Source organism: Abramis brama, assembly GCF_963993115.1.
Source record: "Abramis brama genome assembly, chromosome: 4".
Classification (NCBI taxonomy): domain Eukaryota; kingdom Metazoa; phylum Chordata; class Actinopteri; order Cypriniformes; family Leuciscidae; genus Abramis; species Abramis brama.
Genome location: NC_139966.1, coordinates 42,951,563 through 43,023,651, shown reverse-complemented (window position 1 = coordinate 43,023,651; position 72,089 = coordinate 42,951,563). Strand labels below are relative to the sequence as shown.

At 37.7% G+C, this 72,089-nt stretch overlaps 3 protein-coding genes and 1 long non-coding RNA gene across 6 annotated transcripts in view; 1 reads left to right on the top strand and 3 right to left on the bottom strand.

Moving 5' to 3' along the window:
• Nucleotides 1-7,264, bottom strand: part of rap1b (RAP1B, member of RAS oncogene family) — a 55,842-nt gene extending 48,578 nt beyond the window's left edge. Inside the window, exon 1 of the mRNA XM_084112701.1 lies at nt 7,127-7,264. The gene's annotated coding sequence lies outside the window, so the exon portion shown is untranslated. The remainder of the gene's footprint in view (nt 1-7,126) is intronic.
• A 6,308-nt stretch (nt 7,265-13,572) lies between these two features.
• On the bottom strand, nt 13,573-14,936 carry LOC311082364. Its single transcript, XR_014606120.1, has 2 exons — nt 14,725-14,936; nt 13,573-14,443 (listed from the first exon to the last, which is right to left on the bottom strand). It is a non-coding gene; the product is annotated as an uncharacterized lncRNA (long non-coding RNA).
• Nucleotides 14,937-21,538: 6,602 nt separating this feature from the next.
• impdh1b (IMP (inosine 5'-monophosphate) dehydrogenase 1b) lies at nt 21,539-37,890 on the top strand. Of its 2 annotated transcripts, XM_084111399.1 has the most exons (16): nt 21,539-21,790; nt 26,996-27,094; nt 27,167-27,241; nt 31,002-31,050; nt 32,278-32,379; nt 32,461-32,535; nt 32,659-32,865; nt 34,215-34,302; nt 34,474-34,673; nt 34,920-35,010; nt 35,094-35,189; nt 35,383-35,526; nt 35,607-35,751; nt 35,949-36,092; nt 36,173-36,256; nt 36,354-37,890. In XM_084111399.1, exons 2-16 carry the CDS (start codon nt 26,997-26,999, stop codon nt 36,373-36,375), a joined length of 1,620 nt encoding a protein of 539 aa, XP_083967525.1. In that variant the 5' UTR covers nt 21,539-21,790; nt 26,996; the 3' UTR covers nt 36,376-37,890. The 2 variants fall into 2 exon arrangements, with proteins under 2 accessions (XP_083967525.1, XP_083967526.1); XM_084111400.1 differs by lacking the exon at nt 27,167-27,241 and having other exon boundaries at nt 21,547-21,790.
• A 14-nt stretch (nt 37,891-37,904) lies between these two features.
• Nucleotides 37,905-64,863, bottom strand: prrt4b (proline rich transmembrane protein 4b). Of its 2 annotated transcripts, none has more exons than XM_084111397.1 (4): nt 64,779-64,863; nt 59,136-60,150; nt 51,635-51,751; nt 37,905-40,968 (listed from the first exon to the last, which is right to left on the bottom strand). In XM_084111397.1, exons 2-4 carry the CDS (start codon nt 60,052-60,054, stop codon nt 38,969-38,971), a joined length of 3,036 nt encoding a protein of 1,011 aa, XP_083967523.1. In that variant the 5' UTR covers nt 60,055-60,150; nt 64,779-64,863; the 3' UTR covers nt 37,905-38,968. The 2 variants fall into 2 exon arrangements, with proteins under 2 accessions (XP_083967523.1, XP_083967524.1); XM_084111398.1 differs by having other exon boundaries at nt 37,952-40,968; nt 51,635-51,748; nt 64,779-64,857.
• Nucleotides 64,864-72,089: the final 7,226 nt, after the last annotated feature.

Genomic DNA, 72,089 nt, shown 5'->3' with positions numbered 1-72,089 from the left:
AGATAGAAAAGGCTTTTGTTTTGGCAAATTAGGGAGTTTTTACTGGCCCTGTCAAAATCCATGTTGAATCCCAACATGTTATTTGCAAGTCAAGCAACTCACCTAGGTAACAGGCTGTCAAAGAGAATGAGTGAAAACAAACATGGAGTAGCAATCATGGTTTCACGATCAGGCGTTTGCTTCTGATGCGACAAATCGGTGGGGGCTCTGCTGAGAAAGCATCTAAAATGACTTACCAAAGTGAACATTTGTTCTTTTTCTCACATCCTCTCAACCAGTGCGGTCTCAAATTCTGTTCACAGAAACAGAAAATGAAAATTCTGTCACCATTTACTCACCCTCATCTCATTCCAAAACCCTTTTTTTTTCTTTCGCCGACTAAAAAGAAAAGATAAGATCTTATGGATGATGTTCACGCTGCTCTTTTCAATACAGTAAAAGTGCATGGTGACCCGGGGATCCATGCACTATATTCCTAGTCTTCTGAAGCCATTTGAAAGCTTTGGAATGAACAGACTGAAATTGAAATAGTTATTCATTGAAAATGTTGCCCTTCGTCGTAGCTCTCAAATCTCATTTATGCAATTTGCATTTGCGCAAAATTGTATATTCGTATATTTATTAAAAACCAATAACATTTCTCATCATTGACATCAAACTCCTCATTTTTTGAGTGGCCATTTTGTCATTTTTGGTCACCATTCACTTTCATTGTATGGAAAAGAGCAGCGTGAACATCCTGCAACACATGTCCTTTTGTGTTTCAAGGTAGAAAGAAAGCCATATGGGTTTGGGTGGCTAAATGAAAACTCAAACCTGCAAACTATTGTTTAAAGCGTAAACACAAAAAGATCTGCACTAGCATTGCTGTCGAAGCAGCTTTCCTCCCATTTCTAATGTGGTTACACTAAACTACAAGGCAACTGATGCCCAGAACAATTACGAACACCGGCTCAAAGGGCAGGGGTGTCAAACATCCCCTGTCAAAACATTGTCACTAAGACTAAGGCAATAACACAATTTCTATTGCTAGAACCAGTAAGCCGCTTAGAGACTGGAAAACAACGAGTCGGGAGGCAGATTATGGAAGGAAAAGGAACAACGGGAGACGAGATCAATGAGAACTCAGCCCAACCTCTAGTGTCAAATGTCAACACAAGGCAGGGCATCTGACGTCTGACTGACTACAGCATATAGACCCCAGGGATGGATTTACACACACATAATACTCTGAAGACAAATGAGCAATCCACTTCATGAACTTGTTGCTCAAACTATTTCATTGTACATTTCTAAATCAGATCTCAGCCTATAACAGATGGTGTCATCACAACGGATGGGTGAGAGATCTAATATTTCAAATACATTGGCGAAATAAGAATAAACTAACATTTAGAACATTTGTAGGCTTTTTTATTCATTCATATTTATTTATTTAGGCTGTTATTTATTGACCTTGTGACACAAGACATTTCTCAAATATAAACTTCGATACTACAAATGTCACCAGAGCTGGTAATCAGTTCTGAGTTTTTTCAAACTGTACATTTCAATGCTCAAAAACAATCCTTTTAACTAACAAGGGGAAAAAGCAACAAAAAGCCTTTAAAAGTAACTTACACTACTGTTCAAGTTTGGGGTTTCAATGTTTTATAAGAAGTCTCTTACACTACCGCATTTATTTGATCAAAAATACAGTAAACTAAAAATGGTAATACTGTGAAATATTATTACAATTGAATTCAATTTTCAATATATTATAAATGTAATTTATTCCTGTGATTTTTCAGCAGCCATTACTCCAGTCTTCAGTGTCATGGATGGTCATCTAGAAATTATTCTAAAGCTCAAGAAACAATTATTATTATTACTAATTATTATTAAACAATTGAAGAGTTCAGATGCAAAAGCCTCTAAGTGCCATCTGAAATTTTCTTCTAGAATGATCATTTTTATAAAGCTTGTATATTTAAGTTAAGTAATTTCACTTAAATGACAATTAATAGGTAATTTGCATGGCCATTTAAGTGAAATTATTGAACTTAAATATACAAGCTTGATAAAAATGATCATTCTAGAAGAAAATTTCAGATGGCACTTAGAGGCTTTTGCATCTGAACTCTTCAATTATTATAAATGCTGTTGTGGTGCTTAATATTTTTGTGAAAGTCGTGATAAGTTTCTATTCATCAAAGATTCCTGAAAAATTTACATTCAAATAACATCATTTATTTGAAATAGAAATCTTTTGTAATATATATATATATATAGACCCACTACTTTTGAATGGCAGTGCACATAAAAAAATCAATAACAAATATCTGAATTTCAATTTGATCATAAACTTCATTGTAATGTCTATTTCTGAATCATAGACTCAGAAAAGGTCCCAATCTCTCAGTCACAAATCGCTGACACAGTCATCAGTCATGGCTTACACGCCTATGAGGACAATGATGTGTGGGAATAGATTGTGGAATTGCTTTGGGATTAGCGTTAGAAAACGTGAGCGTCAAGCTGAGCTACAGCTACACCACATTAGCTCAGTAACCCTTGGAAACTGCTTGAGAGCCAGTTCTGCTTTCTACACTGAGAGCCAGCTGATACTGAACTATTAAAAAAATAATAATATATATATATATATATATATATTTTTTTTTTTTTAAATATCTGAACCAAACCAAATGCATAGATTAGCTATCTTTACACTCGCTCAGTCTCGCACAATAATCACATGACTTAAAAGGAGGAAGGAAGGCATGACAGGGCCACCAGGTTTCATGAGGCCCTTTGGCCTAAAGAGGAAGTGGTCCAATTCGCTGAGGGACGCCAACAGCCTTCTTTTCCCCGCACTGTCATGCTCTTCCTCTCCAGAGCATCTCCTTTCCTTTCTGCTCAGTTGGTTCCTCTAAAAGTCTCAAACGGTTACCGAAAACTGGCAGTTAATGTTTTGTCATCTCATTACCCACTGGCTTCAAAATGCTATTCTGTTTCCTAGTCAAATGTCAAAGCTTTGGTGGGAAACCACACAGCTTACTAACATCGTAGCTATTCGCAATATTCAATATTGGGGGCTCAAAAGGTAAAGTTTAAGGATCTGAAATTGAAAAAAAACAAAATCAACCATTAATCTGAACATGTAGGGGTTACGGACCCCTAAATACAGTGACACTTGACAAATACCGAGCGTAATTCAGGCTAGCAGGCTGGTTATTCTGACGCAGCCCTCCAGAGGAATCAGCCCCGACAGCTGTATTAGAACTGCCATTTACAAAGTCAGAGATATTTGCTTCCCTGACAGACCCCATGTTTGTTTGCATACGGTTTAACTCCCACAAGAAACGCTGCTGGGAAGTTCTGATACAGCTCAAAGCAAGAACCACACCGTCAACCGCAACAATCGAGACTATAATTATCCAAAAAAACCAAGAACTACTACACGAAAGCGATACACCTGAAATCGACACATCAAAGCTGACGTGGCATTATCTAAAGAAGTTTCTTCCAGGACTGAACCCAGGTTTTTTAAGGGTGTTCAAACAGTGGGCGGCCTTCTTTGAAAGGAAGTCCATCTCTTCATTTTGTTATTTTCAACAGAGCCAACAGACCGGCATTCCTCTGTGCCCAAGAGGACACACTATCACGGGGATTTCCTTCCTCTCGCTCTAGGAGGGACAGGATTGGGGTCAGACCCCAGTAGGGTTAGGTCGTCGCGACCCAGCACTCCAAAAAAGATCTGTGCTAAGAATTGGTATTGTAACAAGCTTGACATCTCAATTTGAGAATTCTGACATGTACAAATTATGTTCACATGTATAAATTACAGAGAACTAGTTTTAAACTTAAACATCTACTTATAGGTTATTAAGATGACATAAGTAGAAATGACAAAAATGAAGCAACAACAAATCTATGACTGCATTAACTCATACACTCACACAAAGTTAGTGAACTGACAACACAGTTTTGAGACAGGAAATGTAAGGGTGCCATGATACACTTATCTGCAGAGCAGTGACAGATATATTGCTGTCTACTTTTCCATGATTGGGAATGACAAGTGTTTGCTCAAAAACAGGAAATGATATGTACTTGGTTAGCAGTTGCACAATGTGTCACATATATTCCAAGAACCCTAAATAGAGCCATTTTACACTGGAAAGGCGGCACAAAGGCTGCATTTATACCACAAAAATGTGCATTTACACAAATTACACAAGGTGGCATAAATGCATTTACACAAAAATGCAAACGCAAAAAAAATAATGCTATGAATTTATGAAATGCAATGAAGGGAAATGTGAACATTTTGGAGAAGTGATCTATGATATTTTACGGGCAAAAAAAAAGGTCCATTGTCAACCAAGCAGCTTTCTGTTGGTCAGTGCGGCAAATTCGAGTTGCCTGAAAATGAGGTGACATCTAAGTAGGAAAATCTGCATAGGAAACCCTCATGTGAAAGCATAGGCGTCGGAAGCAAAAAAAAAGTGGGTGGGTCCTCCCCCAGAAAAATGTTACTAATAAAATGTCATGTATTCTGATGCCTTTTAATTAAACAAGTAAACTAAACTCGCCACCACATTGTGCATTAAATGCACAGCTATCCGTGGATTAACCTGCTGATACCATGGTCATTTGCCAGCATTGACAACTTAAAGCGATGTTTGCAATATTTGACTGGAAGGGTACAACGGGCGTTTTTTTCGTCAGTTGCGGCTCGTTGAGAAATATAATGTAGCTATTTTAGCGGAAATGGAGTTTAATTCATTAGGGCATTCCTCAAGTGGAATGGATTTGACTGACGACGCTCTGAAAAGTGAACAGACATATGCGCTGAATGTAAAAGTGAGTGGGTCCAATATCATGGTCTTAAAAAGTGGGTGGGTCTTGTCCCACTCACATACAATGGTTCCGACGCCCATGTGTGAAAGTCCTAATCACACGGATTCCTTTTGAAATTACATAAATTTGCCCACAAAAATTCACTGAAGAATAGTAAATGGCTGCACGTTAAAGGGTTAGTTCACCAAAAATGAAAATTCTGTCTTAATTATTCACCCTCATGTCGTTCCAAACTCTTAAGACTTTCGTTCATCTTCGGAACAGAAATGAAGATCTTTTTGATGAAATCTGAGAGACTTCTGTCCCTCCATTGACAGCTATGCAACTACCACTTTGATGCTTCAAAAAGTTCATAAAGAGATCGTAAAACTATTCCATATGAATTGAGCGGTTAAGTCCAAATTTTCTGAAGAGACTCGATCGCTTGATGCGATGAACAGATTTAATTCAGGGTTTTATTCACATTTAAACTTTGATCAGTGAACATAAACAGAAGCTCAACCAAACATGACGTGCAAGAACAAACCTCTTGCGGAAACTCAAACGAGCTACGTAACATGAGAATTAACCTCATTGGTTCTTGCTGAAGCTCAAACATGCTGCGTAACAGGAGAATGAACCTCATTGGTTCTTGCTGAAGCTCAAACATGCTGCGTAACAGGAGAATGAACCTCATTGGTTCATGCAGAAGCTCAAACGTGCTGCGTAACATACGAGAATGAACCTCATTGGTTCTTGCGGTACTATACGGTTATCCGGACCACACCTGACCACACGTGACCACAACCGCTCTTGGTTGGTCGTAACCCCAGTGACGGGTAGGTTTAGGGGCGGGGTTGGGGTAGGTCATCACATGTGGTCCGGATAACCATATAGTACCGAATAAAACCCTAAATTCAATCTGTTCATTGTATCAAGTGATCGAGTCTCTTCAGAAAATTCACACTAAACCACTCAATTCAAATGGATTATTTTTACGATCTCTTTATGAACTTTATGAAGCGTAAAAGTGTTAGTTGCGTAGCTGTCAATGGAGGGATAGAAAGCTCTCGGATTTCATCAAAAACATCTTCATTTGTGTTCCAAAGATAAGCTAAAGTCTTACGGGTTTCAAATTACATGAGGGCCAGTAATTAATGACAGAATTTTCATTATTAGGTGAACTATCCCTTTAATGCTGCACTGATGCTGCATTTCATTACACAGAAGCAAAGCAGCAACAGATACAGATTTGCTGAGGTGGAAGCTAGCATATTTTAGTTGTTATTTATTTGACATGGCATTTTTATACATGCTTCAGAGCAGACACAAAGCCACCTCAGAGCAGCCTGTGTAAAGACACGTTTGGAGAAAGGCTGTTATAATTTCACAAGAGCCCCGTCATTAAAGATCAAGCCATTAAAAATGCATGGAGAAGCAACAGGATCTTCTTTAACAACCTCTTTCAGCGACCTCAGTCTCATATCTCTTCTTAAAGGACAATATTCAAAATGTCACATCCAAATAGGAGTCTATGAGGGGCCCAGTGATGTTTTCTGGTCTACGAAGTGGAATGCAATATGGGTGTTTTTAATCATTCTTTTCGTGAGCCTGAAAAGCACGAGTGCAAAGTATTCCTCCGTGATCTGACAGTCAGTCCAACGTGAAAGAAAACCGAGTCTCATTTTCTCCAATTCTTCTTGAATGAACTAGCCATCTCCCTCGACTGAGGAACAGAACAGAACTAGGCGGGGCCGGTAATCAGTCAAATCTAGAAGGAAAGACTGCACTAGAAGCGCTAAATGTGCCTTTTATCACAATACTGGACACTCCTTACTCATCTATTTACGTAAACCATGTCGAAAAATGTTGCTTTGTCGGTTTGAATCTGATAATCAGTTCTTCGTTAAACTACTCATTCGTACAACTTTTCCATTTCCGCTATAACTTCCACCCTGCCGTGGGCATGAAACAACAAAAAACGCCATTCTTCAGGGCGACACAACGCCGCTAACCTCGCGCGCTTCAACACAAACTTCCCAGCGATTTTTCTCGCCCTGAAGCGGAGTCTGGTAAATCTAAGGAGTTGAATTGTTTCACTCCAGCTCCGCCATATTCTAGACATCTGAGCTGCTCTTCCGCAAACCCTTTGCCGGTCTGCTTTGCAACATTGGAACATTCCGCCGTTCAGCCGCTACAATGTATCAATCAAACCGTGACATCATAATCCCCTCACAGTTCCCGCGCAATACACGCGCCGTTGCGACTGTAATGCCATAGAATATCGCCCAAATGCGATACTTACAGCAATCCGCTCCAGCTCCAGCCAGTCAGTCCGTCTGCGCCTGTGCCTGTGAAAGAGCTGCTCGCCTCTGGGAGGGTGGGTGAGGTTTAGAGTCGAGCATGACGTTACAGCCTCGGTTTCAGCACCATAGGCTCCCTAGCTCTGCCTACAATTGAGCGTAACGGGAAACGGAGAACGAGCGCTGCTAAATGTGGCACATGGAAATGACAGTGCTGATAGACATGTACAGTAGTAGGCTACTTACAGTACAAGATAGGGCAAGAATTCTAAAGTACTGTGGCGTAATATGGTATGTGATTGTATCCGATGGTGATACCATGCTACCTATAGCATATACCATGTTATTTCAAGGTATTTCCAAAAATACTATGGTATATGACCAGAAAACACTGCCGTACAATAATATACCATATCCCAAAAAGAATGGTAGTGCCAATATACTTTGCTGTTTTTAAAAAAAACACAATTTAAATATTACTGACAGACTTCATATAGAATAAAATAATGTTATCTATCTATCTATCTATCTATATATACACATGAAGCAAGAATAACTATAAACGTCTTTTATTAAAGAAAAGGTGCTATGTCCTGACAGGGTGAAACTTCAAAATATTTAATTCATTTCAGCGAGTGTTATATTTCTTAGTATTTTTTATAAAACATTTGACTGAATTCTTGTATCTGACATGGTTGTCCCGTATTGAGTGACAAAGAAACACAATTTTGTGAAAAAGATGATTGGAAAATTCAAGAGATTGCACCCAAATATAGATCTTTTTGGTACTTTTCCGTTAGTGTTTATACATGTTTATGCGATAGTTAAGTAATTATCTGATGGTTATGATATCCAAAAACAACCCAAATCACAGTGAATTGAGACAAGACACGTTTAAACATCTTCCATGGTGCATGCTATATTTCAATGGCATCATTCTAGTCCCAGTATGGCATGAATGGTCTCCTATTCTCCCCGAGCAGCAACTCTCATCCGTCAGAGGCTGACTCTGCCACTCTGGGGGGAAAAAAATCCTCAGCGCCAGTCAAATGGCTCATTGAGAGCAACTAGGAGAAGCCAGGAATGCCAAGTATGCTCTCTGGCATCAGGAATGCAGGCCCACTCCCTGCTGTGGACTACATCCCCTCCCCTCTGCCAGCAGTCATGTGGCCCTAAGCTATACATGAGGGCTGAGATGAGTTCCATCGGTGGGGTCCTTAGATGCGGATCAGTGACCAGTGTGCTGGTCTCACTAAACAAGGAAACTGACAGACAAGACAACATTAGTATGTCGCCACTATAGCATTTGGAAGACTGGGTGAAGACTGAACCACTGAACTAAATGGAGAGAAGAGGAATGAGATTTAAATGCTTGCTTTCAGAATTGTGAAAGTGGGTTGAGGCAAATACACTTTAGCCATTTAATGTTACACAGATGAAAATGAGGATGTGACGGATAGAAATACAGTCTGTTTGGATTGTTCTATTGAGGGGGAAAGATAGGAGGAAAGAAATGTGACCATGCTTCATTTCTATATTTGATCAATTAAATTACAAATTTAAATACATTAAAAAATAGTTATAATAGCTGTAATAGTTATAATATATAATTCTATGAAATAATTTAATAATAATAATAATAATAAAACAAATGTATATGTAAATTCAGTAACTAGGGGAGTGAGAAGACGTGTGCAATGTGACAATTTGTGTGCAATTCCAGTAAACACAGAGATTTGCATTCAAAACTGTTAAAGTCTGTAAAAAAAATTAGGCAAATTTCAAATCAAAATCAAATCAAATCAAGTATATTTGTATAGCGCTTTTCACAATACAGATTGTATCAAAGCAGCTTCACAGTATTAAAATAAAATAATACAACAAAGTTTGTTTCTAGTGGAATTTATTGATTGATAGAATAAAATTAAATATCCCCAAAATATCCCCAACTGAGCAAGCCAAAGGCAACAGTGGCAAGGAACCGAAAAAACTCCATCAAGCGGCCTAATGGTGTCCTAAAACTCCATCAGGTGACCTAATGGAGAAAAAAAAAACCTTGGGAGAACCCAGGCTCAGTCGGGGGCCAGTTCTCCTCTGGCATTTATGAACTAGAGGCCGGATTGTAGTTTGAAACTGTGAGATTAACAATATTATATGAATGCCTGGCTGAAAAGATGCGTCTTTAATCTAGTTTTAAACTGGGAGAGTGAGTCCGAGCAACGAACAGTATCAGGAAGGCTATTCCAGAGTTTTGGAGCCAAATGTGAAAATGCTCTCCCTCCTTTGGTTGATCTGGATATCCTAGGTATGACCAAAAGCCTTGAATTTATTGATCTTAAAGAGCGCGATGGATTATAGGGTGATAGAAGATCCGTTAAATAGACTGGAGCTAAGCCGTTTAGGGCTTTATAAGTCAGTAGCAATACCTTATAATTAATACAGAACTTTATAGGTAACCAATGCAGTGATGATAAAATCGGTGTTATATGATCATATTTTCTTGATCTAGTAAGAACTCTAGCAGCTGCATTTTGGACTAACTGTAGCTTGTTTATTGAGGATGCAGGACAACCGGCTAATAAAGCATTACAGTAATCTAGTCTCGAGGTCATGAATGCATGAACTAACTTTTCTGCATCAGAAACTGATAGCATATTACGTAGCTTAGCAATGTTTCTAAGGTGGAAAAAGGCTGTTTTTGTAACATACGAAATATGATTTTCAAAAGACAGGTTACAATCGAGTATAACACCCAGGTCTTTTACTGTAGAGGATAAAGTAACAGGACATCCTACGATGTCAAAGTTGTATTGTGAGAGGTTCTGTGGGCGGTTTTTTGAACCGATAAGTATTACCTCTGTCTTGTCTGGATTTAATAAAAGAAAATTACGCGTCATCCAATCTTTTATATCTTTAACACACTCTGTCAATTTGGATAATTTAGCGTTTTCATCCGGCCGTGATGAAATATATATTTGAGTGTCATCAGCATAACAATGGAAACTAATTCCATGTTTCCTTATAATATTTCCAAGTGGCAGCATATATATTGAGAATAACAGAGGGCCCAACACAGATCCCTGCGGCACTCCATAGTTTACTGGAATTATAATCGATTTTTCTCCATTTAAATAGACAAAATGGTAGCGGCCTGATAAGTATGATCTAAACCAGCTTAATGCTTGTCCCTGAACACCAGTATAATTTTGTAGTCGATCTAAGAGTATTGTATGATCTATAGTATCGAACGCAGCACTTAGATCAAGTAAAACTAGTATTGAGATGCAGCCTTGGTCAGAAGCTAAGAGTAAATCATTTGTGATTTTAACGAGCGCAGTTTCAGTGCTATGATGCGGCCTGAATCCTGACTGAAACTTTTCGTATAAATAAATTTCAGTATTTAAAATATTTACAAGACTTATCAGACCACTTGAACATCCAAACTATTTAACACATGCATAAATGAGCACAAATGTTGGTTAGATGCAAATTTTTACATGCTCAAATCCTTGTTTAGATTTATCAAATTTAGATTTTGGTTAAATAATGCAATTTTTTTTACGTGTAATTTCTTACAGGAAACCTGCTAATTTAATAGCAACTAAGCAAAATTGCACCAATACAAGCAACATGTTTATTGTACAATACAATTATTTTATTGTGATCTTGTTGAGTTCATTTAATTTTTTTACTGAGTTACTGAGCCGTGTATTTTACTGTTCTCTTCTACACCAATACATTTATTTCTTAGCAACACTCTGCATTTTATTCTCAAATGTCATGGCACAAAGGCAGATATGGCAACAAATGCAGGAGTGTGAATGTCTGTACGCATGAATAGTTCTGTTTTTGTAATATGTGTATTGTGTAATTTTCCATCTTGGGGAGAGGTGCCAAAGTTATCCATGCGAGTGGACAATAAAGATTATCTTTATCCAAGCAACTTATGGTTAATATTGTTATATTGTATTATTGCTGTATAATGTATATTAAAGTAATAACAATAATATAAGTGAGCTGAATTGAGATGATCAGCCCCTGTAGGAGTGACAAAGTCTTAATAGTGTATGAGGAACTTCTGTCTGTGAGGCTGGGTGGAAACTCAAGTACTTGCTATTCTTAGCTACGTCTTCCTGTCAGGGTGGACATTCAGTTTCTCCATGACAATTAGAAGCCACTAGATTCTTTGTTGCTGTCATTCAAGTGTTACACATGGCAAAAAAAGGGGGGGAAATAATATGAAGTTAGAGTATTAACACTGAACCTTTAGAGAGTTTATACACAAATTGTGTGTGTGTGTGTACACTTCTGTTCATGACTTATCCAAATGAGAGCACTGTTGCTCCATGTAGCCTAAAGGCAACTAATATGCAAGTCTACATTACAATCAAGGAAGTGTGTAATACCTGGGCTGCATCCAAAATCACATACTTCTCTACTATATAGTAAGCGAAAAACAGTATGTGACAAAAGAGGCATGTCCAAATTTTAAAGAGTAGGCAAAAAGTACCCAGATGACCACCACTTCTGCTGAGATTCTGAAGTGTGCATTCGTTGGACACTTTACTATCCCATGAGGTCACGGAATTTGTGAATGGCAGTGAAGTGACAAAATTGAGGATGGTTGGTCACATGGCATGGCGAATGTAGTACGTCCAGATTACATTCACACTACAAACATTGATACTATATAGAACATAGGCTACTTTTTTAGTGTTCACAAAGTAAATAAGTACCTAGCGAGATTATGCGATTTCGGACGCAGCCCTGGTAAAAACTAACTGAAGTATGTGTTTTCTGTATGTTGCCATATTTGCTTTTGGGCATTTAATGGGCATTGTCATTACATTATAGTAGATATTTTAACGATTAGGTTCTTGAAGGGTTTTTAATGTGATATTTGTTTCCATTTCTTTTAGTCATTTGTATCTTTGGTTATACACCAATACAATGCTCACTTCACATTTATCAATTAACACAATGTCAAGTATCCTTGCTAAAGGATTCTTCACTGGAACAGAATGTTCTGTAGCTCTTCAGCTCCTCATGATGTCATGACTCAGCTTGTGTGAACTAAAAAGTCATCCTGACAAAATATGAAACACTTTGCAGTAATGATGACAAATCTGACTAAGCAAAGCTATATGGATAAACTCACACTAAGCACTAAGAATGAATTACAAGAAAAACAGATTAGGAGAAAAAAAAACAATAGAATCACTTCCTCTGATGAGAAAGTGGGGCTGTGTCTTTCATGGAAAGGCTTGGCTATCTCATATTGCTCAAAACAGACTACGTCAAGGTTCTTTTGAAAGTTTCCAGTTGGAACTTCAGATTTGCAAAGACATTTCACTTAGCCTACTACAGGAAAACCTGAACCCTAAACAACGATAGACAATCACTCCAGCCATCTCTGATCTCACTAATAGGTTTTCACCAGGGGCCTATACCATGAAGCCGGTTTAGGTGGCTAGCCAGATATGTTTCAGTTTAGTTTGCGCCAACCCTGGGTTTTAGGCACCATGAAAGTGGTTTGGCTTTTAGCAGTGTTCATCGCCATAGTAACTTACGCTCCCTGGCTAACCTGGTCCAGGGCGGGACATGTTCCAGGTAAGAGATCTCAAACCGAAATTGGACCAATCAGCTGTGAGCAAAGGATAAAATCACTCCACCTGTTTCTACTCCAAATTAAAGGTCACTACATAGCAAATGATTTTTAAGGACAAAATCGTCTGGCTTTCACACATGTACAATTTTAGTTTATCAATTATTATTATGCACCGTTTAAATGAATAAATATATAAAGGTATAAATACGCTTTAGAATCGATAAAGCTATAAAATGACTACATGTGGGCTTTAAATGTTCAATTCTCTCTATACCTTTATCAACTGTATAAACTAACTTTTACTTACAGTGATTTAGCAAGACTTTTTCTTTCGTAGACAGCTATTTTCTTCTTGCTGTGTGAACTTGTTTAAATTCTTAATATTTTTCAATCTCGTAATATTCTGCAGAAGAGAGAATATGCTGCTTTCACACAGTTTCACTTTCTCAGCATGTGATTGGCTGTTTATTACTGATGTCACACCTAAACTCAGGATCAAAGCCTGAGTTGACAGAAAGTTGATGATCAGCATCATGGTACCAACAAAGCCTGGTTGGACTGGTTTGGTTTTGTCAACTCAAAACTAATCCTGTAACCCGGAGTTTGTTCAACTACCATCATGGTACAGGCCCCTGGTCAGTTTGTTTCAGAATATAACAAGAGCTTCACCTGCCATTTTGTGTAGTTTTAGAATTATGGTCACAAAACCTTCTTAAAATCGTATAGGCTACAAACATAGATATAACACACACACACATACATATATATATATATATATATATATATATATAGGCCTACACAGCACACACACACACACAATAAACAAACGTTTAATTGCGATTAATCGATTTGACAGCACAAATATTTTATGCATAAAAGAGATAAATAGTGCTAGTGAATGTATTTTTAGTCAGTTGGATATAAAACAGTGAGTTTTAGTAACAAATTTTTACATATTTCATACCTCCTTAACCCACAATGCAAGAAAAAGAAAAAAAGTTGTAAAAAACTAAATGAAAACAAATCTGCTGCCTCATCACAGTAGCCTGTGTCAGTAAATATAGCAACGACAAAAAAAAATAATTAACATTCTATTTGTCATTTTTCATATAGCCTAAACAGTAAAAAAAAAAAAAAAAAAAAAAGTAACAAACATTAAAAATATAAAAAAGGTTTTGATCACAGGGGATTTCAATATTTTACAGCAGTCTGGAATGTTCATGCCTCTTTTTAAGCTTTTACCCTCTCTTATTACTGCCTCAAGTGTTTTTCATAAAGTTATTTGCAGAAACCAGAATAACCAGCCAGTAGCCTAGTAGCCTACCAGTAGACAACATGGTGTTCATATCGTCTCACATTTCACATGATTGCCTCACAGTAGGCTATTGTAATGGAGGAAACAATTCCATATTAGGTTTTAGTAGGCCAGTAACCTTAATACACAGATTATTTCTCCTAGTTCAAGGAAAGACCGATCATCTCCAGATCATCTCGATCCGATGCGCTTGTTGTTGGCGGCGGCAGCGGTCCGTGATGGAGGAGACCCGGGCGAATATTTCTCTGTCCAGCTGTCGTCTGCCCAGTCGGATCCTTGACCTTGAGGATACATCAGACCCCCGACTGAATCAACCAGTCCAAACAGAGCCACCAGAAGGGAAAACGCGGTTCCGATAAAGTAGATCTTCACAAAGCCGATTCCAGACATGATTCGCTGTGAATGTCCAGGACGTCCATAAAAACAACAGAAGCACACATTAGCCACGCTTCTATCAATACCGGAAGTAAATAATATATAGGCTATTATCTTAAGAATACGATTATTTAATAATAAACTTTTGTATTTTTGATTATATAGGCTACATCAAATTTCGCAGGAAAATAAATTTCGCTGAAGGGAAAAACTTTCTTAAATGTTACTTTAAGATGCAAGACAAAATGCCCCAAATAGCTGACAAAATACCCAAGATGAAAGTAAATGTTAGTCTTTCTTACCAAGAGGAATGTTAGTCCTGCTTGTGTTGGAATTTACTACAGCTGTGTCAGCCGATGTGTGTGCCGATTACCTTTTTATACTTTGTCATGACATAGCCTAATCCTTCTGTGCTGTGTGGGAATTTCCAACATCTAACGTTATAACCTGTAGAAATTCCCGCGATGCGAAAGTAGCCTACAGTTCTTTTGACTTTTGAGTCGGATCTTTCAATGAACCGATTAACTTGTCCGAACTGTTCTGATAGATCCGAGCGGTTCTCGAATCAAAGGCTAATTGACTATTTATTTTATTTATAGCGTGAAAAACGTATAGGTTATTGCTGCATGAGTTTGGCACCGCATATTAACATACTCTAACTAATGTGATAAAGGTAGTAGCCTACGCTAGTAGCAGCCTATTATGCGGTTCCGAATTTAGCATGTTACTTTAAAGGGATCTCCACTTTTTTCGGAAATATGCTCATTTTACAACTCCCCCAGAGTTAAACAGTTGAGTTTTACCTATGCTAAAAATGGTAGGCTACCGTCAGACCCGGAGTTCGGCTGAATGGATTCTAAAACGGTAAAACTCAACTGTTTAACTCGGGGGTAGTTGTAAAATGAGCATATTTCCGAAAAAAGTGGAGTATCCCTTTAATAGCAAAAAAGTGGGAACGTTACAAATGCTACGTAGAAAATGTGTTTGCACCGATTGTATGACAGTTTTATAACGCATATCCTAAGTGACATTATGGTTTTATGAGCTGGAACATATGAAATGAACCTATGTAATCATAATGTCAAGTAATTGATTCAGAACGTAGAAGAATCATTGGATTGTTTTTCGAACTGGTTAATCGAAACTGCTCAAAAGAATCGATTCGCTGAAATAAACCTTACTGCCATTAAATCTGTAGGCTATGACTCAGCGAAGTAATCATTAGATTGAATCTATTATGCCAAGAAACAGAACTATAAAAACGGTGGATTCAACGTTTTATTAACACCAGTCAGTCATTAGCCACATGAGCTCATTGGTTCATTCCAGTGAAACAGGATGTGCTTTTTTTGAGTCATCAGAAGAAAATGTGTGAGAATCAAGTGAAAGTGACTAAAACATATTTGAACCAAAACTTGCCTTTATTACAGATGGCATAGGTTAATTATATTTATAATTATATTGTGTAACAATTACAGTTGATGAGTGATTAAATATTTCGGTGGGCTTTTGAATTGCACAGAGTGACAGAGTAATACAATATGGGCAATTGCGCAATAAAAATTAAACGAAGCGCCCTACAACAAATGGTCTATGCAGCCCTCTACTGGTGAAAAGAGAAATTGAAATTGGTGATTTCGAAATGACCATACATGGTCGCTAGAGGGAGGGAGCACAAAATGTATCAAAAAGGTTTTTTTTGTTTTTTTTTGGACATGTAGGCAATACCATGTAAATACCATAGTACCTGAACATGGTAATTCACTAGTAGCATAGTAGATCTCAAAGTGCCATGACAATACATTCTTATACAGTACTTTTTGTAAGGGGAGATGAACATAGTATTATACTGTATTGCAGTTAATCAGGAAAACGAATCAAGAAAATGATATGTTCCAATTGCCATCTTTACAAGTAAAATTTGAATAGACGTGATGAGGGTCCCATAGTGGTTTTCCATGTTTAATGAGGACATTGCATAGACAATGATTTTTATAATGTACAAACTGTATATTCCTATCCCTTAACCCTAACCATCAGAGAAAAACCTTCTGCATTGTATTTTAGATTTTCAAAAACATCACTTGATTACTTGAAATGATTTATAAGCAGTTTTCCTCATGGGGCCCAAATGTCCTATCATGTAGATTGTCGTCGAGAGGCCTGAGAGAAGCTTAGTAAGGCTCAGTACAATGGAGTGGTTTTCAAAATGCCAGTTGTGGTTTATTTTAGAAACATTTCATAATGTGCAGTCCACAAAGTAAAAAAAAAAAACTTAATACAACAGATACTGGTGCTAAAAACAAAAGAAAAAACAGCAAAACTGGCACAGTATATACAACACGCACCAACGTTCATCATCACATGTCCCCACAAGGACAAGGATTTCGGATATTGCAATCTTTGTGGGTAAACTGTATCCCCCTAACGTAGGGTATACGTTCTCCCCCGCTTACCCCTCCTCCCTCCCACACTAATTCCCTTAATGCACTGAATTGCCTAGCACACATGAGGAGCAAAGGGATGGTGTCATGAGTCTGTCACACTCTGTTAAATGGCACTCCCACAAAATGTGCATGAGATTCATTATCATAGAAACCACGAGATGACAAATGCATCTCATATTTTAGACAACCATGTAGATAAATGATTTTACATAGTTTCTAATGTCTTGCATGCACTGTGTCATGTTTAGTGTGTGTGGTTTTGAAGACAGTCAGCTAACTGTTTTTTCATAAGGTCTAAGAGGATTTCAGCCTAAGCTACTGTCTCCAACCAGCAACCACCTGCTTTTGCTTAGTACGAAGTACAGTATACAGGAAAAGAAAATATTCAGTTATAGTGCACAACACTCATCAGCTGGTCAATGCCACCATGTTTTGACGTGGAGTCTGTCCTTGTCATTGTGAGGCATGCTTATTTATAGAGACTTGTTTATGAATAAACAAGTGCTACGAACATGGATACTTCAAAATTGGTGGGTTGTTAAGCAATTTTATAATCTTCACCTGGAAGACGGGGGGAAATAAAAAAAAAAAAAAAAAAAAAAAAAGACTAAGCCATATCTAGGGACCAGAATATCAGATACTTAGGGGTGGATGCTTATAACTTAGGTCAGTAAAAGGCAAAAAGAACACATAGCAATAATGCCCTGGTTATCAAATTTTTGGTTTATTTTGTCTGGTTTTATCTAGTTTGTATTTCTGTTTATTTGATCTAGTTTTTTCTGTTTACTTGTTTTGTCTAGTTTGTTATGTCTGGTTGTTTTATCCATGTTTTGAGTTTGCTTCAGCTAATTTGTTTCACCAGGGGCCTGTACCGTGATGGTAGTCGAACAAACTCCGGGTTGCAGGATTAGTTTTGAGTTGACAAAACCAAACCAATCCAACCAGGCTTTGTTGGTACCATGATGCTGATCATCAACTTTCTGTCAACTCAGGCTTTGATCCTGAGTTTAGGTGTGACATCAGTAGCGAACAGCCAATCGCCCCAGACCAGGTTAGCCGGGGAGCGCAAGTTACTATGGCGATGAACACTGCTAAAAGCCAAACCACTTTCATGGTGCCTAAAACCCAGGGTTGGCGCAAACTAAACGGAAACATATCTGGCTAGCCACCTAAACCGGCTTTGTTTTTATTGGTTTCATTTTCTTGTTTTATCTCATCGGTTTTGTCTGGTTTTATCTAGTTTTCTTGTTTGTTTCATCTAGTTTGTTCTGTTTACTTGTTTTGTCTATAGTTTGTTATGTCTGGTTGTTTTGAGTTTGCTTCAGCTAATTTGTTTGGTTTTGTTTGCTTGCTTGATCTCATTTGTTTGTCTTGTTGTTTTATGCCTCTCATGGAAGCAGCTCTATATGCACACACTTATACTACACAGTCAGTAAAGTGCCTTTCTCGTCTTAATGGTCCCCAGATCTAAATCTCCAATCCTCTTTGTGAGAGTGACATGTGCTCTTGACAGAACCACAGCTAAAGCCACAAAGGAGAGAGACCGCGAGTACAAAACACTGCTTTCTATCTCTTCACTGTCCTAGTCTGGAACACCCTCAGGCTTGAACATTCTCTTACTATCTCTAGTTTATTTGTAAATCCCTCCTTCTCGGTCCTCCTATTAAACCAGCCCTTGAACACACACGGACCAGAGGGATTCAGAGGTGGGAATATCTCCAAGGCGACACCCTTGTCTCCATGTGAGCAGGTGCGTAGAGCTTGGATCCTGGGAACTCGCTCACCCTGGCTATCGGATCAGTCAAAGCAAAACTGACCGCTCACCTCATCAAACACAACCAACCACGGGATCTCGGAGACATGAGAGTGATTTTTAACTCTGGATTTACAGGGAGATAGATCACTTTAAGTTTAATAGTTAAAAAAAAATTCTCACCTCTGAATCTTGGATCCATGGTTGTGCTACTTTGAATTTGACCATCATTTGTATTTGCACTCAGCCACGAGACTAGCTTGGACTGGTTGGATTTGTTTTGGCAATGAACAGTGCACAGACTTTATACCTAAACCGGACAGAGATGGAGGGGATTCCAGAAGACTTTAAACAGGAGATGAACCATGAGATGACGAACAGCACTGAATGTTCTCCAAATGGCTTTCCAGCTGTCCCTCATGTGCGTGGACACGAGTCTGCAGCCCAACGCTACACTGTGAAATGCTTACAAGCAGGTTTTCCAGACAGGTAAGATCACAAAAGTCACAGAAATGTTATTGGTACGAATAAAAGCTACGTCTGATATAGGTCGTGATAATTGAGACTTGAGCCTTGCAATTTCTTCTGTGCTCGATTCTTTTTTAAAATGCATGCAACTTGGAAGATAAATCCCCTCCTGTCATCCTTTAATTAAATGCAAAGGCTCGTTCTAATCTCTTATCTTTAAACCATCAAGACTAGGGGATAAAATAGCCTTGTATAATTGAATCGTAAAATCTGATGCAGGGTCAACAAACGTTGGCCTTTAAAAGAGCTATTCTGGGCACAGCAGATCAGTCTTCTCCAGCTATCCAGTGGAGTGTGAAGTCCTGACAAAGTCCAAATGGGTCAGAAACACTGAAATAGCTGCTGGTGCAGGAAGATATTCTGACCCACATGTCCACTGACCCACATATGGTGAGGTACATATAACCGCTTCACCTCTCTGTTGTGATGGGAGGAGACAAGGGTCAGGGATTTTAATGGCTGCAGCCTCTGACACACACACAACTATTTATTTTTAGACAATCTAGCCATACCGATTGTCTGTACTGTGACTTTACTTGTCTAAATAAATGACACAAACCCACATGTAAAACTCCCTGGGGAATCATGGGCTTGCTATTCACATTTGCATTGCCTATGATCATTTTGACTAGGGGTGTCAGAAAAGTCTAAAAACATGGAACATGGATAAAGGAAATAAAGAGTTTTTACAAAAGAAAGCGTTAATACGCACATTAAAGGACTATTACTGATTTGATCAAAATTGTTTCGAGTGAGGAGTGTGCTGGCCAGTCAATGGAGGGAATTTTGTACATTTCCTTAAGCACTGTCATGCTTTAGCAATTGGCATCTGGTAATTGGTTGTGGCTGACTTTTAAATCTAGCAGTGGTGCTAGACAATTACCAAGGCCTCCATGTGTCCTGTCACTGCATGTACATTATGGAAATGGGTCATTGGCTTCTTTCGCATTTATTCAAGTCCTCTTTAGAAAAATCTAAAAATGGGTATATGTCTGAATTTATTGGGTTTTTTTTAAACACATAAATGAAGTTCATACATTGTCAATACTTCAATACAAATTATGAACAGGTTTTTTAAGTTATTTTTCTATTTTTGTGGGGCAGCAGCAACTCCATCTTCAAATGCACTCAAGAAAAGCCTTTTAAATAATAAGAGTATTTAAATAAAATGTATGTAAAAAACAAAAAACAACAACAACATGAATAGAAATAGCATTTCAATAACTTCAAGGCACATGCGTTTAAGCATATCTTTAAAATATTTCACCTTTTCAATATCTTGGGCATCCTTACTTGTCATTTACCAATATGCTCTAGTGAAAAAAAACACTATTTCATACTAAGTATACTACAAATCCATTCGCATATTTACTGACATATCGCTTGAGAATTATTATAATTAAACTTTATTCGGAGTAAAGTTTGGCCTAAAATGTGTTTTAGTATAATATCAGTCTTTAAATGCAAGATATTTAAAGTGTCCCTATAGTATACTTGCAATAGTTCCTCTTTAACACAATCAAATATACTTTATATATCTTTAGTTTGACCTCAGCACTATTTCCAGATAACTAAAGTGCATTAGTGCAAAATTAGTTATTCCTATTTAGCAGTCTTTGCCAATTTAGTATACCAAAAGAGCAATTGCAGGGTCTTTACATTAAGTACATAAATATGTAAATGTATTTGTAGTAAACTTAGCATAAATAAATGTATTTCAAGTACACTTTAATATATATATATTTTTTTTGCTGGGCAACGATTAATTGCATCCAAAATAAAAAATGTTATTTACATAATGTGTGTGTACCGTGTTTAATTATTTTGTATATAGAAATAGAAAAAGAAATAGTTGCGCATGTAAATGTATGTATATGTGTATGTGTATGTGTATGTGTATGTGTATGTGTATGTGTATGTGTATATATATATATATATATATATATATATATATATATATATAATCATACATACACATATATATGCACAACTATTTCTATATATGCATGTATGTATGTGTGTGTGTGTGCGCGCATGCATGTGTGTGTGCATATTATTATTATTTTTATATATTTATATTTATATATATATATATATATATATATATATATATATACACACAATTGTATTATATATAATAATTTATATATAAATACTTTTTTCATAAATATATGCATGTGTATGTATTTATACAAAATAATTATACACAGTAGGCCTAACTTACCTATACACACATATTATGTAAACACAAACTTTTATTTTGGATGCGATTAATCGTTGCCCAGCACTAATTTTTCACTAGGGTAAGCATGCAGTGAGTATAGGGTACATGTATAATACCTTAATATGGACTAATTTTGCGGTAATGAAAGAGTTAACCATGCCGTCGCGTCACCACGTGGATGTGGAGCTGTGAGGATATGACGCGCTCTGTGTCTGCCTCGCTTTCCACATAAAGCCAGACTCATCACAAAACCTCAATTCAAACGGGACCATCTGAAGGATCTGAAAACTAGGGAAATAGTCTGTATAGAGGCATAACCCGGTTTTTAGATAACATTCTCTTCCAGATAGAAGTAACTGGGTTTTCAATCTGACGCGCATCAGCTACAGAAACACGCGTGCTCATCTACAGAGAAGGTTTGAATTCATATTTACTCAAGTATCATGTTAAATGTGCTGCTTTTAGAAATGTGTTGTAGGACGAGCTCTAAACAAAGAACATCTTCACCAGGTGAAAGTTTGCTTTTGATTTCGATATGGAGACTCCGGGTTTTCCCTGGTTTACATTTAATGTACTCAATGTAGGTCAGCGGGCCAGTAGTGCGAGTGTGTAGATTACTGCGTTCAAGACAAAATCCATGATTTATCGTCTTTTTTACGCATGTCTGTGTGTGCACGTGTCAACATCTGTTCGTTATATTTTTATATCGCGCGTGCAGATGGAATAATGTTAGTAGGTAACAGCATCGATATGGTTGTCAATCGAGTGTGTTTTCAGAATGAAACCCAAACGTCTTGTTGCCAACATTGTTAATGTTCCACGCATCGCAACATGTGGTTTAATATACGTTAGGTAGACAATCTGCGACGCTTCCTGGTGACGACACCCTTCTGAATGTGCTTTCCACTCAAATAAAATGGTTCAGAAATGCATTTCCTGAAGTAAATACTAGAGCTTTCAAAGCAGCAAAAGAACGTATTAACAAATTGAGATTGACACGGATTCAAAATTCACAGATTTTTGGCCGTAATGGGACAATAGCGCGTGGCTGATTATGGATTAAAAACAACTGCATATCAGCTGATACTTTGGCATTTAGATTATCGACCTCAGACTAGGGCTGTGACGGTGGCAGTTTTTTACCACCGCGGTGGTAATGGACCCAAATACCGGCGGTGTTGCGGTGTTTGGGGGGTTGTTTTGAAATAAATAAATAAAAACAAAGAAACAACACAATAAAGCCTCTAAAGCATTGCAATAAATATCAGTAAATACTGGTAACTTACATAATATAATAAATCTATTCTATTTAAGAAAAATCTTAATCTATTTAAGAAAAAAAAAACTTTTGTTTAATATTTCCACACAAAGACGCGTGATACAGCCTACCGCTCTGCGCTTTGAGAGGGATGTGGGACACGAGCAGGAAAGAGACCATCAATCTCTTTTCTGATATCTTCATGTTTTCTACTTGTAAAAGGTATGAAGAGCGAATTTTATCTTCCACATGGGCAATACATTTAAGCTATGTTTGCGCGCTGCCAGAGAAAGCCAAACTAAAATCACCCGCGCGTGTGAAACGCGCTTTACAAATGAACTTGACGCGCCTATACCAATATGTCTAATAACAAGCACAAACTGTGTTAAAAAGAATTTGACGTACATGTAAAAAATGTAGGCTATATCTGTCCTACAGCGTTTTTTCTACTTTACCACAGTAAAGAATACGAAAATAATCGACCTAAAAGCGAACAAAGGAAGAAACGTTTATAATCCCCTTTGGAAATGGGTGAGACGCGAGTGAAGGTATGGGAAAAGAAAAAAGAGATTCCATGCAGGGATGAGTCACGATTTTTGAATATTCGATTATGTTCTAATGTCTGTTGTGCGATCATTCTCTAAAATAAAATCTCCATGTTCTGGTGCTGATGCGGTTGACGCGTTCATGTGGGTGACGCTGCCAATAACGCACACAACAGCTGTCACAAACCGGCAAAAGTAATGATTATGAACGTGTCAAATATAGCAAGGAGACATTTGAATTGTTTATTAATAAAGTGGGTTTTTTTTGTGTCAGTGTTGGGCTGCAAAGATGAAGTTGACGATGCTCACTCGTCATCTTCGCAGTGAACGCGCCTATAGAGAGAATTGCACACTATACGGAATACATAAACATATGCTAGTCGGTTTATTTTCGTTTTTAATTGTTTTGTTTAAAAGTAGACAATTCAACTTTCTATATGGAATAACTAATGGAATATTTTTAAATTCGCTGATTATCGGGTGAAGATCGCAAACCAGAATTCAAAGCCGACAAAGTTTAAATTTATGGACTCACGCACAACTCTCTCATTCGTCATGAATTCAAACTTTTCCATGGCTGCGCCTGCAATATAACATTTAATTGCTAACCTATTATTTATTTTGTAAACAAAGCTTTGTGTGTCATAATATTAATGTAAAACAGCATTCACATACAAACTTTTTTTTTTTTGCAAACCACCGCCGGTACTCCTCAGCCACCGCGGTGGCGCTTTACAACCGCGGTGGTGCGGTTGTCAAGTTTACCGGCACAGCCCTACCTCAGACAGAATCAATAAAAACAGTGACACTGACACAGTTTATAAAACCACCCACATCAAAATAGCCAAATATCAGACATTTCAACATTTTGACTCCATAAAAAACAATGGCATCACAGTAAAAAAGGAAAATATTAGCAAATATTTTGAATCTTTTAAAATCAAAATGTACCTATAACCTAGTCCAGTAGAGTCTGGATGGCCACAGTCCTGATGAGTTCAGCTCCAACCCACTTGTCAGCAGGTTTCAAGTAATTTCAAACATCTTAATTAATTAGCTAGTTCAGGTGTGTTTATATAGGGTTGGAGATGAGCTTGCCTGATTGGACACTATTGGCCTAGTCAAATATCTTTAGTTAATTTCGGGTAAATATTGTGTAAAATCAATTTCATGTATACATTTATTAGCTGTTGGCCTTCCTGCTTTGAGGTTATCGTTATTTACATTGGTCACCACTGGTAATAAGACCAGGTGCACTGAAAAAAAAGTTTGGTGTAGAAACAATTTTCATTGAAAAATAGCTAGTAAACTTCACAAATAATTACAAAGAAATGGAATGTAACATGTTGAATTACACATGAAATGTTGTAGTAGAAAGACAGAAATAGTATTTTCTTGTAATGTACTCCAGTAGTCTAACCCTAATTTATAATATTATAAGTTAATATGTTTTTACAGTGGGCAATTCAGTATGCAAATATTATGTCATCACTATTGGTTATATTTTAAATATCAAATTGAGGTTTTTAAATCTCAAATAAATTACAAAAACAAAAATAAAACCTATAATCAGACAAAATTTATAAGGGAAATAACTACAGTCCAATGAAGCATGACATGACTGAATTAAAAAATAATGGATACATCTAAAACTACTGTTTTAAAGATGTTGATAGAATCAACATAGTACGGTCATGTCAAAAACATGCAAATATATACACATATTTAAGTAGTTTGAAAGCGTATGGAAACGGACTATTACGTCATTCGCAGTGCATCATGGGAGAGGGTGGGTATTAAAGAGTTATTTAGGTGTGATTTGCTTGTTTCAGATCTCTGATTGGTGGAGCTTTTTTTTTGCAGAATCATGGGTAATGGAGTTTTTCTCCAAGAATTCTACTGTTAAACATGATTCCTTAAAAGATAAGTTGAAATCGTGCAAACTGATGGTTTCAACAAAAGCATATACCATCGCGATTAACATTGTAGGTCACAGTAGGAAGTTGTTAAAAATCAATTCCCCTATGGAGAAAATGAATTGTATTTTTACTTGCGGAACTAGACTGTTTGCACTCTATGAAGCAGTCAAGTGTAAGTGCAGAAATTATTGAAGTTGTGGTGTAAATTCTATATGCTTTATACATAGAATTCTACTATAAATAGTAGGGGTGTAACGATACACCAATGCCACGGTTCGGTTCATATCACGGTTTTGGAGCCACGGTTCGGTTCGGTTCGGTTCTGTTTGCTGTGGGGGCAGGGTTCATGGCAGGGCACCAGCAATAATAACACTAGATTCACTTTTAACTTAATAAAAACAACAACAACAACAATAATCTAACTTATTAACTTTAACTTTATTAACTTAACTTTATACAGTGGCTTCACGTTTTCTTTAGAGCAGTTAGCACACCTGAGTTAACTAAAATGAAATAAATGCCTCCACTGACTAGTCAGAAATAAACTGCACACCTGAGTAGGGTTGCCAACTTCAGAAAAGGAAAATGCGGGACAATCGTGGTTCTTTATAGGAAAACGAGGGACACTCAAAATATTTGTACTGTATCGCACAATGTACATAATTTCAGTGTCTGCAAACTGTAGTTAAGTATATGTTTAAAAGGTTATCAGACAAACACATTTGTATTGCTTAACCTATTTATGTACAATTTAATTCTAAAAATAATTTTAATGTCATACAAACAAAATGTCACATTACAAACAAACCACCATTCAAAATAACAGCATTTATCTGAAATAGAAAGCTTTTTAAACATTATACATAGGCCTACAGTTCAAAAGTTTGAGGTTAGTAAGATAAATTTTTTTGGGAAAGAAATTAAAGAAAGTAATTGCCTACTTTTATTCAGCAAGGATGCATTAGGCTAATCAAAAGTGACAGTAAATTATAGTGTTACACAAGCTTTCTATTTCAAATAAATCTATTATGATCTTTACATTCTTCAAAGAATCCTGGGGGAAAAAACAAAACAGTTTTAAACATTAATAATAATCAGAAATGTTTTTTGAGCATATTATTCCCTCAGGTAGATTTCATGTTTTCTTGCGTGGCTGGATGTTGGACTCATGAACAATAATCACGTTGTTTGCATTCGGCAAAATTGATTTGCCGAAATCAAAACGTGGACAGTGAGAATTACCGTTAGCGCGAGACGAGTCCGGCTTGAAGCGGAAGCGACCAGACGGCAGAGGATTATGTTCGCAAATCAAACAATGATTTGTCTCAAAACGATGATTAAAAAAAGCTGTGATATGTCATCATATTGGATGATGACGGTGTCGGTGATCATTCTCAAGTGTCGTGATCAGCACTGCTGCTGTTGTATCAGTCAGTGGTTGTGACCGGAGGGTCTTCAATCTCAATATGCCGCGGAGTTGCCATCCTGAAGTGCGTATGTAAACTCCCGAGCGTGATCGATCACCCAAATCACGTGACATGCATTTTATTTAGTAAATAATATTTAGTAAAACTACAGCTCTTATTAGTTGTTAAAAGTGTACTCATTAATAACTATTTAATCAAATGTCAAGGAAGAAAAAAATAGTTTTGTGACAAAGTGATGTGAGAGTTGGGCCGGGGCAGCAGGGGGCGGGGCGCGTTCGGTTCGACATGAGAGTATCGCGGTTCGAACCGTGGCTGTTGTATCGCGGTTTTTCGGTTCGGTTCGAATATCGTTACACCCCTAATAAATAGTGACTGGATGATTGGACTTTAGAATCAAAAGCAAAGTGGCTGGTTGGCACTGAAGAGAACTGTGTGTTACTTACAGGTTGTGTTTGTGTATTTCCCTTTCCAGTATGGCAGACTATCTGATAAGTGGAGGAACGGGCTATATCCCTGATGACGGACTGTCTGCCCAGCAGCTCTTTTCCATCGGAGATGGTCTAACTTACAAGTAAGTACTTTTCATTGGGTTCCTCTCCCTGAGTGATACTCTTTGCGTATGTAATGGGCATCCACATTACAGATCAGAACAGCAGTCTGTCCGAGACGGACTCACGGCGGAAGAGCTTTGCTCTATGGGGGACGGTATGACTTACAAGTGAGTAACACAGCCCTTCATGACATCATCTTCTAGTGACGCAAGCGTTCCAGCTGTGTCTAGTCAGGATGGTCTATTTAGGGTCCTTGCTGTTGGGAGACAATCAAACAAATTTTGCTTTCAATCACTGGTGGGGAAACATGGTTTCAGCTCTAGTCTGTGCCATATATAATATATATATATGGTTAAGCCAGGTTATATTTATGTATTTATAGTTTGCATGATTGATTTATACAAGCTAATTTGGTTTTCTAAGAAACTAAAGGGATAGTTCACTCAAAAATGAAAATGATCATAATTTACACTCCCTCGTGCCTTACTAAATATTTTGAAGGACGTTGGGGGTTCAAACAAGATTGGACCTTATTGACTTTCATTGTAAGGACAAAAAAAAGTAATTCAGGTTAGGAACAACATGAGGGAGAGTATGGTGTCATGTTTGACTTTATGTATATGAATGTCTTCACTCTTTGTACCCTTAATGCATTGTAACGGAGTCAAACTTGTGACCTGAGGAGTGACATTAGGACACAGTGAGTTCATGAACAGTGCCGCTTTTTAGATTTAAATTACAAGGTGAAAGGTTCAGCTTTTATAACTGTCTTATCTGTAATCAAAAGCGTGTAGGGATGCATCGTGGGCCGCATGACTGTCCTCACGCTGGCCTCATGTGAGTGGGGGGGGCGTACACAGATAAAACACACTTATGACTGGACTCCCCCCACATAGATTTGACACGTGCATGCATGTGTTGAATCGATTTGTGTAACGCACGCATGAGTGTTTGCACAGTTTTTTCTTTGTAGGGCATGTGACGCATGAGGCTCAGACCTCTGCTGTATTGATGCGAGATGTCTCATCTATATGTTACTTTGCAGGTTTGTTGTACTTTTTTTGAATGATTCCTTCATTTATAACATTAACCGACTCAGAGGCCTTTTCAATGATTTTGCCACATTAAAACGCACAATCCTGATCTTCTCTTTGTTACTTCTGTGAAGCTAGCTGTTCATTGAGCTGTTTATCAGTTAAATGCACTAATTCAAACTACATTAAAATCTTTCAACAGGCAGCACTTAGATTAATATCAAATCTGATTTAAAAACATATTTCACATATTTTGATTTATTTTTTTATGGGGTAGTTCATCTAAACATTAATTCTTTCATCATTTACTCACCCTTTTTCTTCTGTAGGACAATATTTTGAATAATTTTGGAAAACAGTTTTGGTTACCATTGTCTGCCATTATATGGGGAAAACCCCCAGACATTTCTAAAAATATATTCATTTAGCCTATGCCCAGCACTACTATACTATTTTGTTTAAATAAATTACAAATACAACTATTGATATTCGTTATTACTAGTTCAGTTTTCTTTTCATCTGTTTACAAAATGACTTGCTGTACATTTGCTTAATTTGTTGAATTCATCTATTGAATATGTTTAACTAAAAAGTAATTGATCCCAACGTTGGAATTTAAGTTAACAAGGATGGAGCCATTGTTGCCTATTACTGTATTATGATACTAGAAATATAATTTCTAAATCAACAACCTCTTGCAAGCTAAAAGCCTCCCGTTTCTACCAACTGGCTAAGATGTCTGCCTCCTATTCCTTATTGAATCTTGCTCAAGAGTATAATCAACTGAAATAAAACTAAAATCCATGCAAGTCCAAATGGCTTTTTTAGTCAGTGAAAGAACATGCATGTTGAATCAATGAATGAAAGTAGAGTGAGGGAGAATGACTTCACTAATGATGTTAAATGAAAAGATGCTGTGAATTACTCAGTCAGATGTCATTTCTATTCAAAGTATGGATAATCAGGAGATACTGAACTCGCATTGAAGCCACAACTGGATTATGGAACCGCTTCAGTCGGACCGAATGCTCATTAAAACCTAATATAGCTGAACAATTAGGAGACAGTATAGAATTCGATCAAAATACCATATGTAAATGTAGGGTTTAGTGGATCAGCATGTTACCTGGATTTGTTCAGAGTTGGTTGGTATAAAGCGGTAGTCAGCATGTCTTTGGTGAAATTTGGCACCGTGTACTGCATATTTGGAGAGAGTCTGGGTTTCAGTCTGTACCGTCTTTGTGTCTAGTGAAGTTTATAGTCTGAGTCATCTAAAACAAACTTCTTGTTCCACCAGAGAGACTGTAGAGCTGTTGCATTACTCAGCAAGTTTACTAATCGAGTATCATGGATGCAAATATGTACATTTAAGTCTTTAAGTCATTTGTCTGTAAACACAGAAAGTGGCAAAACAACATGAGCGAATCACAAAAAATCTAGCCTAATGGTTAACATGAAGTTTTGCTGAACAGGATTCTGGACCAATCAGATTTCATCGTGGTTGTGGCCATGGCAGTCGCTGGGCGGAACTACACAACAAATAGAAAACAAACAACCAAAGAAATGTCCATTCACAGCTTATTAGGATACAATCAGATTAACGTGGAAAAGTGCTTTTATCGCTTGACGCTACTTCTTATCCGTGGCTATATAGCACATGGTGTAACAAATATTGTTTTCCTGCAATGTTTCTGGCATTCAAACCAATTCTTGGATTTGTTTGGGTAAAGATCTAGATTTTAGCACATTTAATCAGGACAGCTGTCTGTTTTACCCTTACAGCCTCATTTATTCTGGATTTTCCTGATGTTCACACCCTGTGTTGTTGATGTTTAGGGGTGTGTGGCCAAGCACATGTGGGCACAGAGACACCCCGCCCTGTCCCAGCCGACACAGACTCCTTTTTTTAGCCCACCACAAGCGACAGGGAAAATATGTTTATGACCTTAAAGTTGGCTCTGCCTCTCCCTTTTCATTTTTACATACACATGAAATATTCATGATCCTTCTTTTCTCTATCTCCATTGGATCCTCTGCCTTTTGTTTGTATGAGTAAAATCGGTAGATTTAAGTATTAGACCGGGGAAGGTTTGGCTCATGTCGGGCATGTCAGAATGTGCCTGTGCCTCAGACGTTTTTTCAAGCTCACCTCAAGAACCACACTTGAGTTAGAGCTTTTCATGATTTAAGGTGTCATGAATCAAGCAGTCAGCATCAGGTTTTCATTATGCTTGAATGTTAATCTGAAAAAACGTCCTCCTCTCCCTCTTCTCATGTCTGTTAGTTTTGAGGCTATTTAAATGGTAAAAGTTGACAAATTTTAACTTTTGTTAAGATATGTACTTCAGTTCAAAAGTTTGAGGTCAGTAATATATTTTTTTCCAAGATGTGACAGTAAAGACTTGTTTTATCTTTTATTCCCAAGTACTTTCTTAGGCAAGTACACTCTACGTACACGTACTATTAAAAAAAGTGCAACCAAGATTTCTAATTCAAATAAATGCTGTTCTTCTGAGCTTCTGTTCATCAAAGAATCCTGAAAAAAGTTTTCAACATTGATGATAATAAGAAATGTTTTTCTTGAGCTCCAAATCAGAATATTAGAATCATTTCTGAAGGATCGTGTGACACTTAAGACGGGAGTAACCATGCTGAAAATGTAAACAAATATAAAACAGTTATTTAAAATTGCAGTACTATTATTTCATAATAGTTTTACAGTATTTTTGATTAAATAAATGCAGCCTTGGTGAACACAAGTGACTTCTTCGTAAACATTTATAAAAAATCTTACAGACCCTAAGCTTTTGAACAGTAGTGTCTCTTCCAAGAGAATGTATATGATTTGGTTCTTGGTCACTGATTGTTTTCTCTCTCTCTGTCTCATTTGCAGTGACTTCCTGATCTTGCCTGGCTTCATTGACTTCACCTCAGATGAAGTGGTGAGTCGTCTAGCCTGTGTCCTCCACACTTTCATTCACTCAGTCGGTTTGTTTTCATAATGACGTGTCCGTTTAAACTACCCGTCTGTGTTTTCTCTGCACTCACTATTTTTAGCTAAATGGCTGTTTCTTTTGTCTCATTGCTCAATGTAACTAACCTAGCTTGAAAAGTAATGTCTGTATGGCCCTTACAAAAGTAACAGTTACAATTAAAACGATTAAAATCCTAAAATAATGTCAACATTTTGAGGGTCTATTGAATTATGCATTTTAAAATTGTGGTAATTTTTTTTAAAATATAGCAATTAACTAATTTTAATGATCAAAAGTTTAATATTTAGTGCCACATTTAGCATGTGACCAAGGATTTTCCGTAACTGTGTACCACTTCACTTATTGTGACTTTATTTGACTCTTGTAACACTTGATTCAGCACTTTTGAATTACTCGTAAACCAGCTGCTTTTTCTCCCCTTAATTTGAATTATTCTATTTTAAATTGTGTTCTGTTTTTTCTTTTCTATGCAATAATCCACGTACACACATTACAATTTAATGAACTTTGAACATTCTGCTGTATTATCTTTTGTTTTCTTTTTTAAATTGCCTTTGGCACACAGTAGGGCTTTAAAGATCCCTTGAATATAATAATGAAATAAATGAGGTCGAAGCTCAAAACAAAAACAACTGCCACTGTGACCAAGATTGAAACTGAAACTGCTATTTGGGTTTGCGTAGGCTGGTGTAATAACAGCTTTAATGTCTTCGTGTCTGACTTTTCTTTGAGACCTCACAAACTGGCTTTCACTGAACCATTGATTTGGGAAATTTCCCACTATGGTGTCTGTTTTCCCATGTCTCCCCCACCGGTGTGAATGTGAAAGCATATTTTGGGAACTTTGGCTGTTAGTAGCGGCACGGAGAAGGTTGCAAGGGGAGTGTTTGCGAGCTTATCAGTGTTAGAGGAACAGTTCTCAGCACTGGTGTATAAATGAAGGTCACAGCAAATAAATGAAGGTTATTTTATCCCCACCCACTTTTCATTATTTTGGTTTGCATGTACTTTTACACACATATGTGGTGTTCTTTTAAGTAGTTCTGATATGATATTGATGCCTTTCTGCCTCTAGTGGCCAGACATAAAACTGCACAGTCAAAATGCAGTCACCTTTGTTTTATTCACAGAAATAATTTTACATTTTTTGTTTTTCTATGTTGCTTTATGAAGGACCTGACCTCAGCATTGACCAAGAAGATCACATTGAAGACCCCACTCATCTCCTCTCCTATGGATACTGTTACTGAATCCTCAATGGCCATCGCCATGGCGGTAAGTTCCTCTTAGATCCCTTTTTTGATTAGACTGACATCTGTCAATTATTAATTTGTTTGTTTTTGACTTGTTGCTCAGCTGATGGGAGGAATTGGCATCATTCACCATAACTGCACCCCAGAGTTTCAGGCCAACGAGGTGCGCAAAGTGAAGGTAAGACTGCGTAATAAATGTCACCCTTCATAAATGTTTAATGTTAGGTTGGTGTCTTCTGTGTGTGCGTGTGTTTGTACCTATTAATATTTGATGTCGAGGTCTCTTTGTTTATGCCTGCAGAGGTTTGAGCAAGGTTTCATCACTGATCCAGTGGTCCTGAGTCCTCGTCACACTGTAGGTGATGTACTCGAAGCAAAAGTTCGACATGGATTCTCTGGAATCCCCATAACCGAGACAGGCAAGATGGGCAGCAAATTGGTCGGCATCGTCACATCACGAGATATCGATTTCCTGTCTGAGAAAGATAATAGCAAACCCCTAGAGGAGGTGAGACTGCCTTTGTGATCATGTTTGCATCTACACTCCTGTTCAAAAGTTTGGGGTTGGTAAGATTTTTTATGTTTTTGAAAGTAGTATCTTAATACAGTAAAAGCAGTAATATTGTGAAATAATATCATTACAATTTAAAATAACTTATCTATTTGAATACATTTTAAAATGTAATTTGTTCCTGTAATACAAAGCTGAATTTTCAGCATCATAACTCCAGTCTTCAGTGTCACATGATCCTTCTGAAATCATTCTAATTTGCTGATTTGATGCTCAAGAAACATTTCTTAATATTACTGATGTTGAAAACAGCTCATTAAATTGCTTATTTTTTGTGGAAACCATGATGTAAAAAAAAAATCTCATTGACCCCACTCTTTTAAATGGAAATGTATATGTTAGAGTACATATAATAATGTAAAATTGTACAATAATGTCCTAGTAGTTAACATTGGTAAATGCAATGAACAATACATTTGTTACATTATTTTTAATCCTTGTTAAAGTTACTCAATAATAATAATACAAATATTCATTGTCAGCTCAGGTCCATTAAATAATATTATCAACAGATATAACTTTTGATTCTAGAAATGTATTAGTAAATGTTGACTTCATAAGTATTTTTCATTGTTAGTTCATGTTAAAGGTATAGTTCACCCTAAAATTCTGTCATCATTTACTCACCCTCACTTGTTCCAAACTCTTAAGCGAAGATCTTTTTGATGAAATCTGAGCGATTTCTGTCCCTCCATTGACAGCTACACAACTACCACTTTAACATTTCAAAAAGTTCATAAAGAGAACGTAAAACTAATCTATATGAATTGAGTAGTTTAGTCCAAATTTTCTGAAGAGACTCGATCGCTTTATATGATGAACAGATTTAATTTAGGGTTTTATTCACATTTAAATGGTGTGACAGAAGCTTAACTGAACCTGCTTGACGTGCGAGAACAAATTTCTTGAGGAACCTCAAAAGTACTGAGTAACATGAGAAAAAAAAATGCCTAAATTCAATCTGTTCATCTCATAAAGCAATCATGTCTCTTCAGAAACTTTGGACTAAACCGCTCAATTTACATGGATTAGTTTTACGATCATTTTTTGGAGCGTCAAAGTTTCAGTTGCCTAGCTGTCAACAGAGGTACAGAAAGCTCTCAGATTTAATCAGAAAGATCTTCATTTGTGTGATCTTCTTTAATTCATTTTTTGGGTGAACTTTAACTAATATAGTTAACTAATGTCAACAAATAGAGCCTTATTGTAAAGTGTCACTATGTACTATAATATCAGTGCTTGGCATGCTGTACCTTTATGGCTGTGTAACTGTAATTGTTTCCTAGGCCATGACTAAAAGAGAGGATCTTGTTGTTGCTCCTGCTGGTGTCACACTGAAAGAGGCCAATGACATCCTGCAACGCAGCAAAAAAGGTGAGAACAAATTTTAGTTTAGCAGTAATACATGCATTTAACTGAATTATAAAGGTATCGAATTTGTACTTTTAGCCCTTCTGACCTCTTCCACCCAGAGGAAACTGTATAAAATATAGTATTTAACCATTTTAAAAGGTCTCAATAGGTTATATCTGTTTACTTGTACAGGTAAGCTGCCCATCGTGAATGACAAGGATGAACTGGTGGCCATAATAGCCCGCACAGACCTGAAGAAGAACAGGGACTATCCTCTGGCCTCCAAAGATTCTCGCAAACAGCTGTTGTGTGGTGCCGCCATCGGCACCCGTGATGACGACAAATACCGTCTGGACTTGATCACGCAGTCTGGGGTGGATATGGTGGTTCTGGTAGGTCAAAGCCACTGCCGTTGTTATGAAGGAAACGTCAGTCTTTCTGCCACTATAAATTTAAAAATTTAATTAAATCCGGTGCTGCGCATTGGTTTATTAATGCTTGAAGGGGGATTATCTTCAAGATAAATGTAAAGTCAAAACTGTTGGACATTATTTTGGTCTCTCTATTAAATGTGAAGTGTGATGTATCTGCGCCACTAGCATCACCGCGGTTTATCGTTTTTATTTGTTTTTTTTTAGGATTCGTCACAAGGCAACTCTGTATACCAGATTAATATGATCCATTACATCAAGCAGAAGTACCCAGAGCTCCAGGTTGTGGGAGGAAATGGTGATTATAAGATTATATTACTACAATAAGCAGTTGCTCTCTTGTTCTCTCTGACTTCCGTCTCTCTCTCTCTCTCTCTGCAGTGGTTACAGCTGCTCAGGCGAAGAACCTGATAGACGCAGGTGTGGATGCGTTGAGAGTGGGAATGGGCTGTGGTTCAATCTGCATCACACAGGAAGGTTGGGAGTTAATCTCACACACACACATTCAACATATTACCCACATGTTGCCTGGGATGCAAACTGGCAAACCCCTAGGGGTGTGTGAGCATAATTTTTTTAAAAATATCAGCTTTAAAATGTGGATTTACAGTTGATTTCAGCATGAGGATTTAAAAACTTACTGAAGAGTGTCCATTTCTGTTTCCCGTAGTCATGGCATGCGGACGACCTCAGGGCACCTCCGTGTATAAGGTGGCAGAATACGCTCGAAGATTTGGGGTGCCGGTCATCGCAGATGGTGGCATCCAGACGGTCGGCCATGTGGTGAAGGCCCTGTCCTTGGGGGCATCGACAGGTAATTGTTGCTGGAGTTCACTTTTAACAGTTAAAAAAAACCATGTCTGTTTACATGAAACAAATGTATTCTATCTGCAGTGATGATGGGATCTCTGCTGGCCGCCACCACAGAAGCTCCAGGCGAGTATTTCTTTTCAGATGGGGTGCGACTGAAGAAATACAGAGGAATGGGCTCACTAGATGCCATGGAGAAGAACACCAGCAGCCAAAAACGATACTTCAGGTGTGTGGTAGTGTGTGTTTGTGTAGTACACTGTTCACTGGACATAAATTATTCAGTAATAGGAAGCACAGAATGAAATGCTATCTTAATACTGCGCTGCATACAGCCTGCCGTTCTTAACAAAAATATTATGTGACTCAGTGTGATATATCATTACATGACCTTTCTTTCTGTGTGCTGATTGGCTGTCTTGGCAGTGAGGGTGATAAGGTGAAAGTGGCTCAAGGAGTTTCAGGCTCTGTGCAGGACAAAGGCTCAATCCATAAATTTGCCCCATACCTCATTGCTGGAATCCAACACGGCTGCCAAGACATTGGCGCGAAAAGCCTCTCTGTGCTCCGGTAAGTATGTGTCCGTGTTTTATTGTGCGTTTGGTTTGTTTTTATGCGCTATAAAAATTCCTACACTGTTACATATTTAGCTCCATGATGTATTCTGGAGAGCTGAAGTTCGAGAAGAGGACCATGTCTGCTCAGGTGGAGGGTGGTGTACATGGACTTCACTCGTAAGTCACCAGAGGGTGCCAGTGCTCAACACTACCTTCATATGTCAAAGCTAAGATCAGTATCACTCTCTGAAACTATTTTCTTTTGTATCCATAGATATGAGAAGCGTCTTTACTAATGGAATGGGCAGAACACGGATGGGAAGCAGTGACCAAACACCTCAGACAAATCCTAGAACTTAGCCCACCCTGCCAGCACCCCTTCTCTGCTCTTCACCGTTCCTCAGGCACAACCACCACAGTGAGAGATGGAGAAGAGAAGTATTAAATGAGTTTGAGACCTCAAACGAATTCAATCCCCAAAAACATGGCAGTTGCACTCGAGGGAGCATCAGGGTTGCCAAAAAGCTGCCTGAGTGTGGGTTTTTGCATCTGTTTATGAGCAGACCAGTAAAAACAAGGCGGCATTTGGAGCGAATAATCTTCAAAGCCTTTTTTTTTTTTTTCTCCCAAACTTGATTCGACCATGTTGCAGCATCAATTTCTATATCTCCATATCCATCTGCAAAATGATGACTGCTGTGAAACTAAGTGCTCCAGCTATACTTGAGGCAATCTTTTCTGTAGTAGATTTGTAACTGCTGAAGATGCTATATGATATATTTTTATTTTCGAAGGCAGAAAACAGATGTATGTAGAAAATGTCAATTTTGTGATGGTTAAATGTCTATTGTACTATCAGTGAGACAGATCTCTCTATGTTCACAATACCGTGTCCTGTAACTCGGTACGATTTATATTCAAAATAATTATACCAAAACCGATATCTGTAGATCTACACAGTTGCTCTGAGTGTCATGCATTGTGTCTGGATTATTTTTGACCAAAAAGCTGGAACAAACTGGGTTTGTTGATCAAGGTCAGGTAATGATGGCTGACTTCTAATGCAGGCTGACTTATAATGCAGGCTTTTGGGAATTTTTACAAGGAATACTGATTATGGGATCAATGTTATTGCAGTTGTGACTCTTGAGTGCGGAGTTTTAATTTGCATGCTTTTTTTAATAGCCATAACATGGCAATGTTTCTATTACTTACAAAACTGTCAAGTGCATTTTTTTGTTGTTGCTAACTGACAATTATTCTTCTATAAAAGCCAAATAAATGCTGTGAGTATCCTGGTCCTCTCTCAGGATATGTTTGTCCATGTCATCTAAACGTCCCCCTACAGCTTTGCGTGTTGGGTGAACCTGAGACATGCCTTGTATTGTGTAATAAATGAAGGACACATTTGTCTTAACCCAAAACACGCCACTTGTGCTTGCCAGATCCTATGGCTTCATATAATTATCACTGCCAAAAAAAGCATGTCATACATATTAATTTAAATGTGTTTTTGTAATACGTTTTCAGTACTATTTTGCATTTTCCACTTTCCACTTTTTGTTTAGAAATCATGCATTCTTAGCATTGGATGTGTGGACTATTATCCACTCTGTACAACATTCTCAGTATGACAATGTACAAAGACATGGTTTGCATCCTTTAATCAACTGGATGTTGCTTGTTAGTATGTTGCTTTGCCCACAGTCACAGTCTTGACAACTCAAGAGCCAAGTTTGTTTACCGCAGTGTACTCAATTGAGGTTGCTTATCCTGTTCAATATTATGGAAAATAAATAAAAATTAACTTACGCAGTTTTTTTTTGGTTTGCTTTATGTAAAATATTTCTGCATGGGACAAATGTCAATTTTCAATATATTTATTGAAAATCTTCAACAGCCTCTAAATGACTAACATTAGATGTATCAGCAGTTTTTCACATAGTTCATGTTTTCAGAACATGCACGCTATAAAATGTACAAAGTCACTTTTCTTCATTTTAATATGTATTGAGTAACAGTGTTACGAGTATTTGAAAACGATGTAAAACCTGGCAGATTATTCATTAAGTGTAGTTCATATCAAATATACACTATAAGCAGGATAAAATGGCAGTCTATAGCGCAGAGTGTGTTGCAAGAGTACTTCCATCCTTCTCTGACTCTTAAAAGAGAAGTTTTTTTTCTCTCTGTTGATAAAACTCTTTAGGCCCTCAACATAATAATGCATTGTTGCAAACAAACAACAGGGACTTGAAGTTACCTGTGCAATTAAAGACTAGAAGCACAAAGACCTTTTCTAAATGTTTAAAATGATGAGATTATAAAATTGGATTTGGCAGGTTATACAGCATTTAATTTGAAACTATTTTCTGATGCTATAGTCCATAGTATTTGTTTTACAGTATGGTTATCAGTAGTTTGCACTCTCACAGTATTAATCATATAGACCAAAAAGGGATTTTGTACAAATTTATACAAACATCACTATTAGCATTGTAAAGAAGTTCTGAAACATTTTTTTTTTTTTTTACAATTACAAATTTGTTTATCAATAATCAAAAAACTTTTGTACAAAATCTGCCTAAGCTTCTGGCAATCGGTGGCACTTTTTGAACCTTTACAAGGATATTTTCTTCAGAATCCATCTCTTTGGAGAACTTACCTGACAAACCAACAAGCACCCCTACAAAATGAAACATTTGGCACAGTTCTGGTCCACAAAACATTTTCCTGTATGTCTACATAGAGCAAATGTGTTTTGACACCTTGGCAAACAGACTCACCAAATCACCTGAGCTGCACATTACTTGCCCATCACATCACTGAAACTCTTTTGGCATCATCATATTACATCATTCGGTTGTGTCTGAAAGTAAAGGTCTCCCCCTAGAGGTCAATAGTCTCACTGCAGACGCTAAGAGCATCAATCTCTCTGCACACACTGATAAATTCTTCTTGGACAGACTGGTCAAACTCTGATTGCTGGTCCAGACTCTCCTCTGACTTTAATGTTCTGTAGGGTCTCTGTAAGCTTCCCCCTTGGTGGCTGGAACCCCCACTGAGGGTAGAGGGTGGTGGATGGTGTCCTTCTGGACTAGAGCACAAAATCAGAGATAAGCCACCCAGAGACTGTCTGTAGAGGGAACAGGAACTGGAGCTGCCTCTCCAGTGCTCTGGAGATGAGCAGCAAGTGGAAGATGACAGTGAGGGAGATGGAGATGGAGGAAAACCCAGTGATGGACCATCTGGTTGGGCTTGAGAAGGAACGGGAAATTGGGGTAGCACTTCCACACATGAAGATGTTCGGTATAAGCCTGGATCAGGAGTAAGGGTGTCTCTCAGGGTTTGGGCACCACTGGAGTTGGTCTCTCTACCATTCAGGGAGCGGTCACTAGAGCTGAAGGGTCGTAAGGGGCTGAAAATACTCATGGGAAATAGAGACTCACTAAACAGTGCCTCATCAATGCTTCGACGCAGATTTATGGGTGATGGAGGGCGCAGGTCCGCTGTGGAGTCGCTGGTACAGGATGAACCCACGGAAGGGGCACCAGTGTTGGGCAAGTCCAGGTCAAGGTCACGATAGGCCAATGCTCGATTGCTATGGTATAAAAGGTCAAGGCCATTCAAGCTGCTGAGACGGTCATCCACCAATGTGTACAAGGGTAGGCACTCTGTCTCTCCGTGCCCAATTGGATCGCAGATGGCCAGCTTCTCCTGCTGGGATAGAGTCCACTGGTAGCTCCCAGGAATGATAGGTGACTTTGCCGTAAGAAGATCTTTCCAGCAACTGCCTGGTTGGGGAAGATGATCAGAACAGCAGACTGGTTGAGCAACTACCAGAACCAGTGTGAGGCAAACCACTGCTTCACACACTCGGCAGCTGAATTGGAAAGTCCACCACGGCCAAGGCCGAAAGGACTCAGCACTTCCAGCAATGCCGAGAGCATGCAGCATGGCATAGAGTTGCAGGCCTGCACAAGCCAGAGAGAAGACAGCAGAGAGTAGCACTGCAGCTGCTGCCCGGTCCCAATCTCGGCTTTCTGCAAATGGGCAGCGGTTGTAGCGTTCAGCTGGTGTCGGTGATGTGTTGTTCAGATGATAAATATGCTTGGAGTCAGCACGAACGTAGCAGTAGAACACAAAATATGCAGCTGATAGGAAAGCTGCCAGAGCCACAAAGGCACCTCTAGAGATCAAGGACAGAAACAGGTAGACCTGCTGGTCAACATGGAGTAATGCAACAGGGCCAAAGGCAGCAGCAAAGTGCAGAAACACCAAGCAGGCCAGGAAACAAGGTCTTTGAAAGGCGGAATAGGACAGCTGCATACGAGAGCGCATTGACAGGAGCAGGAATACTAGGCCAAAGGCAGCAGTTATGCAGGGGAATGGTGCCTCGTAAAGTAACAGCGAGGCCTCTGTGGATGCCATGCGGCCCTGGTATCCGTACGAATCATACAATAGGGCAAAGGCCCTAGTGCAGCCAGCGGCCATCAGGCAGAGACTGACCAGAGCAAAGTAGCCACAGCCTGATGGGTATTGTAGGGGCAGGCACAGAAGGTTCAGGGTGGAGGCCAAAGCGACTAGACAGAACACAGTGCCCAGGCCGTAAATGTGTGCTTCCCATGCTGAACCCCATGCTGCCAGGGCACTGTTCCAATCAGAATACAGTGCCACAAACATAGGTGGGGCTGGAAACAGGATTGGACTCTGAGAGAGGTTGGTGGACACAGTGGTTGTGCTGTCATTTTTGCTGATGTTGCTCAGGACAGCGGTGGGCCAAGTGTCACTTGAACTGCAGATTCCAGAACGTTCCGCGTTGCAGTCAGGGAGCGCAGATTCTTGAGTATGGTCTGTGAGCCAATCTTCAGACGTAGTGGTGGGCATTTCTGAAATGAAGAGCATACGTATTGTATTATTAGTAACAGAAGATGTGAAGATGTGTAAAGGCATATGTGTAAAGCATGTTTTTTGATATAGTTTCTTCAAAGTGTCAATATTAGTGTCATGCAAGTGTTCTTCTTTAAAGTGGTGATATCATAATGTCTTTATTCCTTTAGTTGTTTTTTTGTCCTAGGGTTCACTTATAAATGTCTAAAACTTATCTCAACAGAATGAGGAAAACTTGATTCCCCATAATATGACCAATTTAAATGTAAAAGCTGAGTGTAAAGCTAGCTACATAAATCACATAAATAAACAAAGAAAATAATCTGTAGAAAAACGGAAAACCTACTGGTAATTTCCAGTTTATGGACATTTCTTTTAACCCTGAAACACAATGCAATGCGGAATTCAAAATTTGGATAAAACACCTGTGGAGAAATACAGAAAATTCCTTCGTACATTGGGCCCTATTTTTACGGAGTGTATACAAAATGGGTATTCCAGCACAGACAACCAAGGCAGTCATTACTGTCACCAACATCTCTGACAACCTATGATTTGTTTTTCTGTGATAGACATCGCCACTAGAGGACATTTCTGAGGTGTCTGCCCAGCTAAGCATGTTTCATAGTGGAAAACCATGGTTTAGCTGTTTAGATTGCCAAATCTGGGAAACATCTGTTTTTTTTTTAACATATTAAAGGTAACAGCTCTCAATATAATATTTCTAACGAGGAGAAAAACTATTATAAATGACAGTGGGAGAACATTTGTCTAAGTAGCAGGGATTGGTGGGTTGCCATGAAACATCTGTTGTTTGTATTTAAATGTAATTGTGATTGGCTTGTTAGATTCACAGATTGCTGTGGGAGGAGGCTGCTGTTTTAGGTTTTGGATTCTGTGGCTTGGCTCTGGTGCTGAGGAGTGTTACATACATTAGTGTTTCTTAGCCTAACAGAGTTGGAACAGCATGTGAAGTTCCATGTGACAACCATTTCCAATTCTGCAAATGCTTCCTAATGCTTACCAAACATTTTCTTTGGAAGTATGTACAAGGAATCCAAAAGCAAGTCCTCAGATGAACTAACATCAACGTACAGCATGTATACTTTATAGAAACCCACACAGGTTTGTTTGTGGCATCTAATGTGCCACTGTAAAATGTGATAAGACATTCAAAACATTTAAATCCCCCCTGCATTTTTTTGCAGGGGGGATTTGCAAAAAAATGCACAGAAGGATTGCCCTGCTGTGCATTTGGCAACTGATGTGCAAATCCATATGAGATGGATGATATTAGCTTCCACAGCCATATCAATCCTGTGCATAACAGTGTGGAGATGTACGTCTGCTCTTAAAAGACTGACACATCTAATTACACCCTTTTCAGAGCAGATGAGTCATAACTCATCTTTGCTGCCATGATCAGGCTTTCTAATATACCCTGTGAGTTTACTGAAGCCCTGAGACAAAGCATGGAGGCAATTATACAAAACGGGAGCCATTTGTGTACCTGTATAAACGCGTAATAAATAACTTGATGAATAGCTGATGCCAACTTTTACTGTCAAATGAACACATTTTTCTAAACAAACCAACAAAAATCAAATACATTTATTTAACCGTTTCAATAAGGATGCCATTATTGCCCTATCCCAGGGTTCACCAATCTTGGTCCTGGAGGGCCACTGTCCTGCAGAGTTTAGCTCCAACCCCAATTAAACACACCTGAACCAGCTAATCAAGGTCTCACTAGGCATACTAGAAACTTTTAAACAGGTGTGTTGGAGCTGGTTGGAGCTAAACTCTGCAGGACAGCGGCCCTCCAGGACTGAGATTGGTGAACCCTGCCCTATCCTGATCCCTGTTTTAACAAATATGAATTGATAAAAGACATAAGACAAAAGGCAGGCATATTTTTCTCATTGTTTCTCATTTGTAAGGTCAACCAACCAATACATCATGTCTGGATGTTGTTGAGTGCTGGTGAGACCCTGCCTCATATTGGGTTGCTTCTGTAGTCTTTTATATGTGGGTAGTGACAGACAATTTCCTGTTACACCCAGAACCAAATTAACTGCTTTATGACCTTCCTCCTTTTAAAAAAGCATAGGCTTACGCAGAGACATGGGTCATTCCCAAAGATGGGTCTGGTATTTTTTGCACTAGTTTTGGCTCTCTGGCTGATGACCACCACTTTGACTAAATATACACATTGTGCCAGACAGTGGTGAGCACTGGCTTCCATTTATATGTCAAAAACCAATCTAGTGTTTCTTCTGATGGTGGGAGTAGATAATCAAACCTAGCTGCCCTTGATTAATGGTAGCGTGTGTGTAACAGCCGCACACTGCTCATTAGATGCTTCTCTTTAATCAAAACCACCACAACACTAACCACCAAGCAGCACTCATTAGATATATAGCTTGACATCGAGATGGCTGTTTATCCACTTACATTAAATATAGGTTACAGTCAAGTCTTCCTGTTCGCCACAAACTTTGGCTCATCGGAATACACTGACCTGATTTCTTTTCAATATAACTGTCTGAAAGGATGTTCAACTCTGTATTTTTTAATGCTCTATGTTGTTCGTTTATGAAAAATATCCATTCTTAATGTGTCTTATTGAAGCAACATGAACAAAACAATTTCTGTGCAAATTCCACAAAGGCATTTTTGTGTAAACTGCCGAACTGAATGTGACGTACATACAAAAAGGATTTATTTATAGAGAAATTTGATCTGGTTGTGTATTAATGAATAAGAGTTTATTATGAGTTTAATGAGTTTAATATATTGCTTTTGCTGCATTCTTAAGATAAAATAGACGGCGTTAATTCAATCTCCTCTTTTGATATTTGTAGTTCCCTGGCCTCATATGTGACCCTGGATCACAAAATCCATAAGTAGCACAGGTATATTTGTGGCAATAGCCAACAATACATTGTATGGGTCAAAATGATCGATTTTTCTTCTATGCCTTCTAAGTAAAGATCATGTTCCATGAAGATATTTTGTAAATTTCCTACCATAAATATATAAAACATTTATTTTTGTGAGTGAATGCAGCACAATCGCGAACATAAATGGACAACTTTAAAGGCCATTTTCTCAATGTTTCGATTTTTTTGCACCCCCAGATTCCAGATTTTCAAATAGTTGTATCTTCGCCAAATATCCTGACAAACCATACATCAATGGAAAGCTTATTTATTCAGCTTTCAGATGATGTATAAATCTCAATTTAAAAAAATTGACCCATGTGACTGGTTTTGTGGTCCAGGGTCACATATATAAATGTATGCTAATCTAAGACTTTTTGTTGATGTTTTGCATCATTTGCTTAATAAAAATAACTTTAAAAAGTATTTTTTTTTTCAAAGAATACACTACAGTTTTCTACACAAAAGTTTAAAAGATTGCAAGTTACAGTAAAGACTTTTACATTACTACAAAAAATAAATTCTATTTTAAATAAATGCTGTTCTTCTGAACGGTCTTCAGAAAATCCTAAACATTTTTTATCATGCTTTCCACAAAAATGTTAAGCATCAAAACTGTTTTCAACATTGATAATCAGAAATGTTTATTGAGCACTTGAGTTTATTGATTTCTGAATAATCATGTGACTGGATTAATGGCTACTGAAAATTCAGCTTTTCCATCACAGCAATACATTATATTTATAAAATATATTAAAATACAAAATAGTTATTTTAAATTGCAAGAAATATTTCACAATGTTAGTTTTCACTGTATTTTCAGTACAAATCTAATCCAATGTTTGCACAAGACTGTACAACCAGTGTTAAAAAAAAAAGTAAAGATGAGGAGCCTGATTTATCCAATATATATTTTTGCTGACTGGCTAAGCATATATATTTTTATTCTTGCTTTGATAATTCATAATTTTTATCCGAAATCCTTGTCCTTGTGGGGACATTTTTTGGTCTTATAAATCATACTAAATGATGTTTTTTGAAAATGTAAAAATGCAGAAAGTTTTCTGTGATGGGCATGTTTAGGTATAGGGTTAGTGTAAGGGGATAGAATATACAGTTTGTACAGTATAAAAATCATTATGTTTATGGAATGTCCCCATAAAACATGAAAACACAACGTGTGTGCGTGTTTGTATAAATATGACTGAGCAGAACGTTGAGCAAAAATAAATTAAATTGTTCTGTTTAAAAGACCAGCATTTAGCTAACTTGTCCAAAGTCAAACCAGTTTAGACCAGCATGGTAATTAATGTTTGACTCAGCGTGGTGGTATCTGGTTTTCTAGACACTATTAAATGTCAATCTAACTCGAATGAGATCTGGATGGCATGAAAAACAGCTTTAGTAATGGTCCAGCTCTCTTGATGAGAATAATTAGAGTTTGATTAACTATAGGGTGTGTGCAGTGTGTCAATCTGACATGAAGAGAAAGTGTGTGGTGTGCAGACACAGGAAGAGGGTGGCGAGAAGGCATAGCACTGATAAGAGGGATTGTTGTGGCAGGAGCTTCAAACGTCCTCCCTCTCTATTTCCTTTCGCCCTTGTGTGCCCTCCACCCTTAGGGGGTGGAAAATATTACTAGTGTATGGAAGCGAGCCAGAGTTTCAGTCCAGGAATCAATCAAATCTCAATGATCCTGATCCATGCAACAATTTTGCCACAATGGACGACACCCAGTTTGTGGATCTAATGCCTCAAGAGAACACAGGCATGTAAAAATAGGAGGAATTAAAGCCAAATTTCACATTATAAGCCCATGAGGGTTTTGTAACAATTATGGTCATGCATTGTAATCATACTGGACGACAGTTCAGCAGGAGGGGACGGGAAGCAGACCAAAGGAAAATAATAGGTATTCGACTCAAATAATAGGCAGGGTCTATTGTTGACTGTTCCACCCTAGGTGAGTCTATAAAGGCGTCAAAATGTTTAGGTTATGACTACATTTGTGGTTAGAAAAACATTTTTACTATGGAAGTAAAATAATGTCAAATGTTTTTGAAATAAAAAGCCTATTGAATTGCACTACTTGAAAAAAAATAGGCATTGCATTAACCATGCTTGCATTTTAATGCATTGTATTTTTAGGGCTTGCATTTTTATGGGCTGAAATTCAGCATGGTTGAATATTTAAGCTGTGGATATTTCAATTAAAAACATTTCAAACACCTTTTCATTATTAAAAATTCAATAATCCATATTCACCTTTCATATTTCACTTCCAAAATATACAAACTGTTTAAAAATACAACCAATAATATTCAACAGGCAATTTTCGGGCCATTTTATTTCGCTTTGCAAAATTTGCTTCCACAAATTCAGTGGTTCAAATTCGACAGTAAATTCAACATTGACGTCCAGGAACTGCAGGAAAAGCAATAGATTACCGAGCATACTCTCCATCTGCTGTTAGTCAACCTCACCATCAGATGGTGCAAAAGCGCTTGTTGTTGACGAAGACATTCATTCATAAATTGGAAATGATTATCTGTGTCAGTATGTGCGGAAAAGATGATAAACACACAAAAGCTGTGTGTTTATGTTTCATTCAATAACTTCATTGTTACTTTCCCTGTGTAACGTTATTCTACATGTCATCAGCTTTCTCTACCATGAACAGGATTATAATCGGTTTCCCTCAATACCTCATACTCAAGGATTCCCCTTCAGTTGGGACAAAACGCTTAACGTAGCTTAATGTACTAATACAGTGATATGAAAGATCAATCTTGCACCTTATTGGGGAAGTAGGCTGTAGGCTACTATATAGGCTACAGGCAAGCATGGACTCAGAATATGAACTTGACGCGCAAAGTTTCATGCTGAGCGTTTCGTGATATAGGCTACTGGCGATATACATATAAGCCTACTGGTGATATACACTGATATACTATATAGTATGCCTACGTGTATTGCATTAGCTTAAACTGTCATAGCACTTGCATATTGTTGTCCTATTGTTAATTTAACTGTAAATCACTTTGACATTCGCACATTTAGGGACCGTCTCTAAAGTTGCATACAACATTGGCATACATGTTTCTAACTTCAATAGCAAACTTAAATTTATTTGAATAAATATCAAAAATCCAAAGGGTGCGCATTATGCCTGACACTACATGAACACTTTACAGTTGGTTTTATGACTGTAAGTCGTTCTATTCAAATGCTATCGGAGTTAGAAACGTGTATACCAAAGTCGTATACACTTTAGAGACGGTCCCTAAATGTGCGAATGTCCAACATCAAGCCAACTTTATGCCAGTCGATCACTGGGAAACGCTCAGCTTTGCGCGTTATTCTGAGTCCATCTGCTTGCCTGCGAGTTTGGTCTTTTACATCACTGTAGTCCATTAATCTACGTTAAGCGTTGTATATGTCCAGAAGTATTGAGGGAAACCCTAATAGCCTGCATGCAGCACATCGCCACAATATAAAGTTAAGGCAACTAAACAACCAAGAGAAATATATGTCAACCTAAAAAATGTAACATTGGATCTGTACATCCGCATCGGGGAATAACATTATAATCTCGTTCACGGTAGAGAAAGATGCCAGGAAAAGTAACCGTGAAGGCACTGAATTTAACATAAAACAGCCGTCATAATAATCACAAATACACTTACATTGCTGTAAATGAGTTTTATGAATGAATGACTTGCTCTAATTTTGCTGGTCTTCGTCAACAACACGCACTTTTGCACCATCTGATGGTGAGGTCGACTAACAGAAAATGGAGAGTATGCTCGGTAATCTATTGCTTTTCCTGCAGTTCCTGGACGTCAATGTTGAATTTACTGTCGAATTTGAACCACTGAATTTGTGGAAGCGAATTTGCAAAGCGAAATAAAATGGACCGAAAATTGCCTGTTGAATATTATTGGTTGTATTTTTAAACAGTTTGAATATTTTGGAAGTGAAATATGAAAGGTGAATATGGATTATTGAATTTTTAATAATGAAAAGGTGTTTGAAATGTTTTTAATTGAAATATTCAAAGCTTAAATATTCAACCATGCTGAATTTCAGCCCATAAAAATGCAAGCCCTAAAAATACAATGCATTAAAATGCAAGCATGGTTAATGCAATGCCTATTTTTTTCAAGTAGTGCAATTCAACAGGCTTTTTATTTCAAAAACATTTGACATTATTTTACTTCCATATTTTACCCACAAAGTCTGTTCAGATGTGCTCACTCAACTAAATAGCTTTCATTTCACCAACCACTAACTTGGCCTGTAGTTTAGCAATTAGCATGTTTTTGTGAACATGTATGGAATACAATGGCTGCCAATTTTGTTTCAGTCACTCTGTGAAGAGCCATTTATCTTTCCCAACAGAATTATTAATGGAAATGAATCTTGATGCATAATTGCTGATGCACAACAGTGTTATTTTTGTATTTTTTATATTTATATATTTAATTAGTTATATTTTTATATTTACATTTTTTAAATTAAGTTTCAATAATTGTGTTTTCATTTTATTAGTTTAATATTTATAATTAGTAATTTTAGTACTTCAAATTAAACTTATTGTTTCAGTTACTTGCCAAAGGCTACATTTCTTATTTTTAAGATTTCATTTAATATTTATTTATTTATTTTCTTTGGAAGTTATGTACAAGTAATCCAAAAGCAAGTCCTCAGATGAACTAACATAAACGTACAGCATGTACACTTTATAGAAACCCACACAGGTTTGTTTGTGGCAACTAATGTGCCACTGTAAAATGTGATAAGACATTCAAAACATTTAAATAATAATCCATAATATTATTTATTTAATATTATTTAACAGCTGTTTTTAATAGTTTTTGTTTAAGTGAACAATAATAACACTAATGAACAAATTGGTAAAATGTCTAAATGCTCACGCTTAACTAGTTTGAGACTCCATTTATACTTCATTTTGGTCACATTACATATCCCAGAATGCATTGTGAGTGATTGTTTTGATATAGCTTTGTCTACGTCATCTCGGATTCAATTTATTAGTATAAATAAAAATAGTTTATTAAAAATGTAACATTTGTTTATTTGTGCTAGGCATTTTTTCCGATTCCAGAAAGGTACCCTGCTTTGTGTTTGACAGGCTGATCATTAGCTTAGCAACACGCTAACACCAATAACAACTCAATGGCCCTGTCCCAAATGGCACACTTCATGTGCACTTTCGGTCTTGTGGACTTACAATGGCTGCCGCGTGCGCGTGTCCGTTAAGTCCGTGAGACCGCAGTGTGTCCCATTTGTCATTTTTAGATCTTGGAAGGGTGCTCGCGAGCGCCCCAATGTGGTCGATTTGCACCCTTGATCCGCACTGATGCGGGCTCCGCAGCAGACTTCTTCCCGACAATCAAAGCGGCATTATGTCACGAAAGTGCGGACTCAGAGGAAGACCGCGAGTGCTTAGGGTTCCATTTGGGACAGGGCCAATAATAATCAGTTATATAATCAGTTGCGAGTAGTATCTCCCATGTGGAGAGCTATTTGTGTGATGCACTTTTTTGCACTTCATTAGCATACATTGATGTGGCACAGGGGGGGCCAAAAACCAGTGGGGTGGGGGGGGCATGGGAAATCAGAAAATTCAACTGGAAATAAATACTTGTTTAGAAAATATTAAGCACGATTTCAAAAATCTGTAAAATCCCTAATATAGATGGTATTAGTGGCACTGGTATTTATTGGACCACACAGTTTTGAAAAATAAAAAATAAAAAAAAGGACTATTATTCAGGATATTAATACCAAGTGTAAACAGGACCTGAGTCTTCCAGGCTGTAAAAACAAGAACCAGCAACAGGTTTTTTAGGTTTAGGACTTTCTGATCCGATAATGACAACACCCTCTGCTTAATTAGGAATACAGTGCTGTGCCATCAGGTCAATGCAAGTAAGTCCTCATTCAGATTTAATCTGTCCTGCCTCACTTTCAATTTCTGCCCTCTCTAATAATAGATGAGTGGACAGCAGGGTAGGATGATCCCATTCATATTGATGAGGCCTGGATACGCTGACTTAAAGAAGAGGGCAGTGAAGGAGACATGAAGGAGACAGGAAAACCATCTGATCCACCTCCTTCCCGCAGGACATTCAATTTTTAAGTGAGACGAATATGTGCTAGATTTTGAAAACTTTTGCATCTTTACTTTGAGACACGGCAGCTGCAGTTTTGTGGGTCGGATCTCTGCGTGCAGTTTACTTTATGAGACAGCCCATAAACACACACATATTCTCGCAACCTGGTTCTTGGATCGTTGTGGCATATTTTGTCCATCTATTAATGGAATTTAGGTTAGGCTATTGAATGCAGCGGGGAGAAAGTAGGTTAGGTGCAACCGAAGAGAAGCTGGGTCTGAGACGTACCTCAAGATCAACACGGATGGTGACGTAAAATGGCACACTTAACACCATATGTTGATAGATTTGCTCTACTGAAACACGAAGTGTAACTCAACTCTCTAAGGCAGTTTAGTGGTCGGCTTGTTTGTAGGAGGCGCCAACTATGAGATAAAAGTGCTTCTATAACTAGTTCCTCCTCCCTCTGGAAGCAATTACAGGCAGGTAGCAGACGGTTGGACGAAGTGCAGTCGGCCATATCATACAAACATATGTCATTCTCCAAATCACATGGAGGAGGAGGAAGAGGTTGGTTTTACTTTTTCACTAAAGGAACCAGAATGCTAGGCTCACTTGTTACTGTGTTTGGGAAATATATCACATCCTAACAGCTGATGTATGCATTTTAATGTTTAAATAATTATCTCAGTATAATATGGAGAAACAAATAAAGCCATTTCTAGGTTTTCCTCGGAAAAGGTATCAAAATATAGATCTGTGACCGACCAGTCAGACAGAGCCACATGGGCTCAATTAATGACATTTATTTATGTTCAACCAATGGATGGCTAGTATAACACTTTAAAAAAGAATATTACCCAAAATTAAAATTTCTGTCATAAATTTACTCATCCTCATGAAAAACCAAAAATTTGAAATTCTGCAGAATATACTGATACTGTAGTTCTTTTCTATACAATTACAATGAATAGGGACTGGATCCTTTTTGAAGCTACCATAAATGTATCTTCAAAGTGGTTCATGCAATTTTTACACTATATTCCAAGTCTTCTGAAGTCATATGATATAGTTTTGTGTGAGAAATAGACCAAAAGTTATTCACGGAAAATCTGAGATTATAGAGTTTATGAGACAAGTAGTGAGTACTTGTGACGAAACTACAATTGCAAGTAGTGACACTGAGCTGAGTTTGTCACTGCAGTGTAAACACACCATTAATGATCTGGTCTCAACGGTTAACAGCTCACTAGAGGGGACAATTATCAGTGAAAACTGGCTTAAATTAGTGGAATTTCGTGCATGGGGTGTATTGACATACTTTTATGGTACTTTTTTCAGTCATACTGGTTTGGTATGACATTAGGTTGAGTAAATGCACAATTTTTAATTTTGTGTAAACTATTCTTTCAACAAATGAGGTTGGGCAGCTTGAATGTGGTGCTATTTACTTAGGGTGAGGTTCTCTTCAATATATTTGTGCCTTTTAAAAACGGGTTCATGTCCCAAGATGGAATCAGATCATAATTATCACAGGTGTAGATTACATTCAGTCATGTATTTCATCAGATCGTTTTAATTACCTTTGTTCCTGAGAGTCGTTGCGCTAGCTGATGTTGTCAGCTCATCGTGTCTCTTTTGTGTTGTCAGATCAGCACTCTTCCCCACTTCCTTATCGCCTTCCTCCAATGCAAAGCCTGCTGGGAAAACAGAGCACACGAGGCTGAGAATGTGGTGCTGAATGAAAGTTTTTATGACTGAAAGAGTGGAGAAACAAGAACATTTCCTAACCTAGTTATGTCAAGCAGATTTCTGTGGTATTCCAGGCTAGGCTTCAGTGGTATTGGAGTTGGCATCTCATTGTTTAATTACAATGACTTGACTTTCATGTTTGAATGTAGGCACCCCACTCCACTATGACAGAGCTTCATTATGGATCAGAAACTTATCTTTTGCCCAAGAAGGATTATCAAACTAATCCGAAAACTTTTCGGAGAAAAAGCTACATACACACAGAGCCGTGTGAGGCTGTGTAAGCACTTACACCTAACCAAGACTGAAAAGAGACATGGCATATTGAGGCCAGAGTGTTTTTTTATCTGGCCATTGGTCACTGATTCCCACAGATCCTACTGAAATAAATTTTTCCATTAAGTGCCACACATAATGCTTCCATGTTTATCACATTCTTTATTAATAGTCTTGGAAATTGAATGTTTACATTCCCAAATGTGTAGCTATGTAGCTGTTTGGGCATTCGTGTGTGTAGTGTATGAATGCGCAGCATCAATGTGCCCAAATAAGTGTGTAAATTTGTGTTCACCTTATGTTTAGTGTAGAAAGTTTTCATTGCATATGCAGACATACACATGACCTTTAGGATGACCAGTAGACTGTTTGTGTGACTATAATCATCCCTCGTGGTAACTGCAAAAAACCTGCATGATCCTGTTTTTTTTTTTTTGTATATCGTCAGGATACTCGTTTTAGGTCTGATCACAGCAGATCTTCATTCTAGTGCTGAGAGTACTGTCTCTCATTAGCATGAATAATGAGCTCTGCACCAAACCAAGTGGGGAGCCTAAACAAGGACAGTGTATGTGTGCGTGTGTGATTGTGCACAGCTCTACTCGTCCTCTCTTGGCAGGGGTTCAGTCAAACTAAACCATCAAGCATCACTACGTCAGCACTTGATTCCATCATTCTCTGTAAAAGAAAATTTGTCGATTTGTCTATCTAGTCTATCCACCCATCTATATGTATCCATCCATCTACCTCATTATATATAAATTATCCATCCACCCATCCATCCATATCTTTTTAATACATCTATGTTTATCTTCATCTATACATCCGTCCGTCTTTCCGTCCATTCATTCATCCATATGTATGTATGTATCTTTCCATTTGTGCATATCCATCCATCCATCAGCCTTGTACTCAATTACTCTCCTCTGTCTCTTCATGGGTGATTTAAAGATTCTGACTCTTACACCAGCTGTGTTCAAATGAAGCGTCAAACGTCCCCCGTCAGACTCTGCCAGAACCACCTATAGACCACCGATTCTCATTAGATGATGACGAATGTTCTTTCAGAGCTAGTTATTCATCTATGAAACCCTCTTTACCTTCATCTTCCTGTCTCGTTCTCCATTTTTACCCCTCCTCCAACTCCTTCCCTGGTCTATATTAATAAAGATGGAATTAGATCAGAATTTGTAATTTCGACCCCTGCACATACATCAATAAATCTCCCTCATAGGGCTGAATGTGTACGTTTGAATGACTGAGTTTGTGTTTGTCTGGGAGATTATGAACTCAGTTCAGTACGTTCAAGAGAAAAAAGGCCAGTTTGAAATTTCATTAAAAAAGGATCCTTGGGGGGTGGGATTGGGAATCACTAATTTTCCTCCTTTTTTAGATTCAGTAAAGTCACACACAATCTCCACAGACAGTAATGAGTCGGTTAGTGTCTAGACGCTTTAAGAAAGCCTAATCATAGGATTAACCTTTTATGAAATGACAGTGATGTAAACACTGCATTATCATCATACTGCAATAGTGCATTGTTTGAGAGTGTTTTAGTGACACAAGCTGTGCATACAGCTTACCCAAAACACAGTCAAAATTGTACTACATTGCTTTTCAGCAGTGTTGCCGTGACAACGATCACATTGTAACCAGTCTGTGAGCTGTAACCTTGACAACTGTTTAGTTTATGATCTGATCTGCTCCTGACATAACCAAAGACCCTTTTAGACAAGTCATTTCACTCGGCGGCCATCTTTGACACGCCTCTCGGGCATGCAAGTGCAGGTCCTATCTCTTTGAAGGGGGAAACATCAAATTCTCCAAAACCGTTCACGAAGCTTACGATTAAATTTCATGTTTGAAATTACCAATGAAATCTGACAACAACTGCCTCAAATTTTGTTTCTACACGCTCAAATCATAACAGAAAATGGCATTTTTCAGGCTGGATCAAGCTAATGCGCATGCGCAGTGGAAGAGCGGGTCTGACTGTTTCTATAGGAACCGGAGCTTCTAACGGCAGCTGCAGTGACACGATGACTTTACCAATCGCCGATTGGCTCTTATTTAGAAGGCGGGACTTATTCCACCATGTTAAGCGTTGCAAACAATACGAGTGACGAGTCTTGTGTTATTCTATAGTCTTTGAGATTACTAGCATGTTACCTCAGAATTAAGTTATGTAATCAAATGTTGATTCTTTTGACCATACAAGAACATCATATTCATCAGGTCCAGACAGCAGTCACATGTTTGCACTGCCATCGGAATGACCCATGACCTGAATGATCTGTATTGCTTTTATGTTTGAATATGAGTAACTAATAAGCATTTAAGAAATGATGAGACAAAGATTTGTTAGTGTAGAGGAGGTGAGGTGAGGTCACCACACAACAGCACAGAGTTGTTTTTGCAGTAGGATGGAGAGAAGAAAAAGGAATAAAGAAACAGAAAAAGAGAAACAGGATCAGAGGAAGAAACCTCTAGGCTTCTTATCTCTCTGGAAAGCAGTCAAATCTCACAAAAGGAAATTTCCAGATCAGTTTAATTTTAAAAGTTCATATTTCACCCCACAAAAAAACAATTGCAATATATATATATATATATATATATATATATATATATATATATATTGCAATTGTTTTTTTGTTTTGTTTTTTTGTGGGTACAAATTGTGTGTATATATATATATATATATATATATATATATATATATATATATATATATATATATATATACATACATACACACACAATTTTTATATATAAAAAAGCCTTTGTTTATGAGTATTTTCATGGCACATATTTTTACAATCAAACTCTCATCGTTGTAATTGGGTGATTATCCAATTTTTATTTTAATTCATATAAATATAATTAACTAAAATGTTTACTTACAATTTACTGTGCAAATGCACATTGCAAGTAATAAAATTACTGTTTTTTCTGTATTACTGTAGTAATAAAAATGAGATTTTTCACATTATGAAGGGTAATACATACAGTGAGGAAAATAAGTATTTGAACACCCTGCTATTTTGCAAGTTCTCCCACTTGGAAATCATGGAGGGGTCTGAAATTGTCATCGTAGGTGCATGTCCACTGTGAGAGACATAATCTAAAAAAAAAATCCACAAATCACAATATATGATTTTTTAACTATTTCTTTGTATGATACAGCTGCAAATAAGTATTTGAACACCTGTCTATCAGCTAGAATTCTGACCCTCAAAGACCTGTTAGTCTGCCTTTAAAATGTCCACCTCCACTCCATTTATTATCCTAAATTAGATGCACCTGTTTGAGGTCGTTAGCTGCATAAAGACACCTGTCCACCCCATACAATCAGTAAGAATCCAACTACTAACATGGCCAAGACCAAAGAGCTGTCCAAAGACACTAGAGACAAAATTGTACACCTCCACAAGGCTGGAAAGGGCTACGGGGAAATTGCCAAGCAGCTTGGTGAAAAAAGGTCCACTGTTGGAGCAATCATTAGAAAATGGAAGAAGCTAAACATGACTGTCAATCTCCCTCGGACTGGGGCTCCATGCAAGATCTCACCTCGTGGGGTCTCAATGATCCTAAGAAAGGTGAGAAATCAGCCCAGAACTACACGGGAGGAGCTGGCCAATGACCTGAAAAGAGCTGGGACCACCGTTTCCAAGGTTACTGTTGGTAATACACGTCATGGTTTGAAATCATGCATGGCACGGAAGGTTCCCCTGCTTAAACCAGCACATGTCAAGGCCCGTCTTAAGTTTGCCAATGACCATTTGGATGATCCAGAGGAGTCATGGGAGAAAGTCATGTGGTCAAATGAGACCAAAATTGAACTTTTTGGTCATAATTCCACTAAACGTGTTTGGAGGAAGAAGAATGATGAGTACCATCCCAAGAACACCATCCCTACTGTGAAGCATGGGGGTGGTAGCATCATGCTTTGGGGGTGTTTTTCTGCACATGGGACAGGGCGACTGCACTGTATTAAGGAGAGGATGACCGGGGCCATGTATTGCGAGATTTTGGAGAACAACCTCCTTCCCTCAGTTAGAGCATTGAAGATGGGTCGAGGCTGGGTCTTCCAACATGACAATGACCCGAAGCACACAGCCAGGATAACCAAGGAGTGGCTCTGTAAGAAGCATATCAAGGTTCTGGCGTGGCCTAGCCAGTCTCCAGACCTAAACCCAATAGAGAATCTTTGGAGGGAGCTCAAACTCTGTGTTTCTCAGCGACAGCCCAGAAACCTGACTGATCTAGAGAAGATCTGTGTGGAGGAGTGGGCCAAAATCCCTCCTAAAGTGTGTGCAAACCTGGTGAAAAACTACAGGAAACGTTTGACCTCTGTAATTGCAAACAAAGGCTACTGTACCAAATATTAACATTGATTTTCTCAGGTGTTCAAATACTTATTTGCAGCTGTATCATACAAATAAATAGTTAAAAAATCATACATTATGATTTCTGGATTTTTTTTTTTTAGATTATGTCTCTCACAGTGGACATGCACCTACGATGACAATTTCAGACCCCTCCATGATTTCTAAGTGGGAGAACTTGCAAAATAGCAGGGTGTTCAAATACTTATTTTCCTCACTGTATATAAATAAAAAAAATAGGCTTCCACATTTCTTTAATGCAATTTTTTTTTTTTTAATTGTGGGGTGACATATGACCCAGACAGTGTTTGTGAGATTCAGCCTTGTTTCCTCAAGTCTCAACACGAACACGCCTTTCTTTACTGCTCTCCTTTTTCCCAGACTCCCCTCCTCCTCTCAGGTCCAGTGTGGTAATTGACCTTGCTCTCAGCTCCAGCGTGTTTTTGAGGTGGGGGATAAGCAATTTGTGGATGCATGCACCTCCAGAAGACAAGGTGACCGAAACATTGGTCAATAATATGCTGTTGCTGTTTCTTTCTCTCTCTCACTCTCTCTCTCTCTCTCACTCTCTCTCTCTTTCACACTCTCACACACACACACACAAAAATGGAAATTCTGGCCTGAAACCTAAAATTCAGGATGTGCTTTGCCGGAAAATAAATAAATAATTAATTCAATAAATAATCAATTAATTAATTAAACTTATTTTATAATCAACCCTAAAATATCTAAAACAGAGTTGTACAAACATTTAAATTGCACATAAGGCAGTCTTTATATCAACTTTTTAATAACAGAATGGTTTCTACAAAACAAATATAAACCATTTCGGCCCAAAAACCGAAGGGGGTTTAGAGGTTTCATGTTTATGTAAAAATCCTATTTGATGAAGTTGTTAAAATTGTTAAAATTACACTTTAAAAAGTGCCACAATACTGAAATGTTGCAGTAGAATCAATTTAATCTCAATTACGTCTGCCAAATGTTTACTAACTGGCTAAAAAATGTCAATCTCCAGTGCTTAATACAATATGGACAATGCAAAACAAAGTTCAAGTATTGAAGAAAACGCTATATTGATTCCATCAGTGAAACTACAGTATTTAACCTTTGATACAACAAAACTGCGGGCATGTACCCAAGATTTGCAGAAAGGCAATAACTCTGAGAGAGACGTGGATAGTAGCAGATCCTCTCTGCATTTCCTGTCTCCACCATCTGAAAAGATTGAAAGGAAAAGAACAGAAAGTCATGGAAAACATGTCTCTGGGAGCCAGGAGAGGTTGAAAGAAAACAAGACTGAAGGACTAAATGAGACTTATGGCTGGAAAAGAAAGAGAGATGCCCAGTAAACGTCATGAGGCCTATTACTGAAAGAGGACGGATGGAGTAAATTGAGAAAAGCAGACTAAATGTTGAGAGAGGCATGCTCAGCATCCATGAACAGGCGGTGCGGAAAAACATCGTCCCTGAGGATTCACTGGCTCTGCTGACTCTGCCATCGGAATACTGATTACATACTGCCCAACTGGCTGCTTCTCCAGTGCAAATCCCATTCTCACTGTACACACACACACACATCTTCCCCGCTCCTTTAGCAGATATCAAACAGAGCCATGTCAATACTGGTTAGCATGCTTAGCCACTTCACATACACCACAGCTAGGTGCCTGGTACACTATTTACAAGGATATCTGGAGAGTTCTTGTGTGCAATCACCTCTATATTGATTTGTCTGGCTGGCACCTTGATCTTACAGGTCTAGATTTTTTTGGATCAAAATGTCAAAAGTCTTTGTGAAAGATCTCTCCAGTGGGATATACACTCAACGCTTGACCTTAAATGATGCAAATGTTCGTAATGGAAATACTAACATAGTGCTTACTGCACACTGCCTAGAGTTTAAATTTAAATAGTATGTGTAAATAGTATGTGCATCATGCAACAACATTACAATATATGTTAACAACCTTTCAAACAGTAGAAAGACTTATATTTTCATTTTCCCTTAAATTCTCATTACTGCAAGTTATTTTCATAACTGTAACAATGATTGTCTGAAAACATTGATTTAATTTTTATTTTGCATTATAGTAATGAGAAAATCATTCTCATTACTATAATGCAAAATAAAAATTAAATCACTACATCTTAATCTATATACAAAATTGCCTTTTCTGTCATGCAAAATTTAATTATTCCTTTCATGTGGCAACATAGGACTCTCTGTATAGTACAGTACGTAGCTGTATAAGCAGTATGCTATTCCAAACACAACCCATGTCTCCTATGCAGAAGCAAAGCTCTCAGACTCACTACATATACAGATATCAGCAGTAATGGAGTGGTTCCTGCTCTTACTATCAGATGAAAGTCATTCTTCTCACTACTTATTATGCATGTTTCAGGGACTCAGGGGCCATTAATCAATTAATCAGTCTCATTGATTTCACTGCTAACCCTTCACTGGTAATCAATGAAGGCTTGGCAACTCATTAAATACACATTTTCACCTTAAATAGAGGTAAAACAATGAAACAAAGGAACAAATGTAATACACTCATGCCTGCTCAGGAGAGGTTACATTCTGTCATAATTTTTGGTAATTGTGTCAAAATCTTAGATCATATGCTTGGGTTGTAAGCAAACAGAGAAGTTAGGGTTGCCTTACCTCCTGCTGGCATGGTGGGAGTGGGATCTGGGCCAAAACTTTGCACTTTTCCCCCTTCTGTTGGGCTTGTGGTCTGCTCTACCCATGTAAATCCCTCCAGAGCCTTGCTAGTTGGTTTAAAAGGCGTCCATTCTGGATCCGAGGCTTTGTTTGTTGTCCCCAATGTGTTTAGTTTAGTGCTGACAGTGGTCAGAGGTATGGTAGATACTTCAGGCTTGGGGTCTGCTTGTGGAATGAAATTTGTGGTTTGAAATGAAGCTGTCGTTAGTTCTGGTGTTGTTGACAGAGTGTCTGTGGGTATGGTTTGGTCACTGTAAGGGTTCATGGTTTCCGTAATCTTTCTCAGTGTTGCAGTCAGAGTGGTGCTGGTACTTTGATCAGTGGATACAGTGTATGTTTGTAATTCTGGTTTAGTTATCTGGGGAGATGTCGTTTGTGGGGATTTCGCTGTGCTTTGGCCATTATTGGGGGGCCAGAGGTCAAGATCATAGCTTTGATCGAGCTTAGAGGGAGGTTTAGTCCCGTCTAATCGGGGTTTGTTCCTGAGTAAGTCATTTGTTGGCAGTTTTTCTGATTTTAAAGGCAGCAGAGTGCCTATCTGAATGGTGCTGCTTTGAAGTTCCTCAATTGTGGTTGCGGTCGGCTGGTATTTTGGGCTGGTTAAGCCCTCCGAATTCAGAGTGTAGTCTTGCGTGGTTGCTTCTGGAAGTGTCGGGCTCACCTTTGTCGTGGCAGACCCTTTAGTCTGACTGAAAATATTAAGTGATTCCAAACTGAATGATCGAATTTTCCCAAAAATGCTCCAACCTTCGGAGTCTTCCTTGGTTTGGGTTGTCGGTTTTGGCCCATTCCCACTGAAAAACCCATTGATAGAAGTGATGAGAGAGAAGACCACAAGAGTCCCACGCAGAAGCAGCATTCTGCCCCTCTAATGTCGTGCTGGGCCACTGCTCACATGGTGTCTGACCTTCCGAGGAATGCCCACCGGATGCACTGGGCTTCTGCAGCAAATAATCTAAAGTAGAGACACAAAAAACATTGATATCCTTACTTCAAGTAAGTTATACTATAGACGTTCTTCCATTGCGCCTATACGCAAACCCATTTAAGTTTAAGCCTTTGAGTTTAGTAGTTTCATACCCAATCTCACTTCTTCCTGCTGTCACAGAGGTGGCCTCAACTCTCCATTGAAAGAGCAATTATAGAGGCCGGGCTCTTTAAGAATACTAATAGAAGACTAGAGGTCTCTTTGTGGCAGTGTATATATGGGGGCGGTGTAGGACGTATAGAGGCCCGGTTTCTTTGTGGAGCTGTGGGCTAATTTTGGAGTATAAAGCTGATGGCCTGTAGCCTCAGTGAGAGGAGTTGAATTTGATGAAATTTCTCTCGGAGTGCGATTTGGACTTTCTTTCTTTCTTTGCAGCCCCCGCGTTCCTCTTTCTCGCTCTCTCACACGCTCACTTTCTCTCCCCCTCACGCAATTGATTTGTTCTCGAAACTGCAATAAAACTCTCTACTCTCCCACTGGGAATAACATCGGTTGTTTTTGGTCAGTAAATAGCAGGATAAGTATTTTGAAATTCCTTTCTTTCTGTAACCCAATTGTGTCTTATCCATCTCTCAATGCCCTCTGTATCGCAGAAATAGCCTCCCTCAGTGTCTTTTTTAAAGACAGAACCCCGTCTCAGCTTAATGAGGTTTGCTTACTAATACTAGATTAAACCAGCTAACTGGCTCTGGGCTAATGGGTTTAAAAGAGATTGATGGATTGCAGATTTGTCTTTCAGAAAGCGCAAAAATATGCCACAATCTAAAGATGCACATTGACCTGTGATAGTTTATGGATTATTAGTTCCTGGGTAACTGAACAATTAAGAGTCGATATGCATCTAATCGACCCTTTCATATAAGTTTAATAGCTGCAAAAAAATAATACAATTAATTAAAATAAATAACAGCAAATTTACATGAAACATGAAAACATTATATAAAGATTAAGAGATTAATAAGCCTGTAAATGGTGTTGTATTTTGTTATACAAGTACATTAAAAAAATATTACCCACCCCAAACTTTTGAAACTTTTGGTAATGTCATATGCTCACCACAGCATATTTAAAAAAAAAACAAAAAAAACTATACAATAAAACAGCAATACAATAATACAGTAATATTATTACAATTAAAATACCTTTTGTAATGTAAAATGTAATTTATTCCTGCAATGGCAAAGCTGAATTGTCAGCCACAGTCTTTAATGTCACATGATCCTTCAGAAATCATTCTAATATGCTGCTCTGCTGCCCAATAATTGTTTTTAATTATCACAGTCAAACATAATTGCGCTGCCTAATATTTTTGTGGGAACTGGGATGCTTTTTTTCAGGATTCTTCAAATGAAAGTTCAAAAGAACAGTGTTTATTTTTTTGTAACAATGTAAATGTTTTACTGTCACTTATGATCAATTTAATGCATCTTTGCTGAACATATGCATTCATTTAAAAAAAAGAAAAAAAAAGACATACTGAAAATGTCAGTTGACATTGCTTCACTTTGGAAATGGAAGGTCAACACATTGCACAGTACCCAGTATAATATATTCTGGTTGTACATGTACACAGCATATTTTACTGACACTATTTCTGGCATACAGTATATGCTTTTTTTTTTTTTACTAACATAACACTCCACAGGGGGCGCTGTTGAAGCCTGGCTGATTCATAGTCATTAAAGGCAGGTGTGTTTGATTAGGGTTGGAGATGAACTGTGCAGGACAGTCGATCGGCAGGAGCAGGGTTGGGCACCCCTGGTTTACTCATTATCACACACCACCTGCTTTTAGCGAAGAAGTCCTGTCTTCGGGTCCGTCGCTAGCAGGGTGAAAGGTGGTGATGATTCTAGGGGCATTAGGGGGGCCCTGTGATTTTAACCATTAAAAGCTGTATTACTATCAAAAAATGTATCAGACGCTATAGCTTTCTCTGCCCTCGCCTTTGTCTTTCACACCTTCTGAAACGTTTAATTTCAGAACAACAGTTTCGCCCGTGCTAAATGCCTCAGTAAGTCATACCCCACAGGAGCTTGTTAAACAGCACCACAAACGCTGCTGTGTGCATGTGTCAGAGTCTGTGCCAAACAGAACACCTAAATGACTGTATAGCATGGCGCTTTACCATTAGGTCCCTCTCTCTTTTGTTCTTTCCCTGTCTCTATCCATTTCTCTCACTCTCCTTTCCCTCTTTCATTGTCATTTTGTTCCACAGTGCGTGGCAAAGAAAGGGCTTGCCAGAGCAGGATGTAATCACTCAAGCAGAAAAAGGGAAAGGCGAGTGCTCAAGAGCTACTCCTGATTTAACATTACACATTTAGTCCTCGTCTGAAATCTTTCCCTTGTTGAGTTATGACACCATAGAGTGTCTCTAACCCACAATTAATTCTTATACTCATAATCATCATAAAACATATTACAATTATCATCCAAACTATCATCATTTTAATTTTTACTCAGTGGTTATCAAATGGTTTTGTTTCAAGGTTTTGCAATGGAAGTAGTGAGACCACATAAGACCAAAAGTGCTTATTAAAATTTTAGCAGTTTCAAAATCTTGGCAGCCTGTTTGTGTTGGCATTAACTTAATTTCTTTTCCAAATATACATTTTATTTGAGCCACAATACAGTAGATTGCAAATGGATGCACACCTTTTGATATGGGAAGAATTTTCTAGCTTTCAAAAAAATATATTTTTTGATCATACCTATATACAATTATATGGTTAGGTGCATTTTATATTGTGCATTCAGCATTATTTTTCCCAGCTCTCTGCAACCCTGTCAGAATGGACCTAAATTCACCAGTTGAGAACCACTGATCAAAATAACGTTGTGCATCACCATCTATCATAACTTAACCAATGAGACAAAATGGTGATACTGTTAATCAGAAGAGGATCTTAATTAAACTATCAGGGGACTAAGAGAAGGTTAGAAGTGTCCTCCTCTCAATATACGTGTGGTCTAGCGCTAAAGGAGGTCTAGCGCTGAGGACCTTCTTAAGTGGTGACAGATCGACTAGTCATGGTATCAATTATTTTAACAGGCCTCTAGACGTGCATGACGGCTCTGGGAATCATTGGCTCACGCCTTCATGAAACCAAAAGATTTATTCACCAAGCCTTTCTGGTTCTTATCTTATAGACATTGTGGGGGAGGGGATATTTATGACCTGCAGCCATAAAAAAAACACACACACAGATGCCCATAAAGGGGTTTTCTTTTAAACACAGTCTAAAGATTTTTAGAGACAGCAAAAGCCATTAGCCTATAACCTTAACCTCAAATTAACCCAACCATGAACCAGAGCAGCCATGGTCTGGTGCATCATGATCTAGTCCCAAACTACAAAGTCTAAGGATGGTTTACCAGAGACTACAAAGTAGTTTAGTAGTAAAATAGCTTAACTCCTTAGGGTTCTTGACTCAATTTTAAAGAACTCTTCCAATCAAAAAGGTTCTATATAAGGAGAAATGTCTTAAATTATTGCATAATACTTTGTTTAATGCGTTATTTAAATTTTTCTAGTGAGAAAGTATGTTATGTACGAGCTGCTTAATTCATAAAACTGAATTAAAACTAAATCCATAAAAGGATCCAATGATTGGAAGAGCCCCCCTAAATCACCTCAATAAACTGGTTTTGGTGTTGAATGTGCTGTTATTTTACATAATGTTTCTCCTTCCATTCCCTCACACTGCGAAACACTGGGCTCAATACTGTTGACTCCATGTACACAATCATCTTCCACATCAACGGCTCTCTGCATCCTTATAGTTGTCAGTCACCACAGTGTTCATTAACGGAGTGTTATCAAGTTTCAAGCCTGAATGGATCAATCCATTTATGTTTAGTCTATATGTGCATGTATAATAATGAATTATAAGTCCTGATTATAGTTTTTTGCTCCCAGTCATCCACCATCACTGCTGGTTGTTTTATCTTATCCCCTGCTCACAATATCACTATACACACTCAAAATACATAGTTAAATTTGTCTATCATTCATATTATTTAAGATGTTTTACGTGCATATCAATGTGGTCCGAACAACCTGTTGACATTTGTGACAGTTAACTCCTTGGCAATTTCACTGTAATTTCCAAATGTTGCAAATGTTTTTCACTGCTTTCTGTCTTGGCACACACATAATGCTGCTCATCAGGAGTCAATTACACTTGGCTGCGAAAACATGATAAATGACCTGTCACGTTAATGTTTTCGTGGGCTTTTTTTCTTAAAGCATCCGGATCACCTGATTATCTTAAAACGCACAGGCTGCTATGCTGGCTGCCTTCGCCATGGTTACCAGAGGAGCAGAATGCGTCTGAAACGCAGAGCTCTTCCCACACAGCACATATGTGAATGTGTGAAGAGGTCTGAGATGCTACACAACCATCCGTTTAGCATGATCAAGAGCATGAGCTGTGGTTATAGAGCAAATACAGATGTTTATGGACCTGACACACATTTCTGGCTGATGTTGTCACATTTTATACACCTAAATCAGGATTTACATCCAACTGCAGTGAGGCTGTAGCTTCTATAATGAAATATTTATTGAAAGATGAAGGACAGAAGGAGAAACTTACCTTTCTCCCAGAGGAGAAGAGGAAAACAGAGAATCCAGAACAGCCACCAGCACTCCACTGCAGGAGAGAGAGAGATCTGTCTCTCTGTGCGTGTGGGAGAGAAATCGTTTTTGGTCACACACTCTCCCTCCCTCTTTCTCTCTCCTCCCCTCTCTCGCTGCATCAGTAGTCTAGTGTAGGATTCAGATGCACAATATCTGGTCACACCTCGCTGAGCAGATTGTTAAAGAGTAGAGAGCAAGCACTGTACAGCAGGCAACCGTCAAGGAATTAAGCGTCCTGCACAGAAGAAAAACACACATGCTCAAAAACACACTGTGAATACATAAACGCACATGCGCCATAGCATATACATACAAATATGTAGCATTCAGGCATGCACAACAATTATACAAGATACATACGAGAATTAAAAAGCAGAACGTACACAAGAATTAGAAATATTTTAATTTTGAATAATATTTTAACATACATTTTATTTACATTTAATTTAAAATGTATTAATATGTTTAATTATGCAATTTTATACATATTTTTAATGAATTATTAACTGAACTTTTAACCTAAAACATGTAAAAAAACTGAATTTGTAGAAACTCTGTCTCTGACGATCATAACAAAACATTGCAGCGCACTTCAGTCCACAAACATTCACATGCCATGCTTCTGAGTTGACTTTTGCCACACTTCGGCTTCTTGTCAATAGAATGTCTTATCTCTGATGCCAGTCAAAGATAGCCAATAATAATCCATTCACAATATTCCTTCTGGGAGAGGGAGCATTCTGGGATATGTTTGCCTCTCTGATCCCAAGGAATTCTCCAAATTTAGAAACAATCAGAATTGTCCCATCCCAAGGAAACATAATTTCCTGATGGAAAGCCCAACTTTGTCAAATTGGATGGAGCCAGTAAGTCTCAATGCCAGTTTGACCGCACACATACACACCTATTTTTACCATTTCACTTTTGCTCCAGATCAGTACATCTCACGAGATCAGGCACCAAAGGTAATGTTTTTGAGGACATGATGTTTTAATAAGGTTAAAGGAGTCGTTCACTTTAAAATGAAAATTAACCCATGATTTACTCACCCTCAAGCCATCCTAGGTGTATATGTATATACTTTCTTCTTTCAGACGAATACAATCTGAGTTATATTAATAAACACCCTGACGCTTCTGAGCTTTATAATGTCAGTGCATTGCAACCATCAGTTTGAAGCTCACAAAAAGTGCATCCATATATCATAAACGGACTCCACACAGCTCCGGTGGGTTAATAAAGGCCTTCTGAAGCAAAGCAATGAGTTTGTGTAAGAAAAATATTCATATTTAAAACTTTGTAAACTAAAATAACTAGCTTCCAGCCAAATGACCATACACAACTTATGACGTCAGAAGTACGCCGCATTACTTGCATAGGCGCAAGTAGACTGCATATGGCCATTTGGCCGGAAGATAGTTATTTTACTTTATAAAGTTTTAAATATGAATATTTTTCACCTTGTTGAATCAATGCCACGTAGAATTAAGGCAGTTCTGAAGGCGAAAGGGGGTCAAACACAGTATTAGTTTGGTGTTCCTAATAATCCTTTAGGTGAGTGTATATTACGATGTTATGATAAACTATATGCCTTTCTTCATTGACGTTCAAAAGCGTTTCAAAGGAGACTGATTTTTAGAAGGCAGCTGTCTGACTCTGAGACGGCAAACGGGAACATGGTTTGTGTAACATTAGCAACTAGGGGTGTAACAATATATCGTGTCACAATATATCGCAATACAAAAATGCAACAATATGTATTGTGGATAGTGACAATATATATTGTGTATAGTTCACCCAAACTAAAAATTACTGTTTGAGAAAAAAATTAAGTTTACAGAGTTTCAGTGTTGAATATAATGTATAATAATGCAATGGGGGAATATTTGTGGGTCCTTATAATGCCAAATGTCTGATGTTACCAGTAAAAAGTGGCCTACATTATTTTAAATATATCTAGTCAGTGAGAGAGTGCAAGCATATTCGTCTAAAATAATTTTAGCTTCAGAATCATGACTATTATTCTGGTGTCACTATTGTCCTGTGCATTGGGTTACAAGCCGCAGCCTATTAATTTACACCCACAAATGTAATAAAATTTAGCATTTTAATCAACAGTACATTTTTTGTCATCCTTTTATCATAAGTCTTAAAGTATCGCAATAATATCGTATTGTGAGTTCAGTATCATGTTATGTATAGAACCGTGACATGAGTGTATCGTTACACCCCTATTAGCAACACATTATTAGCTTTTTGATAACGTAGTCAAGCCAAAGGCTAATCATATTAATTACCGTTTTGTGTCCGACGATGTAGAGAGCCATACATAAAATGCATTACCATTCAGATACATTGACTTGTAGACGAGCCTGTATGAGTGAGTGGAGGCGGGGATCATCCGCATATATTAAATGAACCAAGGGTGTAGTGTTACATTCAAGCTATTTTAAGACATGAATAAATAAAAAAAATCACAGGAAAAAACATTTAAATATGTCATTTTGGTGATCAAAGATGAGTTTTAAGAGATAAAATGATCGACTACAGAGGGTCTTTAAATATTTGGTAACAATTGTAATGGACGTATTACACTGAGCATCACAAAAGGATACAAGGATGTTACATAAGGATCCCCTATGCTCTGACTCCATATTGTTCTGTCTGACTGCCTGAGCTGCACTCTGACTAGACTATATAAGGTGGACAGGGTTCCTCCTCCTGACCCTGTGTGCTTTATGTTCACCCACCCCCCAGCATCCGGAGGAGCGCACAAAGGCTGCCTCTGATTGAGATAAGTACCTTTGTCTCCAGGGAACAATGAATCCTAACAGGCTGCATTAAAGCTAAAAGACACAACTTGCCTTTAATGTGCAGTTTTCCTTCCTAGGCTGTCCAGCTAACGGATGGATGTGGATCTGAATTGATCGCACACACAGCCAGATATATCTCTAGATTTCATGATTCCTGTAAATCCAATATTGAGTTTCCCATAGAGTCGCAAAGTTACTAACTAAATAGAACACGTCAAATCAGTCACTTTTGAATATCCGAGACGGTTAGGATGCTGCCTAATATGTATGCAGCTTACTAGGTTATGGAACAGTAATAATGTATGTCAATATTTCTGTAAGCAGCCAAGTGAATTAAAACAGCACCTGGCTATCATATGCAGAGAACATTCATTTATCAGAGCAGATAAATGGAGATTTCCTATGGGACTTAAAAAGCAGACGCTCACAAACACACAAACATGCCAGTTCAAAGCGAGAATCTATTGCAGGACTGTGTGCGTGTATGCTTCATATTTTCATATTCATTTGACTCATGCAAACGGTAAACTAGCACCTAGTGGGATATCAGCTAGCAGCAGGGAGAAATTTTTAGCAACCCATTAGTAAGTCCATGCGCACATGGGCCTATTTGAAGGAGGTGTTCGCTAGCGTGTGTGTGGGTGTTTTAGCAACTGTATGCATGCATGAATGATTAATGGCTCTGTGGGCATATGTGTTTGAATCGTTTTAAAAGTTGTCCATTTCAAATATGATATACGGCCTATACACTTATTTTCGTAATGCCTGTACAACTGGGTGGATGTTGCATTATATGCAGTTCCAACAAGATGCAAAGAGGTTGCAGTGACCTATATGTAACTCACACACACACTGGGGAACAATAAATCTCCAACTGTATTTGAAGTAATTTGCCAATAAAGGCCCATTCACATCAAGGACAATAATAACAAAGTTTTAAAAATTGTGGTTTCACTTTATTTTGATGGTCCCTTTAACACATTCTGTTGACTATAAGTAACGTTGCACTTACATGTCAACTAACTCTCATTAGAGTGTTAGTAGAGTATTAGTAGACTGGTAGGGTTAGAATAACCAGAAACATGTAGTTGCAAAGTTACTTATAGTCAGTAAAATGTCTGTTGGGGAGCATCAAAATAAAGAATTAGCAGATATTGAGCAGAGAGTCTACTAATACTCTAATGAGAGTTAGTTGACATGGAGTTGCAAAGTTACTTATAGTCAACAGAATGTTCAAAAGCGACCATAAAAATAAAGTGTAATCTACACCACAACTAAAACGATGACGACACAGAAGTACGATATTGTCAGAATCACTTTTAGAACTTTTTTTTCCCAGCTAATGAATGATAAAAACACCCATCAGAATCCATCCTGCTTGAAAGAGCTTGAGCATTTTAAGTGGCAGGCAACACAACTGCAGCTGTTTACAATAAACAGATTATTCCTGCATGATGGTGTGAACGCTAATATAGCTATCGTTATTGGTGTGAACGGGCCTCAAGAGTTCATTGAGCGTGTTGAACACACTGAGAAAAAGAGGGCCGCAGGAGAGTGTAACATATTGGGTTTGGATCAGCAGTGGTTGCTGACATGCAGGCAGATTATAACGGATCAATGTGCACATGTTTAATGCATCAAGTCCTGTCTACCCAAGGGGCAAAACACAGTGAAATTACAATGAACTTGTAATGGTACAATGCGAAAATAGAGTCAAAGCTTCATGGGTGAGCAGAGACGGGGGAAGAAACAAAAAAAGAAACCGTGAACCTTGCACAGAGGAAGTTCAACCCTACCCTATCTCGCTGGCCCCTAACTCTGAACAATACTAGCCTACTGAGAAACAATACAGGGGAAGGGTCTACAGGACACAGTGTGTTCACCCTAGTTGCCCAGTGTAGCGTTTTACAGTTCTCAATGATATTTTTATCTCCAACACTGTTTTTTTAAATGGTTATTTTTTAAGAGCGACACTTATACACAGACTATGGGAGACATACTGGCATTGAAATTGTTTCAATGTGTCAAATTTTTAGCTAGATTAGAAACAATATACCACGGCACACAATCAAATCTTGGAACTCGTATGATATAAGTGGGACAAAGCTTTTCATGATAACTATAAGAATGGACATCCAGCTATTAAAAAAATTGGCTTCTGCTGCCACCTTGTGGGATAGAATAGAAGCTACGGCTTAAAGTTTAAATGACTGCTTCAAGTTGATTTCTAACAATAAAAAGCTGTTATATAAGAAAGCGTGTGATGATATTTTTTATTTGTTGCCAAATTTTTTCATATAGACAATAAAGAGACATGTATTTTAAACTACTGTAAATATTTTGTTTTTATTGTGAAGCTCTCAAAACTACGTTTTATTGTTTGTGATCTTATTAAATGTTTTTATTTTATTCATTTTTGTATAAAGCATAGTAGGCTATTTGAAGTCTACTGTGGCGCGCGCCAAGGAGTTTTAGAACATGCACGTGCTTGTCAGTTTGTTTGAAAAATAACCGTCGGTCGTGTCATCGTCCTACATCAAATATAGTCTAGTATTTTACAGTCATTGCAATGTTACTAAGCCTACATTTAAATTTCGTCGAGTGGCGATAAATATGTGACTTTTGCAGTTTAGTGTTTGTTTATAGCGAAATTGTTAGTTTAAAACAAGAACTACGACTATTAACGTTACCTGTTTCCGCTTAAATATCACACAACTAAGAGAACAGTAAGTTATACTGAAAATGACTGGAAGCAGCGACATTCATGAAAATTAGATCACATGTGTAAAGTGTGTGTACCTGGACCGTTTAAGTACCTGCTCAAAAACGAGTGCAGACTACAAACCTTGCCTTAGTGGACAACTCTGCAGCACAGCCACAGACTGCTGCTGGTAAGTGTTACACTTTATCCGATTTTTTTTAAGAGTCTTATAAACTTTTTATTATTAGTACTATTTCTTTTTTTTTAATTCAATGCCACAAGAACAAGGTTTTACTGTACATAATCACATTATCACATTATTAACATTAGCTGCCAGAAAAAAAAAAAAACAAACATTTATTTCAGTAGGCTATAATTTAAAGTCATTTATAAAATGTGAAAAAATATGGTTTGCAAAAAGCCCATTTCTTTTATGAAATTTTCCTGATAAAATAACTGTATAACATGTTCTTTACATTCCAAATTATCATTCAGAAAATAAAAAAGCACATCAAATGTATCTACACTCCAGTTTTCTATTCATATCGATTTATAAAACTTTACAAAATAATACTGTGTAGATACAATAATAATTATTAAAAAAAAAAACAGATGCAAAATACTTTTCTTGTCCACAAAATTTGTATGAAATATTGAGTTTAAATCTTTCCAAAACGTGCGTAACAGGACAAATTCTATGAAGAATGTCTTAAGACAGTTCCTTAATTTTGTTATTGATATAAAACTTAGTTTCCATCCCATGCAAGAGATATTATCAAATAAAGAAGAGCAAACAATCATGCTGCAGGAAAATACACATCATTTCTTATAACCTTATTGCTACATTGATTTTTTTTTTTTTTTTTTTTTATATCAACATTATCGATGCAAATATTTCCAGAAAGATTATCCATGTTGATTTCCACTGAACTAGTTCTTTAAAAGTAACACCACACTCTTTGGAATTGCATCAAGAACAATAGCAAGAACAAGTCTCTTGGTTTAACCGGTAACTGAAATAAATTCAGTATATGATATTCAGTAGGCGATGACAATATCCATTGGAATTAACCAATACCTTACTAAAATATCCCCTTCACTGTACCAGAATAGTAATTTGTTTTTAAATAGTATGTCTTTGTTATTCCATAAATAATTGTGTGGTGAGAAATATACCAATTTCTATGCTAGCAGGGCTTGTCTGTAAAAACTGGCCAATTTAACAGGGATTTTGTCAACAGAAAACGACTAATTAAATTTCCTCAAAAATTGGCTTCAAATGTAACTGACTCCTTTGTTTTTCATTTTTACAAACTACTACACCGAGATATGTTAAATATTCTCTATTTAGAGGAACAATTTTTATTATTTTAGATTTATCTGAATTCATTTTAAGGCCTGAAACAGCAGTGAATGCGTCAATATGTCTAGTGTTTTCTGAGTGAGCAGGAACTTACCTACAACTGTTACGAACATCCCATCTCAGAACAAACTCTTGAATTAGCCAATGAATGTGCTTTCATTTACCATGAACAACGTCAAAAAGCATAGAGCAAAGGCCAATATTAAGCGACAATACAATTTGACAACACATTTGACTCTCATATCACTATTAGCATTAATTAATCCACCTGTTTGTGATTACCATCAACAGGCTGACACATGACAACCATATATATATATATATTTATTTATATATTTTAGTCACTAAGATAGATGGAGTAAATAATACAATTATTAAGCCAACTACAAA

Coding starts and splice junctions, on each gene's coding strand:
- impdh1b (XM_084111399.1), top strand. CDS start 26,997: ATGGCAGACTATCTGATAAGTGGAGGAACGGGCTATATCCCTGATGAC. Junction 31,051..32,277: donor ACTTCACCTCAGATGAAGTG/GTGAGTCGTCTA, acceptor TGCTTTATGAAG/GACCTGACCTCAGCATTGAC. Junction 35,190..35,382: donor AATCTGCATCACACAGGAAG/GTTGGGAGTTAA, acceptor TGTTTCCCGTAG/TCATGGCATGCGGACGACCT.
- prrt4b (XM_084111397.1), bottom strand. CDS start 60,054: ATGCTGCTTCTGCGTGGGACTCTTGTGGTCTTCTCTCTCATCACTTCT. Junction 51,752..59,135: donor TCCCACCATGCCAGCAGGAG/GTAAGGCAACCC, acceptor CTGTTTTCCCAG/CAGGCTTTGCATTGGAGGAA. Junction 40,969..51,634: donor AACGACTCTCAGGAACAAAG/GTAATTAAAACG, acceptor TCTTCATTTCAG/AAATGCCCACCACTACGTCT.